The sequence below is a fragment of the Oncorhynchus mykiss genome, chromosome 8 (genome assembly GCF_057628025.1).
Source record: "Oncorhynchus mykiss isolate SJ-2025 chromosome 8, ASM5762802v1, whole genome shotgun sequence".
In the NCBI taxonomy this organism is placed as follows: Eukaryota; Metazoa; Chordata; class Actinopteri; order Salmoniformes; family Salmonidae; genus Oncorhynchus; species Oncorhynchus mykiss.
The window spans coordinates 49,988,534-50,055,762 of NC_143029.1; the positions used below are offsets into that span (position 1 = coordinate 49,988,534).

Below are 67,229 nucleotides of genomic sequence, written 5' to 3' on the forward strand. Positions count from 1 at the left end.
TCCTTGCAGACTGGCAGCTCCTTGCAGACTGGCAGCTCCTTGCAGACTGGCAGCTCTATGCAGACTGGCAGCTCCTTGCAGACTGGCAGCTCTATGCAGACTGGCAGTTCTGAACAGGCGGGAGACTCCGGCAGCGCTGGAGAGGAGGAAGGCTCTGGCAGCGCTGGACAGGCGAGGCGCACTGTAGGCCTGATGCGTGGTGCTGGCACTGGTGGTACTGGGCCGAGGACACGCACAGGAAGCCTGGTGCGGGGAGCTGCTACCGGAGGGCTGGGGTGTGGAGGTGGCACAGGATGGGTTAGACCGTGAAGGCGTACTGGAGATCTTGAGAGCGGTGCTGGCACAGGACGTGCAAGGCTAGGGAGGTGCACAGGAGGCCTGGTACGTGAGACTGGCACCATCTTCACCAGCCGACTAGCACGCACCTCAGGACGAGTATGGAGCGCTGACCCAGGTGCCATCAAATCCCCGACACGCTCCGTCGGGCGAATTCCATGTTTAAAACACCAACACAGCAACTCCCTCATTTCTCTCTCCTCCAATTTCCCCATTAACTCCTTCACAGTCTCTGTTTCGCTCACCTCCAACACCGGCTCTGGTTCTGGTCTCCTCCTTGGCTCCTCACGATAAACAGGGAGAGTTGGCTCAGGTCTGGCTCCTGACTCTGCCACACTCTCCCTGAGCCCCCCCCCAAGAAATTTTTGGGGCTGACTATGGGGCCTCCGTCCGCGCCGCCTTGCTTGCTTCGCAAACTCCATTCTCCTATATCCTTCCGCGCACTGCTCCATCGAATCCCAGGCGGGCTCCGGCACTCTCCCTGGGTCGACCGCCCACCTGTCTATCTCCTCCCAAGAAGTATAGTCCATACTGTACTCCACTTTGGGCTGTTCCTGCCTGTTGACACGCTGCTTGGTCCCTTTGTGGTGGGTGATTCTGTTACGGTTTTCTTGGTGAGAAGGAGAGTCGGACCAAAATGCAGCGTGTAGATTGCGATCCATGTTTTAATGAACTAACGTAAAACACGAATCAATGCAAACACTACAAAATAAAGAACGTGATGAACGTAACGAAAACCTAAAACAGCCTATCTGGTGAAAAACACATAGACAGGAACAATCACCCACAAACACACAGTGAAACCCAGGCTACCTAAATATGGTTCCCAATCAGAGACAATGACTAACACCTGCCTCTGATTGAGAACCATATCAGGCCAGACATAGAAATAGACAAACAAGACATCCAACATAGAATGCCCACCCAGTTCACGTCCTGACCAACACTAAAACAAGGAAAACACACACGAACGATGGTCAGAACGTGACAAATGATTTTTTCTTTAATTGATTTGGGGGAAAAAAACATACAACATGCACAATGCATTCCTAGAAAATAGCTCTTAAGAGTATTAAAACATCTGTTTTCATAGTGGTCCACAATGGAAGAATATTTTGTGACTTTTGAGGGACCCAGATAAGCGTGTTAAAATGGCCTTGCTTATTTGTTAGGAAGACTATATTCTTGGTTTGCTAAATGTGCCGTGATTAGAGTTGGCCATCGGCTGGCTATGGTGGATCATTTTATATTCCATACAGTTAGATGATTTTGGGCTGTAAATATTGTTGTGAAAAAATTACCACACTCCCATATATCACTCAAGTAAACACATGCTGTACAGTATGTCCAGATCTCTATGCTGTCAACATACCTGTAGATTGAAAATAATTTCTGAGATGTTGAAACATGCTATAAGCTATGAGGAAAGTCTGATTGTGAAACATATTTTTGAATGCCATGTGATCTTGATTGTTTTAACTAAATACAAAATCCAGATGTATTTTACTGTGCTGTGTGTTGCACATGCTATTAGTGTAGTGGTACTGGTAATATTTCTGAACAGTGTCACGCCCTGGCCATAGAGAGGCTTTTATTCTCTATTTTGGTTAGGCCAGGGTGTGACTAGGGTGGGCATTCTATGTTCAGTTTCTATGTTTTGTATTTCTTTGTTGTTTGGCCGGGTGTGGTTCTCAATCAGAGGCAGCTGTCTATCATTGTCTCTGATTGAGAACCACACTTAGGTAGCTTTTTCCCACATGGGTTTTGTGGGCAGTTGTTTTCTGTTTTGTGTGTCTACACCAGATAGAACTGTTCCGTTTGTGCCGCTTTGATAATTTTTGTTCTAGTGTTCGGTTATAATAAGAATCATGGACACGTACCACGCTGCACCTTGGTCCTCACATTCTTCCACCAACAGCCGTTACAAACAGCTGCAAGTGGTCACTGTTTACATGTCTTGATCCCTAGACTCTGAACCCGGTTCTCTCAATGTATTCTAGTGAGTCTGTTGACAAAATTCAATTTAAAGGTACACAGTATTTAAAGGGATGGCTTAAGATAAATGTACTGAAAACCCTATTGAATGAAAACTCCACAAGGAAATCTGTTGGTCAGCAAGTGGGAGGGTTTTCAGTGGTTGAATTAAATGTATTCAGCGCGTTCAAGAGAACCACCCCTGCAAAGCCTGGTAAATCTGAATACCAACTACTGAGAAGTACGTAGAAAAGGCATGCATAGGAAAGTCAGAATCGGCCCCCAAGTCAGTAGATCTTAAGACATTGAAAAGATCCAGCTGGTGGGGGAAAAAGATGTCAGTAATTTAAAGATCTGACTCAGCTGTTACTTTTCTTCAAAACCTTCATAGCTAATGTGGCAAATAATTTCTCTCGCCAACCCAGCCGCACAGGGGAGAGAAAGTAATGATTCTTAAATCCATGTTTGACGGTCAATATTCTGTTCATGAATGAACAAGTGTCGTGGGCCCAAGGCATGCAACTGTATTGCAACAACTTTCAAAATTTCACTTCCACTCTTTTTATTGCATGGCACAGGAAAAATGTAATTCCTGGAAAAACACACAACACCTAGAAAAGTTGAATTATTGGAAAACGAAATGCAGTGAAAAATGTATCTCTGTCACGCAAGTGCAGTGTGCATTGGCCTTAAATCAATGGAAGTCTTTTGCTTTAAGACACTTCCTAAATCCAATACTCAATTCAGGAACCTGTCTTTCACTCTGGGGTGGAAATAAGGGAAGCTACAAGTGTGTGCGTGTATGTGTGTGTGTGCATGTGCGCATATTTGTGCATGTGCTTGTGTGCGCATGCATGTGTGTGTACACGTGAATGTGTGTGAGAGGTTTCCAGGGAAATATTTCTCTCCTGCTGCTTTCTGTGGCGCTAAATCGAACAGTAAATGTCCAAACACCAGTGCCTCTCGCTCTGCTGCACCTGTCCATGGTGTGACCAAAGAACTGGGATTAAAGCCGGTAGAGGATGCAGCCTGCAAGGTGAAAAAAGAAAGAAAGAAAAGTGTCATTGATGAATTGCCTCAGGGAGTCGCATGTTTTCCTGTATCGAATGCTGGAAGACTCTGCCTTCAAGAGAAACGGTTTGAGCGATCTAAAGAAATCGTGTGTGCTTGTTCTTGTATCTTCTGAGGATGATGATGATTATGGTCAAGGTAGTGATGAGTATGTTATCGATGAGTACATTGATGATGACGATGAGGATGACATTGTTGTTACTGGTGATGAAGACGATATTTTCCACAATCCACATCTCTTCTTCCTGTTCCTCAGTCCTCACCTTTCATTTTAAGGGGTCCTTATTACGGTCTAATTAATTGTAATAATTCATAGTTACCCTGTACTAGTGGTAAGGACCCCTTACAACTAATACAGGGTAACTAGTGGTAATTGCAGTCTGCAATTACAGAGGTGTAACAATGTAACAATGAATGCTTGTTACCATGCCTGTTATAAATGTTCAAGTTTCCAAAAGCATTCGAACACACCATTTTTCAGTCTGCACAAACCATGTTATAAGTTTTAGCCAGTTCAAAACCAACCACCTAACGTCATTTACACAACTCTGCTATAATGGACTCTGGAGTCTAATGCCCAGGTCCAGTTTTCATTTTAAATGCATGGAAGCTTGAGCACTATGGCAAAAACAGGTTTACAAATTAAATTAAAACCTAGAATCGGCATCCTATTTTGCAACAAAGCCTCCTTCACTCATGCTGCCAAACATACCCTCGTAAACTGACTATCCTACCGATCCTTGACTCCAGCGATGTCATTTACAAAATAGCCTCCAACACTCTACTCAGCAAATTGGATGTAGTCTATCACAGTGCCATCCGTTTTGTCACCAAAGCCCCATATACTACCCACCACTGCGACCTGTATGCTCTCGTTGGCTGGCCCTTGCTTCATATCCGTCGCCAATCCCACTGGCTCCAGGTCATCTATGAGTCGTTGCTAGGTAAAGCCCCACCTTATCTCAGCTCACTGGTCACCATAGCAGCACCCACCCGCAGCACGCAGCACTCCAGCAGGTATATTTCACTGGTCACCCCCAAAGCCAATTCCTCCTTCGGCCGCCTTTCCTTCCAGTTCTCTGCTGCCAATGACTGGAACGAACTGTAAAAATGCTTTGCTTTATCTTGGCCAGGTCGCAATTGTAAATGAGAACTTGTTCTCAACTAGCCTACCTGGTTAAATAAAGGTGAAATAAATAGAAAATATTTAAAAAATAATAATAATAATTGAATGGTGCTTTTGACTTGGAAAGCAACAGTAGCTAAGGAGTGCTGGGGCTTGACAATGGGTAAATTACTTTATTAAACATCAATCAAACATTTTGAACACATTAATAAACAGTTAAGGCTAAAATTGTGAGAGAGTCATTCAGCGCTTGCCAAATTGCGAGCCTATTAAGCATGGTTGAAAAATGGTTTATAATGCACTTAAAATGGTCATAAGACAACCTCTTTTTTCATCATGATACCTTGCAGGGGGTTCACGGTTGAAGAACATTCTCACTTTTGGATGGGATGCATTGGTGCACTTACAGTATTTATTTATCCCAGGAATTAAGGCATAACATCAAGATCAAATCAAATGAAATGTATTTGTCACATACACATGGTTAGCAGATGTTAATGTGAGTGCAGCGAAATGCTTGTGCTTCTAGTTCCGACAATGCAGTAATAACCAACGAGTAATCTAACCTAACAATTCCAAAACTACTACCTTATACAAACAAGTGTAAAGGGATAAAGAATATGTACATAAAGATATATGAATGAGTGATGGTACAGAACTGCATAGGCAAGATGCAGTAGATGGTATTGAGTACAGTATATACGTATGAGATGAGTAATGTAGGGTATGTAAACAAAGTGGCGTAGTTTAAAGTGGCTAGTGATACATGTATTCCATAAAGATGCAGTAGATGATATAGAGTACAGTATATACATATACATATGAGATGAGTAATGTAGGGTAGGTAAACATTGTGTTAAGTAGCATTGTTTAAAGTGGCTAGTGATATATGTTTACATCAATTTCCATTATTAAAGTGGCTGGAGTTGAGTCAGTGTGTTGGCAGCAGCCACTCGATGTTAGTGGTGGCTGTTTAACAGCACCTGTACTGACCTCGCCTTCTGGATGTAACGGGGTGAACAGGCAGTGGCTCGGGTGGCTGTTGTCCTTGATGATCTTTTTGGCCTTCCTGTGACATCGGGTGGGATAGGTGTCCTGGAGGCCAGGTAGTTTGTCCCCGGTGATTCATTGTGCAGACCTCACTACCCTCTGGAGAGCCTTACAGTTGTGGGTGGAGCAGTTGCCGTACCAGGCGGTGATACAGCCCGACAGGATGCTCTTGATTGTGCATCTGTAGAAGTTTGTGAGTGCTTTTGGTGACAATTCAAATTTCTTCAGCCACTTGAGGTTGAAGAGGCGCTGCTGCGCCTTCTTCACGATGCTGTCTGTGTGGGTGGACCAATTCAGTTTGTCCGTGATGTGTACACCGAGGAACTTAAAACTTACTACCCTCTCCACTACTGTCCCATCGATGTGGATAGGGGGCTGCTCCCTCTGCTGTTTCCTGAAGTCCACAATCATTGAGTGTGAGGTTATTCTCCTGCCTGGTTTTCAGATTAGCCAGCTACAATATATGCAGCCTCAGGATATGTGGTTTCCAGTTTACATAGATTTCAATTAAGTTCTTTCAGGGCAGTCGATGTGTCTGCTTGGGGAGGGTATTCACGACTGTGATTGTAATCAAAGAGAATTCTCTTGGTAGAAAATGCGGTCGGCAATTGATTGTAAGGAATTGTAGATCTGGTGTACATAAGGACTTGAGTTCCTGTATGTTGTTATGATCACACCACGTCTCGTTAATCATAAGGCATACACCCTCGCCCTTCTTCTTCTTCTTCTAACCCAAACAGAGAGATGCTTGTTTCTGTCGGCAAGATGCGTGAAGAAACCAGGTGGCTGTACCGACTCTGATAACGTATCCCAAGTGAGCCATGTTTCCGTGAAACAAAGAACGTTACAATCGCTGATGTCTCTCTGGAAGGCAACCCTTGCTCGGATTTCGTCTACCTTGTACATTGGCGAATAGTATGCTCGGGAGCGTTTTTTAAAAAACAAAATACTGCATAGTTTCCTAGGAACGCGAAGCAAGGCTCTGTCGGCGCCAGAAATTAGGAAATTAATCCACAGATAAATGGGTAAACAGAGTTCATTTCTAGTAATCTCTCCTCCTTCAGGCTTCTTCTTTGGAATTTATATGGCAATTGACAACCAACTTTAAGGTGCATTACCACCACCAACTGGACTGGAGTGTGGACCTCAGTTCATCTTTCAATCACCCACGTGGGTATATGCTCCAAAATTATTATATATTTTTTTACCTTGCTGGCTCGGGTTTTCGAACCAGCAACCTATCAGTCCAATGCTCTTAACCACTAGGCTTAACTGCTAGGGGGGAGATTTTAAGGAATAGTTTCACCCACATTTCTAAATTAAATATTTTAATGGGTTGATTATCCAGGTCAAATGGTTGAACCGAGGCAAAGGAGTGAGGAAAGAGCTAAATGAATTGGGGCGGCAGAAGCTTCAAGGTTAGAAAGGCAGGCCAATATTTGAACCCCGATCTGCCTGCGGGGAGATCCGCAGGGAGGGATCCGTCAGCCTGAGGGTTAACAGATACAATATCTCTGTATACTACCTACTACTGTGGTACCCTTGAGCAAGGCACATTACCCCTAAGTGCCCATGAGCTGCCCCCAGACTGTGATGTGTGTCAAGTTAGTCACTGTGACAGAATACCTGTGCAAATGACCAATAAAGCAAGTATGGTCAAATGAAGGCCAGACTATCTATGGTAGCTGTGCATGTAATGTATTTAGTCCCAAAGTGGCTGAATGGTTCTAAGAGGCTCTGGTGAAGTTAAGTCTTTCAAGTTTCCATTAAGGTTGTACTATTGGTTATAGATGACAATATGGAAGACGTAGATGCTGTTTTGTACATGGTCAATGAAAATCTGTGTGTTTCCCCCCTCAAAGCTCTGTCCCCAATTTCAAAAATAACTTCTCAGTTTTACTTAACCTCGAACTTTGGAATCAAAGAGGCCAGGTTCCACTCAGTCAGCGTATCTTTACAAAACAGTGCAGAGGCCTTGACCTCTGCATTTAAGTACAGAAATAAAGAAATGTTAGAAACATAGCTAGCAAGTGAGCTAACTAGATAACCTAACTTGGCTGCATCAAATCACGTTAGCTAGCTAAAATAATTTGCATCCATCCTCCTCAACTTCACAAGTCTGACTAAAGCTGCCACTGTCAGAAACCATTGAAAACCAGTACAGCTAACTAACTCCATCAATCCCCATGCAAGCAAGAGATATCCAAACTATTTACCAGGCTTAAATTAAAGAAAAATCTAGCTATGTAAACACAGCTAGCCAGCTAACATAGCTAATGAGTAAAACAGTGTCCAAGACAGTCCAGAAGTGTCAGACTTAGCTAGCTATGGTAGCTAGCTAAAGTTAGCTAGCTACCGTTACGGACAATGACAGAGTTATAGCTAGCCGTCAAAAATAAAACACGTGCATTTAGTTATATTCTATGACACTAGCAGTAAGCTAGTGTCACAAGCATGGTCTAGACGGCTAACATTAGTTAGCTGTACTGGTTTTCAATGGTTTTTATGACAGTGGCTAGCTAAAGAGATATTAGCACAGTCAATAGCTAGCTAATGCTCAAGCTAATGGTAGCTAGCCACCTAATTATGATAGGACAAACCTATTTAACCTGAATGAACATCAAATTCATAATGTTTGTTACATACCATTTTCATGGTTTTTAGTCAATCAAAACACCCTTAGTCTGTCAAGATAACGTTACCCGTTTTCCAGTCACTCAGTCACACTAGAATGATAATACTTGCAAGTATGCTATTCATTGACTACAGCTCAGTGTTCAACACCATAGTTCCCTAAAAGCTCATCAATAAGCTAAGGACTCTGGGACTAAACAAAGGACCCTGGGACTAAACACCTCCCTCTGCAACTGGATCCTGGACTTCCTGACGGGCTGCCCCCAGGTGGTAAGGGTAGGTAACAACACATCCGCCACGCTGATCCTCAACACAGGGGCCCCTCAGGGGTGCGTGCTCAGCCTCCTCCTGTACTCCCTGTTCACTCATGGCTGCATGGCCAGGCACAACTCAAACACCATCATTAAATTTGCTAATGACACAATAGTGGTAGGCCTGATCACCGACAACAATGAGACGGCCTATAGGGAGGAGGTCAGAGACCTGGCTGTGTGGTGCCAGGACAACAACTTCTCCCTCAACATGATCAAGACAAAGGAGATGATTGTGTACTACAGGAAAAAGAGGACCGAGCACGACCCCATTCTCATCAACAGGGCTGCAGTGAAGCAGGTTGAGAGCTTCAAGTTCCTTGGTGTCCACATCAACAAACTAACATGATCCAAACACACCAAGACAGTCGTGAAGCGGGCACGACAAAACCTATTCCTCCTCAGGAGTGAAAAGATTTGGCATGGGTCCTCAGATCCTCAAAAGGTTCTACAGCTGCACCATCAAGAGCATCCTGACCGGTTGCATCACTGCCTGGTATGGCAACTGATCAGCCTCCGACCGCAAGGCACTAGAGGGCAGTGCGAACGGGCCAAGCCTCCTGACATCCAGGACCTCTATACCAGGCGGTGTCAGAGGAAGGCCCTAAAAATGTAAATGGCTACCCAAAATTCTAATGGCTGCCCAGTCAAATGGCTACCCAGACTATTTGTATTGCACCCCCCTAACTCTGTACATACTGTACATGTACATACTACCTCAACTAGCCGATGCCCCCGCACATCGACTCTGTACTGGCACCCCCCTGTATATATTGTTACTTTTTACTGCTGCTCTTTAATTATTTGTTACTTTTATCTCTTATTATTTTCTGTATTTTTTTGTATAAATTGCACTGTTGGTTAGAGGCTCATAAGTAAGCATTTCACTGTAAGATCTACACCTGTTGTATTCGGAGCATGTGACAAATACAATTTTATTTGATTTAGGTGGACTTCACGTGCTGGTGGCAGGAGAATTAACCCACTGGCTGGGGGAAATATCCATAGCCCAACCTTAATAACCCAGCACCAACAACCCAACCTCGCTGTATTTACAGAAAACAACCAGAAAACTACAACTATTGACCCAGTGCCTGCAACCCAGCAATTGGGTCATCCAAACAAACCCAAAATTATTTTGTGTGTAACTTGCATCTCAAAGCCATGCATAAAAGAAGCCTTGACCTGTCTGGTGCGCACATATTTCTCTGTCCTCAGTTTGATTGAAGGCCTCAATCTGTATTTTTTGCCTTGCAACTGATTGCTTCTAGAAAGAGAGAGGAACAACACATGCTCAAGATGAGCTAGCTACTAGTTTAAAGCAATGAAATATCTAATTGTTACAATTCATGTATGGGTTACATTTATGAAGACAATACACTCATTTATCACTCAAAAGTGTTATGAGTAAGTGCACCACAAACATATTTCCTGGGTGTTGATGCATCCTCTTCCCAATACATCCTCTTCCAACACCATGGGTAGGTGAAGGGTATCCATCTGCAAAGTGAAGTTTTGCTCTGATGTCAAATCAACTCATATTATTGCTAACAAGCTACTTTAGCTGTTGTGCTAGCTAACATGCTAATGAACCGTGACACTAGCATATTGACATGCATTTTCGTATTAAAAGACAGCAATGTATTCACCTAAAAATGTAAGTGTTTAGACAAATCATTAGTTAGCTAGCTAACTAGCACATGAATTGTGTAAACGTTAGCTTACTACAGCAAGCGCTAGCCAGTCAGTCGGTGGCGCTGACAGAATGAAACTGGTATCAACAAAATGTGTTTCACTCTATCCTATAAAACATGACATTGCTAACTAGGCGTCATTTAGCTAATAAAATGTTAAAGTTTATTAGGAAGTTTAACAAGTTAGACACTCACCGGACAACTTTGGTACAGTAGGTACTGTAAAAGAAATGCGTTCTCCCAAACCCAGATTAATCCGTCGGACTGACAGATGGTGAAGTGTGATTCATCACTCCAGAGATTGCATTTCCCACTTCTCCAGAGTCCAATGACGGTGAGCTTTACACCACTCCAGCCGAAGCTTGGCATTACACATTGTGATCTTAGGCATGTAGGCTGCTGCTCGGCCACGGAAACCCATTTCTTGAAGCTCCTGACTAACAGTTATTGTGCTGATGTTACTTCCAGAAGCAGTTTGGAATGTTTAGCAACAAAGTTTATGCAGTAACTTCATGGCCATATGGTGATGAATATGACACAGCATTTTTTAACTTAGAGAAATGAAAGCAAAATGGTACTTCATTTTATCTAACTAGACAAGTCAGTTAAGAACAAATTCTTATTTTCAATGATAGCCTAGGAGCAGTGGGTTAACTGCTAACAGATTTTTACCTTGTCAGCTCGGGGATTCGATCTTGCAACTTTATGGTTTCTAGTCCAACGCTCTAACCACTAGGCTACCTGCCGTATTGTATTGAGGTATGCAATTAAATCTACCCAAAAGTGTGAAGTCACTTTTTTTAAAGCACATTTCAAAGTGTCTCAACACAATTTATAGTGCACTTTATTAAAGGCAATAATCCAATTTGTACCCTAGCTTATCAGCACACTACTGTATTTGACCTCATCCTGGTACCAGCCAAGAACCAGAGTGGTCATACTCATGAGTACTTTTCCACGGGTACCCTGTGACATCATGATGAATGGCTTTGCATTAGGTTAGGGGTAGGAGGTGGCCTCCTCACCGCCCGAGAAAAACATGATGATCCCAGAGCAGGTCCTTATAATTAAACTCATCTTATGAGCAGTGGTAGGGGTGTTTTTTTCTTTCCACCGATGAAAAGAAATAACAGTGGGGACAAGGTTTCTGCCGTGCAAGGCACATTTTATGCAGCGCACTCAGTTAATGGAATGATTATAGAGGCAGGGTACACACCTCTGTGTACTGTGTTTGTATGCATGGTTATGTAAACAAGTGAACATAGGAGTCTGCTCTTCTTTTGTGTGTGTGCATGTGTAACTCTTTTATAGTTCTTCTCCAATAATAAAGGGATCTGCTATCTCTGACACAGTACTCAGACACATCAAGGCATTATAAAATATAGAAAACGTTTTTTTTTACCCCTTTTTCTCCCCAATTTCGTGGTATCCAATTGTTGTAGTAGCTACTATCTTGTCTCATTGCTACACCTCCCGCACGGGCTCGGGAGAGACGAAGGTTGAATGTCATGCGTCCCCCGATACACAACCCAGCCAGCCGCACCAATGTGTCAGAGGCTACACCGTGCACCTGGCAACCTTGGCTAGCACGCACTGCGCCCGGTCTGCCACAGGAGTCGCTGGTGCGCGATGAGACAAGGAGATCCCTACCGACCGAATGGGGGAACAGAGGTGTTCATGAAGCCTGTTTTAATCATTTTTTTTATGAATTAGCCACACTGTCCAACCTTTCCCCAAAACATGTTTAAGGAATGACGGAGCAGCAGACATGTTTGTATATTATGATAAGAACACACAATCCTGACTACCTTAAATTCCATACCAATACCCATGAGTTAACGTGATAGAGGCTACCAAACAGCTGCCCAACACAGATTCAGATTATACAAAGATTATAGCACTACATATCCTCTGTTCATAAGGGACAGCTATACATCTAAAGCAGTATCCCAATGTTTACGTGCCTTAGTGAGTTGATGCCTTGTGTCTTAATGTATGAACATCCTTGTCAATTATTACAGAGGCATAGGGAAGACACAACCTCCTTAGGGATGAGCCAACTAATTAAACAAGGTTTTGTATGGAAGTGGAAGCGAGTTGAACAGCATAGTTTTTACCCTGTGACAGATAGACACAGAGTCCCATGGTGGGCTTCTATAACAGTGTGGGTGATGCACTGATGCAAGGCGGCCAGATGTTTGTAGAAATTAAGGGTGGAGAAGCACAAAATGGGACAATGCCGTCTTGACGTTTATTGGGATGAGTCTTGTCCTGGAGGCAGAAGTGAGCAATTCCTGCTAGATCAGGTATATTCAATTCTTACCCTACGAGGTCTAGAGCCTGCTGATTTTCTGTTCTACCTGATAAGTAATTGCACACACCTGGTGTCCCATGTCTAAATCAGTCCCTGAATAGAGGGGAACAATGAAAAAATGGAGTGAAACTGGCATTGAGTTGAGTTTGAAGGTGCCAGCTGCAAAGTCAAAATTGTCTATATTGCTTTTTGGTCTTAATATGAGGGTAGGGTTCGGCATTAGGGTTAGCAGTGTGGTTAGGTTTAAAATCTGATTTTAAGATTTTGTGGCTGTGCTAGCTAGTGACCACTCTGTAGCGCTTCCTCCAGTACACGAGTCATCACAATAAATGCTAACCTGTGACTTAACCCCTCGTCGGCATTATTTATATATTGCCGTGTAATGTTTTTGTGGCTGATGTATATGTCATTTGTAAAGTGACAGTGATTAATGGGTTTCACCTTTGCATTTCATTCGTCTGGTTCGTAGTGACTTCAGAAAGTATTCACACCCTTTGACTTTTCCACATTTTGTTGCGTTACTGTCTGAATTTAAAAATGATTAAATTTTGAGTTTTTGTCACTGGCCTACACACAATACCCCGAGGCGGCAGGGTAGCCTAGTGATTAGAGCGTTGGGACTAGCAGCCAAAAGGTTGCAGGTTCAAATCCCTGAGCTGGCAAGGTACAAATTTGTCATTCTGCCCCTGAACTGGCAGTTAACCCACAGTTCCTAGTCTGTCATTGAAAAAAATAATTTGTTCTTAACATGACTTGCCTAGTTACCCTCAGGGTTTCCATTAGGAAAATATGACGCTGCACAACTTCACCGGTTGGGACTAGGCTACTACTGTAAGTGACTGCGAGTGAAGAGAAAAATAATCCTAACATCTCCACACCCTAATTGTAGGCCAACCAATACCCAAACGGAGATTCAGTGAAAATAAAAAATCTAATTGATTTATCAAGACTAGGCCCCATGTCTGTCTCAGAGCAGCACAAAACGGTGCTGAAATAGTTGACCACATGTGGGTAGGCTATTGCTTCAAATCCTATTATAACAATTGGATGACTGGGAGCTTCAGTAAGCAACAATTTGTTGCCTTCATTAGCCTACTTTATAAAAAAATGTATGTTATTCAGTGGTATTTATTCCCATAGTAATTTGTTCTGGATCCATCCCGATGTGGTTAGAAAACAGTGCATTTGGGGGGCGGAGCTAGCATGTTGGAGTGAACGGCTGTGCGTGAGAGGCTCCTGCAACTTTTTTGCAAAATAATCTAATTTAACCTACTTTATGGCACTTTTTACAACAAATGTTTCTTTCTAATACAAGATTGTAACTTTTTACATGAAAATGCAGAGTAATAAGTGACCAAAGGACAATAAATCCACAGCGGAGGCCTACTCCCCACTAAACAACGAGACAGACATGGCGGGAGGCACATGCAACAACGTGACACTTAAAGAACTTACCCAGGCTTTGGGGGAGCTACGTGTTGCTATAGCTGAGGCCACTATTGCTGAACTGGACACCAAAATCGAGAGCATCATTCGAACTGTCGCTTCGCATGGCCAGAGTATTTCGACCTTGAGAAAGCTTCTGAATTCAACGCTGGTAGGATCGACGAGTTAGAGAAGCTATGCACGTCATTGCAGGATAGCGTGCAGAGGCTTTCTGTGAAAGTGGAGGACCTGGAGGGCCGATCCAGACGTAATAACCTTTGCGTTGTTGGTCTGGCAGAGGGGGTAGAGGCGGGCTCTCGCCCCACCGACTTCTTCGCCAAGCTATTGAAGGATGCAATGGGATCGGATGTTTTGGCTTCGGATCCCCAGCTGGACCGTGCACATTGCCCCCTTGTCCCAGTGCCTGGACCGGGCCAACGTCCTCGCCAGTAATCATCTGTTGTCACAGTTTCAAGACCAAGGATCTTATCCTGCGTGAAGCTAGAATGAGGGGCAACCTGTCACATAAAGGGCACCCATTCCGTGTCTATGAGGATTGTGCGCCCGATGTGGCAAAGCATCGCGCCGACTACAGAGATGTCATGACCAAACTCTACAAACTCCATCTTCTCCCAGCCTTGCTCTTCCCTGCAAGACTAAGAATTACCCCGCCTTCCGGTGAGAAGATTTGGCTCTCCTCGGTTTTGGACGCAGAGAAGTTTATCCGGGGATATACACCAATCCCCCATACAGGTTAGAGTGCCTTGTCATTGTGTGTTAGGGTCTGCTCATGGACTCAAATTCATACTATACCATAATGGGTGAAACCGTATTAAATGGGCTCAACAAGCGCTACCGAACATGTAAGACGCTGAGCCGACCAATGGATGGCGGTCAGAGCTCTCATTTAACGTTAAATTCATCCCGTCTGTGCTCAGAGCGATGACACCTGGTTAGCAAGTTGATGTTTTGTGCCGTTCTGCCTTTGTCTAGCCGTGGGCCGCTCTCCCGACTAGATTCCCACCAGCCCTCTGTAGTGCTTGTGTCTGTGTAGGTGTGCGTACATATAATTACTATTTGTACTATTACTATTTTCTCTTAGCATTTTAGTATTATGTATGTGTATATTTTAAATCAGTGTAGATTGTTATTCTTGGGTATGAATGTTTGTATGTGTATATTTGTATACAGTGGGGCAAAAAAGTATTTAGTCAGCCACCAATTGTGCAAGTTCTCCCACTTAAAAAGATGAGAGAGGCCTGTAATTTTCATCATAGGTACCCTTCAACTATGACAGACAAAATGAGAAAAAATATCCAGAAAATCACATTGTAGGATTTTTAATGAATTTATTTGCAAATTAGATATTAGGCTAGTATCCCAGCTATTCTTGATGTGATCAATTTGTTTGGTACCTTCTCGGGATACAGAATAAATTGGAACAAGAGTGAATTAATGCCCATACAGTCGGAGAACACCTCCTGGCTAGAACATCTCCCATTTTAAGTTATCTTCAGAAAAATGTACCTACCTAGGTATTGTAGTTACCAAACAGTACTCCTTACTATTTAAAGAGAATTTCCCCTCTCTGATACAAAAACTCAAGGCAAACATACTATTTTGGAGAACTCTCCCAATTTCTCTGCTCAGAAGAATTAATGCCATTAAAATGGTCTTCCTCCCACAACTGCTCTACCTATATCAGAACATCCCAGTATTCATACCTAAATCCTTTCATAAACAACTGGACTCAATTATCAATCCTTTCATCTGGGATTATAAAACACACAGGATAGGTAAAAAACACCTCTGTAAATCCAAGATGGAAGGAGAATTGTCTCTCCCAAATTTGATATTTTATTACTGGGCTGCTAACCTCCGCATTGTTACGTCTCTGCTGGATGACGCACGTCCGTCATCCAGCTGGCTTAGTATGGAGCGTGATGAATGTGTCAACCCTTCTCTATTGGCGCTGTGATTTTGTCGCCTGTCAATCTGGAGATGTCACTTTATTGTAACAGTCCTATTATACATAGCACAGTCCGAATCTGGAAGCAAATTAAAGTCCACTTTGAGCTTAGACCAATGTCATTCATGCTCCCTGTCGCCAGGAATCCCTCCTTTGCCCCCTCTAACCTTGATAACACCTTTGAGCGATGGGGAGAGTTGGGGATAAGTAGCATAGGGGATTTATACATAGAAGGGACCTTTGCTTCCTTTGAGTTGCTGAAGGAAATTTATAATCTTCCCAGAAGTAATTTTTTCAGATACCTAACAAATTAGAGACTACGTTAGAAAACACCTCCCAACATTTGGGAATGCTAAACCTTCCATGTTTGACGGATGCATAAAAATATGCCCCACCTCAGATAAACTGATATCTTGTCTATATGGTGCTTTTCAATCTGTTAGCACACCTACAGATGCCATTAAGGCAAAATGGGAGGAAGAACTAGGGACTGACACCTCGGTGGCAGACTGGGAAGAGAGTATATCCACACATGCTCCATTAATTCCAGACATCGTCTCATACAATTCAAGGTATTACACAGATTACACTATTCCAAAACTAAACTGCATAGGATATTTCCTGATACATCCCCTACATGTGATAAATGTCAGGCTACACTACTCCACTGCTTTGCCCTATGCTCTAGCTTGCATGGTTATTGGTGTGACATTTTTGGGATCCTCTCTGAAGTTTTGGAGACTTCAATAGATCCAGACCCGCTTCTGATAATCCTGGGAGTATCTGAGTCCCTAAACGGATTAACCAACCCCCAAAAACAACTAATCTCTTACGGTCTCATTTCGTCAAAAAAAAAACTAATCTTGTTGTTTTGGAAAAGGAGGGAAGCGCCCTCTACCAAATTATGGCTCAGTGAATTGGCAAACACTGTAAGAATTAGATATATTCTGAACAATAAATTATCAACAGTTGATCAAATCTGGCAGCCTTTCCTCTCCTACGTGGACAAGTCGGCGCTGTGAATTTGTACTCATTAACGCACTCTCAATTGTAATATTTGAATCTGCCTTTGGGCAGCATGGGGGGGGGGGGGGGGGAATAAGTGGGGGGGGGGGGGGGGGGGGGGGGGATCTACCCTCTTTCTTTCTACATGTTCTTGTTTTGTATGTCGTGTTTTGTATTATTTGTTTTGCACCCAGAACTCTGGGTCTTGTTGTTCCTGTATGCTCTTTTATGTTTAGATAAGAATTGTATACCTGTCTTGTATACCTTTACACCATTCTTGTGTGTGTTTAATAAAACATATTTGAAACAAGAAAACATTTGGTGGACTTGGTAAGAGTCTATTGTCCTCCTGATAGCCCATCAAGTTTGGAAGGCTGATTTTGTAAAATACTGTTAGACCTGGGGATTATGGACATGGACAGTGCTATTCGCAAACACTATCATCAGATGCCTGTATTATGCCGAACGTCAAAGCCCAGGGAAATGATCAGGGACAGTAGGCTACAATACTGTACTGTAGGCCTAATAATGTACAAAATTATGCTTAAATAAATCTACTGCTGGTCTTTACTGTCTGCTGCACATTTTCACATTGTATTCTATTTCCAGCAAGACTATTCAAGAGATTGGCTCACTGATGGATGAAGATGACGAGCGATCGGCAAAGAGTCCCAAGTATTCCCAAGTATTCCCTCAAACTCTATGTGTCGGGGGCAATTTCTCACCAGGGATCAGGCCCACATTTGTTTTTGATGGTAAGTTGAGCTATTTACAAAGCAAAAGGTACATCAAATATTGTAGCCTACACCTCATGGACTGCTATGTGTTCCACAATAATTCACCACATCGATTCTTTCAAGGTAGGATTATAGCAGTATTTTGTTATGTTTAGGCCTATTTACATGTATATTTCTAGTGTTGTACCTTATGTTGGCGGTTAGGCTAAAGGTCTTTTTTTCTTCTCCAAATGCAGACATTGACCCAAAACACATCGCCACCTGGGTTTGCATTGCAAATGAGGGCATAAACTGGGTCAAGACGCCAGCAGAGTAAGTAGACCTTCTATGTAGTAAAATAAAGGTTGAATAAAAATACACTGCTCAAAAAAATAAAGGGAACACTAAAATAACACATCCTAGATCTGAATGAATGAAATATTTTTATTAAATACTTTTTTCTTTACATAGTTGAATGTGCTGACAACATAATCACACAAAAATGATCAATGGAAATCAAATTTATCAACCCATGGAGGTCTGGATTTGGAGTCACACTCAAAATTAAAGTGGAAAACCACACTACAGGCTTATCCAACTTTGACATAATGTCCTTAAAACAAGTCAAAATGAGGCTCAGTAGTGTGTGTGGCCTCCACGTGCCTGTATGACCTCCCTACAACGCCTTGGCATGCTCCTGATGAGGTGGCGGATGGTCTCCTGAGGGATCTCCTCCCAGACCTAAAGCATCTAAAGCATCCGCCAACTCCTGGACAGTCTGTGGTGCAACGTGGCGTTGGTGGATGGGAGCGAGACATGATGTCCCAGATGTGTTCAATTGGATTCAGGTCTGGGGAACGGGTGGGCCAGTCCATAGCATCAATGCCTTCCTCTTGCAGGAACTGCTGACACACTCCAGCCACATGAGGTCTAGCATTATCTTGCATTAGGAGGAACCCAGGGCCAACCGCACCAGCATTTGGTCTCACAAGCGGTCTGAGGATCTCATCTCGGTACCTAATGGCAGTCAGGCTACCTCTGGCGAGCACATGGCGGCCCCCCAAAGAAATGCCACCCCACACCATGACTGACCCACCGCCAAACCGGTCATGCTGGAGGATGTTGCAGGCAGCAGAACGTTCTCCACGGCGTCTCCAGACTGTCACGTCTGTCACATGTGCTCAGTGCGAACCTGATTTCATCTGTGAAGAGCACAGGGCGCCAGTGGCGAATTTGCCAATCTTGGTGTTTTCTGGCAAATGCCAAACGTCCTGCACGGTGTTGGGCTGTAAGCACAACCCCCACCTGTGGACGTCGGGCCCTCATACCACCCTCATGGAGTCTGTTTCTGACCGTTTGAGCAGACACATGCACATTTGTGGCCTGCTGGAGGTCATTTTGCAGGGCTCTGGCAGTGCTCCTCCTTGCACAAAGGCAGAGGTAGCGGTCCTGCTGCTGGGTTGTTGCCCTCCTACGGCCTCCTCCACGTCTCCTGATGTACTGGCCTGTCTCCTGGTAGCGCCTCCATGCTCTGGACACTACGCTGGCAGTCACAGCAAACCTTCTTGCCACAGCTCGCATTGATGTGCCATCCTGGATGAGCTGAACTACCTGAGCCACTTGTGTGGGTTGTAGACTCCGTCTCATGCTACCACTAGAGTGAAAGCACCACCAGCATGCAAAAGTGACCAAAACATCAGCCAGGAAGCATATGAACTGAGAAGTGGTCTGTAGTCACCACCTGCAGAACCACTCCTTTATTGGGGGTGTCTTGCTAATTGCCAATAATTTCCACCTGTTGTCTAGCATGTGAAATGTATTGTCAATCAGTGTTGCTTCCTAAGTGGACAGTTTGATTTCACAGAAGTGTGATTGACTTGGAGTTACATTGTGTTGTTTAAGTGTTCCCTTTATTTTTTTGAGCAGTGTAATTAAATAAAAGACCAACACTGCCCATTACTCAACACTAGTGAGACTCATGTCATCTATGGTAGGCTTACAGTATATGTAAAAATATATATGTTTTTTAACCCCTTTTTATCTTCAATTTCATGGTATCCAATTGGTAATAAGGGGCTTTAATTGTCTCAAAGCTGCAACTCCTGTATGGACTCTGGAGAGTCGAAGGTTGAGAATCCAACCAAGCCGCACTGCTTCTTGACACAATGCCCTCTTAACCCGGAAGCCAGCCGCACCAATGTGTCGGAGGAAACACCCAGCCTGCCACAGGAGTAGATAGTGCGCAATGGGACAAGGACATCCCTGCTGGCCAAACCCTCCCCTAACCCAGACAATTTTGCACCACCCGATGGGTCTCTCGGTCGTGGCCTGCTGTGACAGAGACTGGACTTGAACCCAGAATCTCTAGTGGCACAGCTAGCCTTAAACCACTGTGCCACTCGGGATGCCCTAAAAATAAATTTTTCTCTACATGTAGGTCTCTTGATTTAAACCCGATCGCACTTGTTTGGCATCAAATGAAAACATGAATCCGTAACTCTGCCAAGCCTACAAGCAAAGATGAACTGGTGAAGGCCATCAATTGACAATACAACAATGCAACACATACATTGATCATCTCAGCAAGGTTTTACCTGTGGTTGTGGAGCTGGGGGGAAGTGCAACTAAAAGGTAGTTGAAATAAACATCTGCATTTTGAAAGTCTTTTTTTCTTTAGACTACTTCACTTCTTATGGTATAGGGGACACTTGTGTCCCACTTGGCCAAAAGCCAGGGAAAATGCAGCTCGGCAAATTCAAGTAAATTGATATAAAAATCTAACTTTCATTTAATCACACATGTAAGATACTAAATTAAAGCTACACTCGTTGTGAATCCAGCCAACATGTCAGATTTTAAAAAGGCTTTTTGGCGAAAGCATAAGAAGCTATTATCTGATGATAGCACAACAGTAAACAAAGAGGGTAGCATATTTCAACCCTGCAAGCGCTACACAAAACGTAGAAATAAAATATAAAACATGCCTTAGCTTTGATGAGCTTCTTTTGTTGGCACTCCAATATGTCCCATAAACATCACAATTGGTCCTTTTGTTCGATTAATTCCGCCCATATTTATCCAAAATGTCCATTTATTTGGCGCGTTTGATCCGGAAAAAAACAGCTTCCAAATTGCGCAACGTCACTACAAAATATTTCAAAAGTTGTCTGTAAACGTTCCCAAAACATTTCAAACTACTTTTGTAATACAACTTTAGGTATTTTTAAACGTTAACCTGTCTAGGACACAGGTTCCGCCAAAAAAAAAAAAAAACATTCCGCTGAAATCCCAAAATATTTTTTAGAAATATTTATCTTTCACAGATTAACAAGTCCAATACAGCAAATGAAAGATAAACATCTTCATAATCTACTCTTTGTGTCCGATTTTTAAAATGTTTTACAGCGAAAACAAAACATGTATTTATGTTAGATCACCACCAAATCCAAAAAAACACAGCCATTTTTCCCAGCCAAAGATAGTCACAAAAGCAGAATTAGAGATAAAATGAATCACTAACCTTTGATAATCTTCATCAGATGACACTCATATGACATGATGTTACACAATACATTTATGTTTTGTTCAATAATATGCATATTTATATCCACAAATCTCGGTTTACATTGGTGCCATGTTCAGAAATGCCTCCAAAATGTCCGGAGTAATTACAAGAGCTACGTCAGATAACAGAAATACTCATCATAAACTTTGACGAAAGATACATGTTTTTCATATAATTAAAGATACACTGGTTCTTAATGCAACCGCTGTGTCAGATTTTTTTTAAACGTGGGAAAAAAGCATACCATGCAATAATCTGAGACGGCGCTCAGACGTAAATATATTTCTCCGCCATGTTGGAGTCAACAGAAATACGAAATTACATCATAAATATTCCCTTACCTTTGATGATCTTTCATCAGAATGCAGTGCAAGGAATCCTTCCGCAATAAATTGTTGTTTTGTTCGATAATGTCCATTACTAGTGTCCAATTAGCTACTTTTGCTTGCACGTTTAGCTCACATGTCCAAAAGCTGGCGCCGGTTGAGGTGAACTCGGAAGAAAACTTTAAAAAGTTATATTCCAGGTCAAATAAACTGGTCAAACTAAGTAGAGAATCAATCTTCAGGATGTTATTATCATATATATCCAATAACGTTCCAACCGGAGCATTCGTTATTGTCTACAGAGGAATGGAACGCAAGGCGATATAATAAGTACTGTGCGTAACCAGGAACTGGCATTCTGCCAGACCAGTGACTCAAATAGCTACAATCCGGTCCCACATCACACTAAAGGCTTCATTCCACGTTCTACTGACCGTTGACATCTAGTGGAAGGCGTACGAAGTGCGAACAGATCCATATCTTATTTGGATGTGTATAGGCGATGACTTGAAAATCAACCAGCCCCAGAATTTCCACTTCCTGTTTGGAAGTTTGCCTCAAAAACAAAATATCTGAATGGTTAGTCCTCGGGGTTTTGCCTGCTACATAAGTTCTGTTATACTCACAGACATGATTCAAACAGTTTAAGAAACTTCAGTGTTTTCTGTCCAAATCTACTAATAATATGCATGTCTTATATTCTTGGCATGAGTAGCAGGAAGTTGAAATTGGGCACGCTATTTATCCAAAAGTGAAAAGGCTGCCCCCTATACCTTAAGATGTTAAGCATGGAATACATTGTAAGTTGGGGGGATTTTCACACCTACAGTAGCCGGACTATGAAGAGTCTGTTGTCCTGCTAACAGCCCATCATGGAAACATTAATGGACAATTACTCTCCGACTCATGACCTCAAACTACAACATTTTGTTTCTCTCCGTCGCCCACAAGCACTTCAAACATTTGGATAATAAGGCATTTGAAGCATATTGAAGACAGAAGCCTGAGTTCCAAGAGCCAATCTGTTAGCGAACGATTATTTGTATTATTATTATTAACCATGCATTATAGTTCAATTAAAGCCCCTTAGATATTCTCACAGACCAGATTTGCCCTAACGAAAAATGCCCCTTAGATATTAATTTAGAATCACCCAATCCTGGAAACATTGTTTGCAGAATTCACAGCCTGCTACGCTTGTGAAAAACAAAATGCCCCAGCTGTCCATCACACCTGTAAATAAAAACACAGAATATCTAAGGGGCTTTTATATAATTATAAAGCAGGGTTAATAATACTACTAATAATAAAACGTTATAATCGTTGGAAAACAGATCGACTCTCAGAACTCACTTCTTGGTGACAGGGGGGCTGTATTGAGTAGCTTGGATGAATAAGGTGTCCAGAGTAAACTGCCTGATACTCTGTCCCAGATGCTAATATATGCACATTATTAGTAGTATTGGATAGGAAACACTCTGAAGTTTCTAATACTGTTTAAATGATGTCTGTGAGTATAACAGAACTCATATGGCAGGCGAAAACCTGAGACAAATCTAACCAGGAAGTGAGAAATCTGAGGTTTGTAGTTTCATTTAAGTGATTGCCTATCCAATATGCTGTGTATGTGGGGCCAGATTGCACATCCCAAGGCTTCCAGCAGATGTCAACAGTCTTTAGAAAGTTGTTTGAGGCTTCTATTGTGGAAGGTGTCGAATAAGAGCTGTTTCAACAAGTGGACTAGGCTGTTTCCAATCAGTTGTTTACTGTGCGGTCACGCGGGCACGCTTTTCCTTCTTTTTCCTCTGTAATGAATACGCTATTGTCCGGTTGGAATGTTATTGTAGATTTATTATAAAAAGACCCTAAGGATTGATTGTGAACATCGTTTGACATGTTTCTACAAATTGTAATGGAACTCTTTTGACTTTTAGTCTGGATTTTGCTCTCGCGCATTATGCCTTTGGAACAGGCACGCAAACAAAACGGAAGTATTTGGACATAAATATGGCTGTAATCGAACAAAACAAACATTTCTTGTGGAAGTGGGAGTCCTGGGAGTGCCTTCCAACGAAGATCAGCAAAGGTAAGTGAAGATTTATAATGCTATTTATGACTTTTGTTGACTCCACAATTTGACGGGTAACTGTATGGCTTGCTTTTGTGGCTGAACGCTGTTCTCAGATTATTGAATATTGTGCTTTTGCCGTAAAGCTTTTTTGAAATCTGACACAGTGGTTGCATTAAGAACAAGTTTATCTTTAATTCTATGTAAAACATGTATCTTTCATAAAAGTCTATGATGAGTATTTCTGTAATTTGATGTGGCTCTCTGCAATTTCTCCGGATGTTTTGGAGGCATTTCTGAACATGGTGCCAATGTAAACTGAGGTTTTTGGATATAAATATGAACTTGATCGAACAAAACATACATGTATTGTGTAACATTGAGTCCTGGGAGATCAATCCTTTTATGGGTGGACTTTCACTAATTAGCGGAGGAGTGGTGACCACCTCTGATAGCTTGCACATTATTAGAAAAATGTAGAGGAAAATGTTCCTATTTATTTTCAAAGTTTGGGTTTGGAATTCGTTGGAAGCTGCAAAGACATGTTTAATCTATTTATAGAAGTTTAATCTATTTATAGATGTACTGTACCAGTAATGTGGGAGTTGGATGTGAATGAATTTGCAAAAGCAAATTGAATTCATTAATCAATGATAATGATTAATCATACCTGGATAGGCTATCTGGGAATTAAACTTTAATTAACCTGAGAAGTTGGTTCATCCAGGTTAATATAGGAAGTTTAAAAATGTCTCATTTGATTGCAAGAACCTTAAGGTATGCTCAACAATTTAACTTAATAAATTGAATGAAACGATGATAATCCATACAATCTCCATTGATTGATTGGATATCATACGTGTAAACAATAGTTCATTTGTTAGGGTACATTCACCACTAGGTTCACTTCTCCCTAAGGCCGAAGCCACATGGGATTCCCGCTGGAGGTGGGACTTCAATCAGTACTGGGTTACTGAATGTGTTTTGCAAAAACAACATTTTACTGATTGATCAATTTTAATGATAAATCAAACCTGTATAGGCTGTTTGGGAATTAAACTGTAATTAACCTGAGAGGTTGCTTCGTCTAGGTTAATGTGGGAAAAAAACACTTGAGTGTCACCTGAATAATTATTCTTGAAGGAATGTACTGGCGATTTTTCAAAGGTCACTGATAGCACACGCTGAAATCAAACGGAAGTACAAAGGGCGGGACTTCCATTGCGCAAGGCGAAGGAATTTCAACTTGACACAGGAAAAAGTTTTCCCTTTGTTAGCTTAGCATCTAGTGCAAGCTAGTCCTACTTTGTACACTTTCAGGAATAGCATAGGCAAGGTAAGGTTTTAGTTATAACGTATTATGTTCAAACCATTTTCGGCGTTATTTTGACAATGTTTTAACCGGAATGCACGGCAAACAACGAAATGCACCATGGTCTACTCACGTGGAAACGCGAGGGAGAGACATAATTATTGCTGCTCAAGCTAATATCTACTCAATTTCAATCGGCTGGCTCTTTGTCCTCGCTCGAGAAATGAATAATGACCGAACCTACCCGGGTCTGAAACGCTGGAGGCACAAATAGCCCTGCGTTTGTCCAAACGATAATTAGCTTTATCAGCCCTAGTACTAGAATTGTGTAGCTGACGCTACCCACTAGCTATGTCAGAGAACAACACAGAGGCAGTCTTCAGAACACACACAAACCACCAATAATTACTATCTACAACTCCAATAATATGTATAATAAACTGGGTGTAGTATGTAATCTGATTTTAAATTTTCTATAGGCTGAATCAAAATGAAAGCGTCATCAAAATGTAGATTCCTCGCAGGGTGCGTCATTAATGTTGTGTCTTTGCTATGCCAGATGAAGTGATATGACATGCTATTTTATAAAATAATTTCTCTGTAATTAATATTACCTGATTAAACTAATCATGTAAATGTAATTACTTGAAAGTCGGGGCACCACGGAAGAATGTTTAAAGAGCTGTTGTCTTCCTAATAAACTCGTAAAGACCTGGTAATCTCGTATATCAGTAGCAGTCAATTATTAATCGTCACCTTACTCAGTCTCATCTGAACGTTGTGCAATTCTTGACAAACCCTGGCCAACAAGTTGAATCTGCAATAAAAATCATTTGGTTTGATGATTTATTTACTATAAATAACTAAATAAATCACACAAAATTACATATGCACAGGATGGCTCATACATTGATTACTAATTATGTCATAGAAAACAAAACACAAAGACGGGGTTGGGTTTGAATGAAAACGCGGGAAGAGTAAGGAACAAAAGGATTGGGTCTCTATCAGACCTCATGAAGCTATGCTATCGTAAATTCTGAATCTTATGCATTCTAAATAACCGCCCATTTGGAAGAGGAAAATGCAAGAAATATTTACTCTGAGCTGCGCTTCGATAGATTGGTCATAGATGGAAGGCTGGGTTGCCCAGCAAAAATATCCTTTGTCCTTTGAAAAATATGTCTTGTGGTACGACGGATACGTTGTTGTACTGTCTTTGTGCGATAGAACGTATACTTTGTAGTACCCTGTCTTTCTGAAGAGATTGTCCGTCCTCCTCGTTTACAGCTGCTGCTAACTCGACATCTAGGATGTATCACTTCTTGTCACGAGAATTTTCATCCCAATGGTTGAACTCAACTATCACTATAGCTACTTTGACCAATTCCCAGAAGTTTGTAAGACCCTGGGTAATGAAGAATTAGACAAAGCCCCCAGTCTGCAATAGGTTAGTTCTTTACTCAGAGAGCTCTGAAGTCAAAATACAAAACCAGTCATTTTATAACCCCCCCCCCCCCCCACACACACACACACACAGTTTTATCACTTTTCTACCAGCCTTCGCAGTTTCTCGCCATTCCTCTCCTCCCTAGATTAGAGGGGCCTTGGAAGGGCCCTCTTTCCTGTTGTTTTGTTTCAGAGTTATCACAAGTCGACAGTTCCGTTGGCCTTGAATGTCTCAACTCTACCCAGCTCATATTGCGAAATAGTAACATAATGGTCTAGTCACACACACTATTAAATTATGACTCTAACACATTTCATACAATTATATGATTTCAGGGTGGAATACTTTAATCATTACTTTACACATATACATTCCTTTATCAATTCTTCAGTGAATAAGAGTTCAAAGTTCATAACAAGTTGCCATACTGTAAGCTCATGCTATATTCTGGCTGGTATAGTCGAAAGTCATCCTTCCAGCATGTCGATCGTCACCTCCCCGTTGAAATTAGCCCTTCTAAACGTATGGACATCAGTCACAATGTTAATTTCGTTAGGTTGTAGTCGTTCAACCATTCACAACCAGAGCTCAAGCTGAGGTTGGCTTAGTTCTGTAGTTGATTTTAGCCGTATGGACAGCAGTCCTCACGTCATCGGGAACACAAACAAGGTTGACTTTCATCAATGGGCTTTTGTAGTGGTGGAGAGAAGGGCGTGTTTTATAGTTCACAACCAATGTCTGTTCACTTGGTGGGGCCACTGAGTGAGCATAGTTCACTTATGAAAACATTTCTCTCATTTATAAGCTAAAATTACATTTAATCTTTTCACAAATAGTTTCATATTTAAACATTTAAATTGCATGAAAATTTCATGTGAATCTGATAACTAGAATATTTAGACTTTCCAAGATACAGTTTATGTCATCCTATCATCAGTAATAACGTCTCAGACGAGAACTGATCTGACATCATATTCTTTAAGTACCAACAGATATTTTCAACTGGTTGGATTACCGAAATATGGTTCCGTTCCCAACCTGTTACCAGACTCTCTCTATGTTAACAAAGGGCTTTTCAAGAGTAAAATCTGTAGAGTAGAGAAAAAAAAGGGGGAAATATATGTATGGGAGTCATAAACTTCACCAACAGGGCAACGTCATGACACCATCAACAATTTGTCAATTCCTGATAGAACATGGTGTGTGGTAAAAAGCAAGACGGAATAATCAATTAAGGACTTACTATTTCTAGATTCAGTCCAATTGTAAAAGGTGATTCTGAGAATGAAAAACCTGTATCAATTGTTCATATACCAACTGATTATGTTGATTTCATCATGGTAAACACCCTGATCCTAAGTTGACCAGGACACTGTCTTGTGTGGCAGAGAACTCTTGCAGTTTGATAAAGGACAGGGACCAAATACCAAAAACACACAACAAAAACACTGTGTTAAATAGGAAACTGCAACCCTGGCACTCATTCAAGATGTCAGTTTGCCCAGGAAGTATGTCTCACCGGGAAGGTGGTGACTGTATGTTGTCATCACCCACTCCACAGAATATGTCACCCCTCCACAGAATGTCAGCCCTCTACAGAATGTCACCCCTCCACAGAATATGCCAACCTGAATTTAAGTGAGGAAGGTCACCTATTAATACTTCATCATCCTTTTACTCCCCACTCCCTATCCTATTCTATCTGTCAGGAGGATAATGATTGAAAGCTGGTATGGAATGGTGAGCATTCTGGCACAAAGTGCCTCAGGCCATCCTGCTTACGGAAAATGAACATTGCTTACTACTTTGTTGTAATATATTGCCGGAATCACCCCTTTTGGGCTTTTCATTGGAATTGCATACAAAACAGCACATTGGCTGGTAAAAAGCACAGTGGTAAAGCTTCCTAGCTAGATGTTCCCACTTCCCTCCCTTGTTTGGTTAACCTGTCTACGATACTGGTTCCCAATTGGGAATCAACCCTCCCACGTTCAGCTGAAACGGTGGCCCATGGAACGCAAAAATATTCTTAAAAATATTTAACCTAGTCCAATAGCTCAAATGAAAGATAAACACCTTGTTCATCTAGCCAGCAAGTCAGATTTCTAAAATGTTTTACGGCGAAAACATAGCACATATATATGTAAAACCACCACCAGACACAGCTCATTTCAATAGCCAAAACATGCAATCAACAAACGCAGGATTAAAAAATAAATCGCTCACTAACCTTTTGAAAATCTTCATCAGATGACAGTAATATGACATATTACACAGTACATATTTTTTTTTTTCAATAATATGCCATTTATATCCATAAATGTCCATTTACAGTGAGTTCAGCTTCAGAAATTACTCAAAAATGCCCGCAGGAAATCTATGTAGCGCGGCAAGATAACGTAAATAGACATCATAAACTTTGACTAAATATACATGTTCTACATATAGTTAGAAAGATACACTGCTTCTTTATGCAACCGCTGTGTTAGATTTATTTTTAACGTTACAGAAATCGCACACTATTCCATATGCTGAGACAGCGCTCAGTTCCAAGCTACATTTCCACGTAATGTTGGAGTCAACAGAAACACAGATTTAAGCATAAATATTCCCTTACCTTCGATGGTCTTCGTTCAGAATGTTCTGGAAGGCTTCATACTTACCCAATACATCGTTTGGTTTCAAGTCTTGCGTCTTTGTATTAGCTACTGCTAATAACATCAGCTGAAATGCACCCAAAACGTCCTCTGGTCCGGAAAAGTTGCGCATCAAAACTTCAAAATTACATATTATATGTCGACTAAACAGGTCAAACTAAGTGCAGAAGCAAGCTTTATGATGTTTTAGACACGCAAAACATCAATTCAATCGGCCATCGTCTGCTCTTCTCTTGAGTGCTGGAACAAAGGAATGGCTGGGACCAATTCGCGCCCATACGCACAGCCTATTCTCTCGTGGCACGCACTAATTTCACTCCCATAGGGTCAATTCTCGCGGGATTTGAACGATTCAAAATGAAAGAGGACATCTAGCGGAAGAGATAGAAAGTGTCCCCAGAATCATAACTGGTTGGGAAGGGTGGGGGCCATGACGTCAAAGTTGCTCCAACTTTCATGGCCACAAAAACTAGTTTGGAAGAATGCCTGCCCTGTGAGTTCTGCTATACTTACAGACATAATTCCAACGGTTTTAGAATCTTTAGAGTGTTTTCTATCCAATAATATTTTTTATTTGCATATATTAGCAATTTTTGACAGATTTTTTTTCCAGTTTACTAGGGGTACCCAATCTCTCCAAAGGGGGCGTATGTCTGCCATATCCTTAACAGGTTTTAACATTGAAAAGTTGTGCTGCTGATCATTTGCACAGACTTTAAACTTTCTCATCTCTGGTCGTAAAGTGTCAAATATCAATGTCAAATTGCTTCCTCAGTTTCTCCTTCAGTTTCCTCCTTCCATTAATAGTTGTAACCATCGTAGGAGCATTGTTAAATCTCAGAGCTGTTTTGCAAAACCAAAATTACTAAAGTTGCCTCGGGCCATTCATAAAATGTGCGTCGTTAGATGCTTTTTTCCCCTTCCCCACCACTTTCTTCACAGAATATCTCCGCTAAACTTACAATCAAGATGTTTATCTCTCTGACTGTGACCAAACAATAACTTCAGAAAAAAAGTCTTTGCAATTGTTACAAACAAGTAAAGGATTCAAATTCAATCTGAGATGACTGCATTAAGGTCAAATAGGCTAGATGTATGTACATTTATTTTATCATATTGAAATAAATATAATCAATCAATCAATTGAATTCTATTTTGCCAATAGGCTACTGTCTCTAAATTTTTGCCTCAATAAATGTAATAATGTTTAGTCACCATGTTTGGTAATCATGTTGTTAATCTGTGATTTAATGCATAATAAGCCGCCTCAATATTTGCAGTCACCGTTGGTAATATCGCTCTAGGAGCTGATTCGTCATGACTATTGTGGAGTGATTATAATGTTATGATAAGATTTGAATGGAGAGTGCTGATCCAAGGGCATCGCTGCTTTTCTTTTGATCCTATTGGTATCAACACATGGTCTAACGACATACTTAGCGAACGTTTTCTCTGTGTGGTATTTTGGGAAATCCACATTACTTCAGTCATTTTAGGAATGATGCATCGTTAAAACACTTGTGAGGCCCCGTTTACATCGTGATGCATTTCATTACGCCGTGGGTCATCTTCACTGAGTCTTGCCCTATTACTGAATGGATAAGTGTAGTATTTGTAATGCAAGATGGAGGACAGCCTGTCTCTCGTCAGAAAGCGCATTTTATTTGGGGAGATTTGAAATTTTTAATCAAGACAGAATAAATATATTGTTTCAGGTGATAATAAAACATGTTTTGTTTAGTTACGTTTTTATCAACTTGTTTTTCTAACTTTATAGCACATCAAGCTAGTTTGCACTGCAGAGTAACTCGCTAGCTAACTAAAAGCTGTGCAAGGTTGATGATACCATTGTAGCTAGCAACCTCCACCTAATAATTATCATCAAAAATAATCGTTATTACCATCACAATAAACTTAAATGGGAGGCAACAGTCATAAAATATAATTGGCTTAACAGCAATTGTGTATTATTTAACATTACTATTAAAATACTAATTGTTTACAAGTTGTTTGCTATCCCATAAAGGGATCATTGGAAACCAAATATTTTCATCTTCTTCTGTGCTTTGGTAACTTCCTGTTCTTCGACAGACTCTGGCTGGACTGAGACGACCTTCTGTCTCGCAATGGAGCCTTCAACTGCAAGGTGGTGTTGCGTTTCCCTTATGGACGTCCCCATTAAAATGCATGACATCCCGTACAACGTAACAGAGTGCTTTTGGGTAATGTGAATGAGCCTTAAGCCTAAATTCCATCGCTTTTGGGAAATGCAGGTGAACATAACTTAACTTAAAGCCCTTTTGCAACTGGTAACCATGGATTTTCAAGTAAGGCTAAAATATATTTGAACCACACAAGATGGCTTGTTTGAATATGTATCAAGTTGACTTTTGACTCTGCATACACTGTGCTATTGATTCAATGAATCCGAACTTGCATCACTACAGCTTAAGTAGTTGTTGTTTTCTCGTACTCCAAAAATAGCTGTTTATCAATTTTTAACAAATAATTCCAGGGTGGTACAGTTTGGTTGTAACTGTGATGCACACAAAATGTATGGTCACATTTGTGTTTATGTATTGTTCTTTGTATTGGGAAGAATGTTTTTACTGAAATGTCAGTACTACAAGGTTTCGCCAGCCTAGTGGGGCAGCAGGGTAGCCTAGTGGTTAGAGTGTTGGACTAGTAACCGGAAGGTTGCAAGTTCAAACCCCCAAGCTGACAAAGTACAAATCTGTCATTCTGCCCCTGAACAGGCAGTTAGCACTGTTCCTAGGCCGTCATTGAAAATAAGAATTTGGTCTTAATTAACTGACTTGCCTAGTTAATTAAATAAAGGTAAAAATAAAAAAAATGCTACTGTTGTTCAGTAGGGGGCAGTGGGACATGTTTGCTTTTCACTGAGACTATATGTTCTCATAATTGAGAGAACCTTTGACGTTCTCCTATTTCATAATTTATCCTGTGTCAGTAAAGTGCAAAAATACACTGAATACCACAACGTAGTAATTAACTTCGTACTAGACAGAAAACGCATGTCGAGTGTAAAATGATGACCAATGATGGTGGTGCATTCCTTTGATCTAGAAAAAAACGAATGGTTAACTCCTGAACATTTCTATTTTTGAAAATGACACTCCTGACAATAAGGGAAACCCCTAGGATTTTCAAGAATTTAATGTTGTAACTGATGTTTAAGAACTTTGTAATTGTTGTACTGAAAAAGAAAAGCGTTTAGCTTTTGGAAAGCTCCAGTTAGCTGTTTGCTAGCTCTGGTCAGTTGGTTGCTAGCCTCGGTTAGCGCTGTGCTAGTTTGTTCAGTCATTTTCCAATAATTAGCATTAATGCCAGTTGCAATAGTCTTTCTATTAGCCCTTCTTACACAGGGTCAATGTATTTTGAGCATGGGTATGAAGTAACTTCTAATGAGTTATACTAGTTTTAATAGGCTTTCTTGTTTTAGAGTTTCCTATTGGACTATAGTGGGCAACGGTCAACTACATAATTATAACCTAAACAGGTTAATTAAAGTTAAGAGTAAATGTGTTTCAGGTATAAATGTAAAGAATTTTAGGATGTGAATTGGAAAGATGTATATAATATAATAATATGTCAGGGATTTATGAGACAAATTATTACATACACTGAAATACAATGAAAAGACAGAAAATGACGATTTGCACTTGAGAGAATGTTGAATAATATAATTGAGAGAACCTTTGAAAGAGAAGCCACTTTATCCTATTTCATCATTTATTCTGTGTTACATGAACCTTTAGCTGCTGCACCAGTCCCAAAACTGGGATCTGTAACATAACCCATGTCTTTTTAGTGATTGAGTGATGTTCTCTTCCTTGCACACCCTGCCATTTCTATGCCTTATTTTGCCTTCCTGACAGATGCAACCAAAAACTTTTGTATAACTTTCTATGCTAGGATAGTTTCTGGCCGTCGGTGTTTGAACAATATAAATTAAGACCAAGAGTGTGCTATGTCAAATAACAAATGTTAGGTGCCTTACTTCTTCCTAAGAAACTCTATCTACACTTTTAATGTGGACTTTCATTTGGCTATGGGTGATGGTGAGGGAGGAAGGAGAAGAGCGGCTGAAGGGTGAGAAGGAGGGTGGGTTATGAACTAAGCTTGATGAAAAAGATTATTCCACATAATTTCCCACTCTTTGTCATTGGGGACATTGTCACAGTCAGTGAAGTTCTGTCTTGCAGTGGGCCTGGGCAAACATTGTAAAGCATGCCAATATTCTGCGGAGGGGGAATTAATTTATCCCAAAAGTACACACATCTCATCTCCTGTGGGTGGGGGCCTGTTCCATATGCATGGTGCAAGATGCCAAAGTTCTGCGGCATCTGTGGTGTTGTCAGCACCTTTCATTGTGCCCGTGTCCTTGCTAATACTGTAGCGCTAAATCATTCCCTGTTTAAATGACCCCCTTACTCCCAGACACACACCCCAGAGAGATGCATTAGTCTTGTTTGAGTCTGTCATTGTGGAGCGAGTGCATTAGTGGGAGACGTAATTACAGAATTTGATTGTGGGTCCACTCCTTTGCCACGTTGTGAAGGCGTGTCGAGATGGGGGCTGAGGTTATTAGCCCCCTTCGTTGCTGCGTTGGAGAATGGAGACGAGTGGAGGCTCAGTGTAGGCGGAGGGAAAACTAATGTGGGTGGTCTTGTTCGTAAGAAAACAGAGGTAATCCATGAAGGCTCTGTCAATTTTATTTTATTTTATTCTCTCTCCCCTTCTTTCTCTTTCCTATTTCTCCCTCTTGCCCTTTGCCCCAGTCCCTTGGTGAAAATAAATGGCCTTTGCTGCAGTCATATCAGACCTCACTTCATGGGCCAATGAACCATGCATTCCCTCCAGCATTCTGGCAAAAGCTAGTGTCAATGGACAATGTAGTATTCCCAGTTGCACTTTGGCTGGTGTTCATGCCAATGGACCATGCGCTCCCTCGCAGCGTTTGTGCTAAATCTGATGTCTAATCTCCTTTGGGAAGGCCTATAGATGCATACAAATGGCCTGTGAGTTATCTAGGCCGACAAAATATACAACAGCATATTCTCTAATAGCACATTTCCCAATGTCTGTATTGGGCTTGACTAATATTTCATAATCACAGATGTACTCAAACATCTTCCTGAGCAGATTGAACTCTGTTTCCGTCCAATATCAACAGATTTGATGGACCTTGACATAGACAATAGAAGGTTTTAGAACGCTACAGTTTCCTGGACATAGATTCAATCAATCAAACAGCAAGCAATGCAGATGTAGAAGCATGGTGGCTAAGTATTCGGCCCCCTTGAACTTTGCGACCTTTTGCCACATTTCAGGCTTCAAACATAAAGATATAAAACTGTATTTTTTGTGAAGAATCAACAACAAGTGGGACACAATCATGAAGTAGAACGACATTTATTGGATATTTCAAACTTTTTTAACAAATCAAAAACTGAAAAATTGGGCGTGCAAAATTATTCAGCCCCCTTAAGTTAATACTTTGTAGCGCCACATTTTGCTGCGATTACAGCTGTAAGTCCGTTGGGGTATGTCTCTATCAGTTTTGCACATCGAGAGACTGACATTTTTCCCCATTCCTCCTTGCAAAACAGCTCGAGCTCAGTGAGGTTGGATGGAGAGCATTTGTGAACAGCAGTTTTCAGGTCTTTCCACAGATTCTCGATTGGATTCAGGTCTGGACTTTGACTTGGCCATTCTAACACCTGGATATGTTTATTTTTTAACCATTCCATTGTAGATTTTGCTTTATGTTTTGGATCATTGTCTTGTTGGAAGACAAATCTCCGTCCCAGTCTCAGGTCTTTTGCAGACTCCATCAGGTTTTCTTCCAGAATGGTCCTGTATTTGGCTCCATCCATCTTCCCATCAATTTTAACCATCTTCCCTGTCCCTGCTGAAGAAAAGCAGGCCCAAACCATGATGCTGCCACCACCATGTTTGACAGTGGGGATGGTGTGTTCAGTGTGATGAGCTGTGTTACTTTTACGCCAAACATAACGTTTTGCATTGTTGCCAAAAAGTTCAATTTTCGTTTCATCTGACCAGAGCACCTTCTTCCACATGTTTGGTGTGTCTCCCAGGTGGCTTGTGGCAAACTTTAAACAACACTTTTTATGGATATCTTTAAGAAAAGGCTTTCTTCTTGCCACTCTTCCATAAAGGCCAGATTTGTGCAATATACGACTGATTGTTGTCCTATGGACAGAGTCTCCCACCTCAGCTGTAGATCTCTGCAGTTCATCCAGAGTGATCATGGGCCTCTTGGCTGCATCTCTGATCAGTCTTCTCCTTGTATGAGCTGAAAGTTTAGAGGGACGGCCAGGTCTTGGTAGATTTGCAGTGGTCTGATACTCCTTCCATTTCAATATTATCGCTTGCACAGTGCTCCTTGGGATGTTTAAAGCTTGGGAAATATTTTTGTATCCAAATCCGGCTTTTAACTTCTTCACAACAGTATCTCGGACCTGCCTGGTGTGTTCCTTGTTCTTCATGATGCTCTCTGCGCTTTTAACGGACCTCTGAGACTATCACAGTGCAGGTGCATTTATACGGAGACTTGATTACACACAGGTGGATGGTATTTATCATCATTAGTCATTTAGGTCAACATTGGATCATTCAGAGATCCTCACTGAACTTCTGGAGAGAGTTTGCTGCACTGAAAGTAAAGGGGCTGAATAATTTTGCACGCCCAATTTTTCAGTTTTTGATTTGTTAAAAAAGTTTGAAATATCCAATAAATGTCGTTCCACTTCATGATTGTGTCCCACTTGTTGTTGAGTCTTCACAAAAAAATACAGTTTTATATCTTTATGTTTGAAGCCTGAAATGTGGCAAAAGGTCGCAAAGTTCAAGGGGGGCGAATACTTTCGCAAGGCACTGTATGAAAAACTCCCTAGAAAGGCAGGAACCTAGGAAGAAACCTAGGCAGGATCTTCTGGCTGTGATGGGTGGAGATTATGAAAGTACATGGCCGTTAAGGCCAGATTGTTCTTCAAGCTTTTCAAACTTTCAGACATGACCTGCAGGGTCAAATAATTATCACAGTGGTTGTAGAGGATGCAACAGGTCAGTACCTCAGGAGTAAATGTCAGTTGGCTTTTCATATCAGAGCATTCAGACGTCGAGACAGCAGGTGCGGTAGAGAGAGAGTTGAAAACAGCAGGTCCGGGACAAGGTAGCCCGTCCGGTGAACAGGTCAGGGTTCCATAGCCACAGGCAGAACAGTTGAAACTGGAGCAGCAGCAAAACCATGTGGACAGGGGACAGCCAGGAGCCCTCAGGCCAGGTAGTCCTGAGGCATGGTCCGAGGGCTCAGGTCCTCCGGGAGGGGAAGGAGAGATAATTAAAGGGAGCATACTTAAATTCATACAGGACACCAGATAAGATAGAAGAATAACACCAGATATAACAGACTGACTCTATCCCCCCGGTACGTAAAACATTGCAGCATCGATAAAAGACAGTACTGTGCAGCCGTCCTCATCGACCTGGCCAAGGCTTTCGACTCTGTCAATCACCATATTCTTATCGGCAGACTCAGTAGCCTCGGTTTTTCTAATGACTGCCTTGCCTGGTTCACCAACTACTTTGCAGACAGAGTTCAGTGTGTCAAATTGGAGGGCATGTTGTCCGGTCCTCTGGCAGTCTCTATGGGGGTGCCACAGGGTTCAATACTCGGGCCGACTCTTTTCTCTGTATATATCAATGATGTTGCTCTTGCTGCGGGCGATTCCCTGATCCACCTCCACGCAGACGACACCATTCTGTATACTTCCGGCCCTTCCTTGGAATCTGTGCTATCTAACCTCCAAACGAGCTTCAACGCCATACAACACTCCTTCCGTGGCCTCCAACTGCTCTTAAACGCTAGTAAAACCAAATGCATGCTTTTCAACCGTTCGCTGCCTGCACCCGCACGCCCGACTAGCATCACCACCCTGGTTCCGACCTAGAATATGTGGACATCTATAAGTACCTAGGTGTCTGGCTAGACTGTAAACTCTCCACTCCAGACTCATATCAAACATATCCAATCTAAAATCAAATCTAGAGTCGGCTTTCTATTCCGCAACAAAGCCTCCTTCACTCACGCCGCCAAACTTACCCTAGTAAAACTGACTATCCTACCGATCCTCGACTTCGGCGATGTCATCTACAAAATAGCTTCCAATACTCCACTCAGCAAACTGGATGCAGTTTATCACAGTGCCATCCGTTTTGTTACTAAAGCACCTTATACCACCCACCACTGCGACCTGTATGATCTAGTCGGCTGGCCCTCGCTACATATTCGTCGCCAGACCCACTGGCTCCAGGTCATCTACAAGTCCATGCTAGGTCAAGCTCCGCCTTATCTCAGTTCACTGGTCACGATGGCAACACCCACCCGTAGCACGCGCTCCAGCAGGTGTATCTCACTGATCATCCCTAAAGCCAACACCTCATTTGGCCGCCTTTCGTTCCAGTTCTCTGCTGCCTGTGACTGGAACGGATTGCAAAAATCGCTGAAGTTGGAGACTTTTATCTCCCTCACCAACTTCAAACATCTGCTATCTGAGCAGCTAACCGATCGCTGCAGCTGTACATAGTCTATCGGTAAATAGCCCACCCAATTTACCTACCTCATCCCCATACTGTTTATATTTATTTACTTTTATGCTCTTTTGCACACCAGTATCTCTACCTGTACATGACCATCTGATCATTTATCACTCCAGTGTTAATCTGCAAAATTTTAATTATTCGCCTACCTCCTCATTCCTTTTGCACACAATGTATATGGACTCTCTTTTTTTCTACTGTGTTATTGACTTGTTAATTGTTTACTCCATGTGTAACTCTGTGTTGTCTGTTCACACTGCTATGCTTTATCTTGGCCAGGTCGCAGTTGTAAATGAGAACTTGTTCTCAACTAGCCTACCTGGTTAAATAAAGATGAAATAAAAAAAAATATTAAAAAAATAGATACCTGACAGCTGTGATTTTAGCATGTAAATCTTGGTGCTGCAAAAAATAATAATTGTGGGATGCATGCCAGCAAAGCCACTACACAACACTAAACAATACATTAATTGCACTATAATGGTGACAAACGGTACCCACAAAATGTTAGGGCCTACATAGGTCCCAACGGCAGTCCCAACTGTAACGTTCGTCGTAGGTGTAAGAAGAAGGGGACCAATGTGTAGCGTGGTAATAAAGTAATTGAACACTGAAACAAAAAAAACGACAAACACTGAAAAGAAAATAATCACCCACACCACACAGGTGTGAAAAGGCTACCTAAGTATGATTCTCAATCAGAGACAACTAACGACACCTGCCTCAGATTGAGAACCACACCAGGCCAAACACAAAAACACCACATAGAAAAAGGAACATAGACAACCCACCCAACTCACACCCTGAAAATACTAAAACAAAGACATAACAAAATAACTAAGGTCAGAACGTGACAGTAACTGGACAGGCGGGAGCACCTGTAGGGAGGAGGGGGCTGCGACCGGATAGACCGGACTGTGGAAGGTGGAATAGACCGCACTGGGCTGTGCTGGCGAACCGGGGACACCATGCGTAGGGCTGGTGCCATGTACCCCGGCCCGAGGAGACGCACTGGGGACCAGATGCGCTGAGCCGGATTCATGGCACCTGGCTTGATGCCCACTCTATCCCGGCTGATACGAGGCGCTGCGATATAATGCACCGCCCGCGCACCGGGGAGACCGTGCGCCTTAAGGCATAACACGGTGCCTGCCCGGTCCACCTCTCTCCACGGTAAGCACGGGGAGTTGTCTCAGGTCTCCTACCTGACTTAGCCACACTCCCCGTGTGCCCCTCCCAATACTTTTTGGGGGCTGCCTCTCGTCCCAGCCGCTACTGTGCTGCCCTCTCATACCACCGCCGCTCAGCTTTCGCTGCCTCCAGCTCTGCCTTGGGGCAGCGATATTCCCCAACCTGTGCCCAGGGGCCTTCTCCGTTCAAAATCTCCTCCCATGTCCAGGAGTCTTGAGATTTCTGCCGCTGCCCGTTACCACGCTGCTTGGTCCTTGGTTGGTGGGTGATTCTGTAACGTTAGTCGTAGGTGGAAGAAGAGGAAGAAGAGGGGGACCAATGCACAGCAAGGTAAGTGTCCACATTCTTTAATAAAGTAGTTGAACACTGAAACAAAACAATAAAACGACAAACGAACAGTCCTGTATGGTGCTGAAAAAACACTGAACAGAAAATAATCACCCACACCACACAGGTGGGAAAATGCTACTTAAGTATGATTCTCAATCAGAGACAACTAACGACACCTGCCTCTGATTGAGAACCATACCAGGCCAAACACGAAAACACCACATAGAAAAAGGAACATAGACAACCCACCCAACTCACACTCTGACCATACTAAAACAAAGACATAACTAAAGAACTAAGGTCAGAACGTGACACCAACACCTTAGCACTGCTACACCTGGCTATCAGCGGAGCCTTGTCTAGCAGCGAAACAGTTAATTCAGCTTAATTTACTGCCTTTTAAAAAGCATATCTGATATGGCTGACTTGCTTAAACAAATGTGGTTTCTTCTGACAATTGACAAGCGGATGAGAGACAATCCGTAATTTCGATTAAGACATTAAATAGCGAGCTAGGACGGATGTAGTCAATATAACTATTTGTTCAGCACTTTTGAAATTTTGATAGAATTCAGAACATGTCATTCTTACAGTGTTCTCCCTGTACACCAAGTCAGAACCGTAGGAAAAAATAAAGGGAGGCATATAAAGCAGAAAATTAAAGCTCTTACAATATTCGATGATTACATTTCTCAAAAACAGGTTAAAGGCTACATGTGCACACCACGTCAGAAAAGTTGGCGGAATTAATTAAAAGGTGAAAATAGACCAAATTGTTAAGGTGAGGGCTACTAACAGCTTACTACACAACATACACAACATACACTTCGTATTACTTTCTTATCTACAGTATACATATATCCTGGCATATTACATGTATTGCATGTATGCAGCAGCACACAATACCTTTTTGGACTCACCTTGTTGTGCTGTGCTCACTTGAACAGGAAGGTGGCGCGGCAGCCCTTCGTGGGCACATTTGGTCATCAAACAGTCATCAAAGTCTGTAATTCTATGGAGTTATGGTGCTTTCAAGACAACTGGGAACTCTGAGAAGAAGAAAAAAGTTTGAATCGTGATGACGTTAGTGATCATCAGGTCGTAGCTCTAGAAAGAGACCCGAGTTCTAAACCCACAATTCCAGGTTTTCCCAGTCATAGCACGTTTTTCCAGAGTTCCCAGTTGTCTTGAACTCACTAAAGTCAGATTTTGCAGTTCCGAGTTAACAGTTGTTTTGAGCGTGGCACAAATCATGCTTAATTGACAGCATGGCCAATGTTGAATGTTTATCATTTTAAACTAGGAAAAGAGACTCTTAATCTTAGTCTTGGCCATGACTAGACACAGCCACTCCACTGAATGATTGCTTTGCATTGCTTGCAGTTAGCCACTGATTCCTCCCAAACCACTCATTGTTGAATTTGCGATTTCCAACTTGTTGTGTAATGTTTATGTCCAATGGCAGATGAGCATCGATACGTTTTATCTATAATTTCTCTTCATTATTTATTTTCATATAACAAGGTTAAAAAAGGATTTGCCAGTAGATTGTCGACCTGATTCATGATGATGACTGCTAGCTAAGATTTTGAAAGTTCAGTATGATGTTGACATGATCAGTCCAATCAAAGCTACTGTAGATATAAAGTGATTGGACATTGTTTTATCTGTGGCCAATGACCTTGAGCCTTCTTGGATGGGCACTTCTAATGTAACTCTATGGCAGCACCCAAGGGGCTAGAATTTTCCACTGATAGTGGATGCTGATTACACCTAGTCCTGGACTAAAATTCCCAATTCAATTAATTTGTTATCTGGACTAGGGTTGTTACGGTGATCGTATTACCAACTCCCCGGCGGTCACGAGTCATGAAGACAGTCAAATTCCACGTGACCGTTAAGTCACTGTAATTAGGCTTTTCCATGCTGCTGATGGTCATTAGTAGCCTACCAAACTTGCTAACTGCCTGGTACTCAGCACTATTGTCCCTCTAATCACTCTGACATCAATGCAAATGTATTTGAAAATCGAATTAAACACTTCATGAGAGCCCATGAGCTCATGTTTGTGTAACATTTCTATAGGCTATTCAATTACGTGAGAAAACAGAGTGATGGCTTCTACTAAAAAGAGGAGGATCCCAACAGCTTTCTATAGACTAGGCCTCAATAGTTACAGCCTTTAGTTTTATCACTAAAATGTCTCCTAGGGAGGATGATGTGTTCGATGCCGAAATAACATAGGGACGAAATCGAGTGATTTGCTTCCCAAAAGTGGGCTTCAACTGGGTACGTCGAGTTACGGTGCTCCGAGATTCATACTTTTAATTTGCGCTTTGTTTTACCCACAATTTTTGCCATTAGGACAAGTTAGAAGAAATATAACTGGCTTAGTGGCGCACGTGATAACACCTTGATTAGGATCTGTTTCCCTGTTTGGCGGTGTTTGAAGGATCTACATTTGTATGTACCATTGCATTGAGCGCAGTCATTACACATGTAGTTTCCATCCGGGAGAGGCACAAATAGATGTTGTGTAGGTGTATTTTGTAGTGGTAAATCATAGAGACAGGTGGATGATAATGGTCCATTCTAAATCAAAACAAATTTCACACATATTGTATATTAGTAGTATATGTAAAGACAAGATTAAATCAAGAAAAAAAATATTAGCCTATCATTTGTGATTTATATATTATCACTTGTCAATGATGCCCAGCGTATGGCAAGAAACAATGCAGACCTTTTTTTGCGACTTTTTCAAATCATAGTCGCACACCTCATGTAGCCTAGTCCATAGGCCTATATGTTTGAGAGGTTAAGGTTTGTATCACAACTAAAGTTGCCAAATAACTTCTTAAAATTAAGCACATTAATCCGCTTTACAACGGGTGTAGAGCTTAACTGGCATACATACGCAGCGCGTGAGTTTGAAGTGTGGGGAAGATCATTTTCACCATAAAAATGCACCTTTAGAATAAAAGCATGACATGCATAATCACATTTGCGGTAAATTTTGATAATGTTTTTTTCCCGCTAATGGAACATTCACGCTTATAACCCATAATGTGAAGAAATAGCCTAATAGTTGATCAACATTTTAAACTAAACGTTCTGATCAGTTTTTTTTTATGCTAGTGATTGTATTCATTTGGGATCTATCGCATCCCACAACTGTCCCAGACTCTGTTTGGAATGTTTATTTATTGCACAGAATAGGTCAGCTTTTGTACTATGGGGAAACGTAAATTGACGTATGCTTTTGCTGTTCGTTAGGCCTACTCATCTTATTGGCCGATTAAAACGTGGATGTGGACAGTTCTTCCAATATCTTCAATATGCGCCTCGGAATTAGATAAGGATGTGCGCATTTGCGTCCCCGATGTGTCTGTTTAAACTTGTAACCTGTGAGAAATACCCTATCACATGAAGGAGATCCATGTGAGGGAGAGGTGCATCAGAGCAAGCAGCATGCAGGGGAGAAGGGAATTATAATTATTGTATTCAGCCCAAGGGCACAACAGCCACTGGCCGCAAAAGGCATGGAATTTTTAAGTGGCATTACGGCCACACAAAGGGGATGCTGCCGGGAAATTCAAGGCATTATCAAATGCTTGTCAAATTGAGAAATTGTGAATGAGAGACTGATGAAGTGTGTACAGCCTACACAAAAAAACTAAGCATAGCTCATGCCATTCATGCAACCTTTTCAAATCATCATTAGAGTCATGTCATACAGCCTTAGAATGTATTAAAAATCAAAACATATAGCCCGACGTTTGTATCACAACTAAAGTTATATACCTCTAAATTGAGCATATATGAGTACCTGTTTCTTTGTCAACCACTCAACACAGAATAGCCCCATGTGTGCAATTGCTCAAATGTTTGGAGAAAATATCCTTTCTATTTTTTCAATTGTATCCTTCCAACTATAAAATACTATAAAATAATGCCACAGAATTCTAAGCAAATCATGTCTGCTAAATGAACTAGTATAGCCCACAGCCATATGGCATAGCCAGATCAGTACCTAACATAAGGACAACTGACTATGCTATTCTGTTCTTCTGAAATAGACTACATTTTCTTCATATCATGTTTCTTTAGACCTGTCAAAAATAAATCATGAATTTATTGTGAAGGTGTACACCATGGATTTATTACACATTTTAAAATGTAGTTCTTCCAAAGGTCTGCATCAGTGGCTTGTAGGCTGTGTGTGGAGCCAGAAGATGCTATTGTAAATGTGTTTAAGTTCATTATCGGTCAATTACCATGAGACTGACAGTTGTCTGTCCGCCACAGACCTAATCTGGACCTATTACACCACAAGTAGTCTACAGAAGTATATTAGACATTTGTTTGGGGCTAAATTATGGGATATTTTACATCATCTGCCACAGGGCCTTAGGCAATTGCCTCGGTTGCCTGCCCTTAAACTGTTGACAGCCCCTCTCTGCACACTCAAGAAATATATGAAGGAGAGACAAGAGGACAAGATGGAAATGCACAGTGGTGAGATATCCTGTAGCTAAAGGTAATGTGTCAGCCTATTAACTATGAAAATATAAAAAAACACCCTATTACTATGCTATTCAAAATCAAATACAAATGTTCTATATTTGTAGGCTAACTGTAAGCCTCCCTGCACAATCAATGAACCAACAGCATCGCCTAGTTCAGTTTTTTTTTACATGCTTTTCTGCAGTGCATAATATGGGGTAGGCTATCTATTGTATAACACCACAATCAGTCGTTATTTTAATACAGGTATTTTTTCGGGCTTAGGCTCATATCAAGTGCATTTAGAAATGATTCAGACCCCTTGACTTTTTCTACATTTTGTTACGTTACAGCCTTATTCTAAAATTGATTAAATTGTTTTTTTTCCGCTCTTCAATCTGCACACAATACCCCATAATCCCAAAGCAAGGTTTTTAGAAATATCACATTTGCCTAAGTATTCAGACCCTTTACTCAGACCTTTGTTTAAGCACTTTTGGCAGTGATTACAGCCTTGAATCTTCTTGGGTATGACGCTACAAGCTTGGCACACCTGTATTTGGGGAGTTTCTCACATTCTTCTCTGCAGATCCTCTCAGGCTGTGTCAGGTCGGATGGGGAGCATTGCTGCACAGCTAATTTCAAATCTCTCCAGAGATTTTCGATCGGGTTCAAGTTCGGGCTCTGGCTGGGCCACTCAAGGACATTCAGAGACTTGTCCCGAAGCCACTTCTGCGTTGTCTTGGCTGTGTGCTTAGGGTCGTTGTCCTGTTGGAAGGTGAAGCTTCACCCCAGTCTAAGGTCCTGAGGTCTGCTTTGGAGCAGGTTTACATCAAGGATCTCTATACTCAGCTCCATTCATCTGTCCCTTGATCCTGACTAGTTTCCCAGTCCCTGCTGCTGAAAAACATCCCCACATCATGATGCTGCTACCACCATGCTTCACCGTAGCAATATTGCCAGGTTTCCCCCAGACGTGAGACTTGGCATTCAGGCCAAAGAGTTCAGTCTTGGTTTCATCAAATCAGATAATCTTGTATCTCATGGTCTGAGAGTCCTTTAGGTGCCTTTTGGCAAACTCCAAGCGGGCTGTCTTGTGCCTTTTTACTGATGAGTGGCTTCCGTATAGACACACTACCAAAAAAACCTGATTGGTGGTGCTGCAGAGATGGTTATCCTTGTGAAAGGTTTTCCCATCTGCACAGATGAACTCTGAAGCTTTGTCAGAGTGACCATCGGGTTCGTGCTCACCTCCCTGACCAAGGCTCTTCTCCCCCAATTGCTCAGTTTGGCTGGGCGGCCAGCTCTAGGAAGTCTTGGTGGTTCCTAACTTCTTCCGTTTAAGAATGATAGAAACCATTGTGTATTTGGGGACCTTAAATGCTACAGAAATGTTTTGGTACCCTTCCCCTGATCTGTGTCTCAATCCTGTCTCAGAGCTCTACGGACAATTTATTCAACCTCATGGCTTGGTTTATGCTCTGACATGCACTGTCAACTGTGGGACCTTAAATTGGCAGGTGTGTGCTTTCCTAATCATGTCCAATCAATTAAATTTACCACAGGTGGACTCCAATCAAGTTCTAGAAACATCTCAAGGATGATCAATGAAAAAAGGATGCACCTGAGCTCAATTTCGAGTATCACAGCAAAGAGTCTGAATACCTATGCAAATAAGGTATTTCTGCTTTTTATTTCTAATAAATTTGGAAAAATGTCTAAATACCTGTTTTTGCTTTGTCATTATGGGGTATTGTGCATAGATTGCTGAGGAAAATATTTATTTAATCAATTTTAGAATAAGGCTGGGGGTCTGAATACTTTCCGAATGCACTGTATAGGCCAATGCGTATGCATAAGCTCTATGTGTATTGGTGTTTTGAATTAATCGGCACTTTAGAAAGCGCTGTCCATTTCGTTGAGTTAGGCTTTAAAAACATCAACCATGTTTTGCACTCAGTTTCAACCTGTTGTTCAAATTCTTTGTTCACATTCATAAATCACAGTGAGGTGTGTTTTAAAAGCATGATACTGCTTTGATAAGTGTTTGATGTCATTTTCGATTGTATTTGCGTTGACGTCAGAGTGGTTAGAGGGACAATAGAGCCCTTAGTACCAGACCATTAGCGACCTGATGGTCATTATCTAATTGGGTACTACCAACGCATGTCCAGAGTGCATAAAAGGAGATTACTGTGATTCAACGGTCGCTTGGAATTAAACTGTGGTCATGACTTATGACTGCCGGTGTGGCTTTTATATGGTCACCACAACAGCCCTATGGCACGCGAATATAATGAACAAACCACTGTTCATGATTCCACTCATTCGAAAAGAGGAAGGCGCAATTAGAACCTCACTCAAATCAAGAATATAAGCGTGCTGTGCTTTGATCAACGCTGGGATAAATATTTACATGTTGAACCATAATTGATTTTATTAATTGTGTACAAAATATATATAAAAATCACATTAGAAAATTAGAAGTGTAGTTACGGCCCTTCCAGGGCAATTTGCTCCCAGGAGCTAGTGACGATGAATGAGTGAGTAAGAGTTTTTCAGCCCCCCCCTTGACAGTATTTTCCAAAAAACACAAAATGAATACAAATTAATTGTTTCAAAGCATAATCATTTTACATTTTTGTGTCTAATCTTCCCCTCGATTGTCTTTGATCTGTAGTCATGCTAAACCAATTGTGAGTCATCTCTGGTCTGAAAAAGATGGTCATGATTGCATTGCATTGCATTTAAACAGTGTCTGGCTGTTTTTGAAGCTCAGGATTTGTATTCAACGAATACTATTCACTATCGATTCATTGCCTTTTGTTTTCCCCTCAATCTAATTTCATCCTTTGGTTCATGTTTGTGAAGTTAGTCTTGATAGACATGACAAAGACGAGACATGGCTAATGTCTTCAAGCCCTAGGAATGATTTGCGGCAAACAATGTTGTATAAAAAACATCTCATCCTTATCGGAACTGAAACAATAATACTAACAGTTGACCCCCGAAAAATGATTGTCTCCGAAACATGACACGGCCATTATTGATCCTCAAAACAAAAATGCCCACTGGGTCCATTAGCATCGAAAGTGTCCAGGGGTCAATAGATTATGATTTATCCTTTTGCTCTTTGCTATATCCCATTTTGTGTTTCCTTGTGTTTTTCATTAGACGCAGTGATAGATTGCTGTGAACTGCTGATCCACTATCTGTACCTGGTCTTGCTGGGTGTCAGTCACCTTGTCTACCGATGGTCCATCCGGAGAGTCCAGAAGTCTATACACTTTCTATGGCCTGTGGTGAGTTTAGATATGGTAAGATTAATGTTTGATTAATGTCTGTGTGGTAGTCTGATGACCTAGGGAGATGTCTGCAACACCTGTTATGGCCCTATTATATTTAAAGCAGAGCAGAAGTATGCCTGGGGCTGGAGTCCCAAGAGATACAATGCGGGTACTCTCTCCAAGTTAGGGAAAGAAGGAATAAACGGGGATACATTTTTACATTGTTCATTCAGATAATGGACAGTTTTTTACTCTTAGAATGTGTGTCCACACACGTGTTATATATCATATTTGAATAAGATGTATTTTAATATTGTCACGTTCTTTCAAAATCGAACCCAGAAGCAGACCAGGACAAGGAGAGTAGGAAGAAGGTGAGTATTTATTTACAAGTGAATGGGTAGATATATCCAGGTGGCGTAGCGGGCAGCGGTGGTGAGTTGATGGGAGTAAATAGGTAGATCCAATGGGGTAGCGGAATCCTCCGACGACCAGGCGGGAATGGGGTAAATGATCCGGGTGAGTAACTGAAGACAGAACAAACGGCGGTAAGTTTAAGGCAAGCAATACGTAAAAAACAACAAAACAAATTCTATCCAACTTGAGGCTGATACTATGGCACAACATACTGTTCATGGCTAACGATCCGGCAGGGAATGGATGTCAGGTCCGGGCTTATGAAGAGGAGAGATGATGATCAGGACCAGGTGTGCAGATAGCTGATGGGATACAGGTGCGGGTAATCAGAAACCCCAACTGGCTACATTGCCCGGCAACCAGACAGGGTGCGTTCCAGGACGCCGGAAAAAACACTCCAGGACAGAACATAGGCAAAAAACAGACTCAGGAAACGGGATTCGTGACAAATATGTCTCTTGATTTAACATGTATGATGAATTAAGCTAGGGGTCTGTAATTCCAGTTATCCATGGCTTCAGTTTCTGTTGGTTTTCCCTTCTCCTTGCTACGTAATTGATCATTTTATTTCACTGATTGGACAGAAAATCTACTCATTAAATTTCCCACATTATATCAGTCATTCTCTAAAGGAAACTACAGAATGATACATTGCTGTTCACTGAGAGTGGATTTCTGTGCCCCTGTATTAGACAATAGCAGAAAGTAAGCATTAACTAACTTATGGTAAAAAATGATCAAATGGGACAGAGGAACCCAATGATAAGTGATAACACGTGACGTATCCAACTCTCCAGATAACAGCAGCCATTATATACACTACCGTTCAAAAGTTTGTGGTCACTTAGAAATGTCCTTGTTTTTGAAAGAAAATCACATTTTTTGTCCATTAAAATAACATAAAATTCATCAGAAATACATTGTAGACATCGTTAATGGTGTAAATGACTATTGTAGCTGGAAACGGCTTATTTTTTTGTGTGGAATATCTACATAGGCGTACAGAGGTCCATTATCAGCAACCATCATTCCTGTGTTCAAATGGCACGTTGTGTTAGCTAACCCAAGTTTATAATTTTAAAGGCTAATTAATCATTAGAAACCCCTTTTGCAATTATGTTAGCACAGCTGAAAACTGTTGTTCTGATTAAAGAAGCAATACAACTGGCCTTCTTTAGACTATTTGCGTATCTGGAGCATCAGCATTTGTGGGTTCGATTACAGGCTCAAAATGGCCAGAAACAAAGAACTTTGTTCTGAAACTCCTCAGTCTATTCTTGTTCTGAGAAATGAAGGCTATTCATTGCAAGAAAATGCCAAGAAACTGAAGATCTCGTACAACGATGTGTACTACCGGCTTTAACCAGAGTAGAAAATGGGAGGCCCAACTCAGCAAGAGGACAAGCACATGAGTGTTATTTCAGTTTTTATTTTTAAAACACTTGAAAACATTTTTTAAACCTGTTTTCTCTTCGTCATTATGGGGTATTGTGTGTAGATTGATGAGGAATTTTTTTTATTTAATCAGTTTTAGAATAAGGTTGTAACGTAACAAAATGTGGAAAAAGTCAAGGGGTCTGAATACTTTCCGAATGCACTGTATTACGTGGTTATAAGAGCAATGAAATTAATGGTGACCATGAAGGTACCTCTAATGAATACAAGTTGGGAAAAGAAGGAATAAACGGGGATAAATGTTCACGTTGTTCTTTCAGATAATGGACAGTTTTTTACTTGTCCACACACGTGTTATGTATCTTATTTGAATAAGATGTAATTTAATATGTCTCTTGATAGGGTTCTCCTATCTTGGAATAAATCAAATTTGACGTCATTGTATGTGGAATTGGCAATAGTAATAGTCTTTGAAAACAATAAATCATGTAACTTCAGAAAGTGCTAATATGATCACAGTGAATAAAATACTTTCAGCAGTTTCAATGTCATTCCCACAAAATGTACAGTCAATGGAAGGATCAATATAATTTAGAGTTTTAAGAAGTTTCTATTTGGCCTTGGATTGTGTCATGACGTGGCCCTTTCTGGGTATAGATTGTGGCTCCCCCCTCTCTCAATCTCTCCTACACCCAGGTTCTGTTATCTCAGGTTGTAAATTCCTGGCGGAGACTCTCTCTCCCTTTTCACGCAGAGAGACCACAGACTGAACAAAGGATTTCACGTGGCCGAACTCCTAAATCCCCAAAATGAGAAAATAAAACAATATGTCCACTTGTGGGAATGGTCCGTGGACACTTATGACGAGTGCGTTTCATTTGGTGACCTAGCAAAGTACAGGAAACACACATAACTATATCTTTGAATGTGTACATTTCTCAATTATGGTGTTTGCATTTAATTATTGTATCAAATGAATTAGTAAAGATGAATCTATTTGGGAAATTATGTAATGTGATGTTAAACCTTTAATGTGAGAGAATTGTATTCCCTTTAAAGTTTAACTATGTCGTTGGCCTGCTCCCGTGAGCACAGACATCATCAGGCGTCATAGAAACACCTTTTCTACTGTTACGAATAAAAGCCCCTAAAAAGAAAATCCTATTCATACTGAGCAAACCCACAAAGTGAGCTGTGATTGTGAATAGTATAGACCACAAATACCTCAGTGTAAGCTGGGGTGGCACAGGTTTGAGTACCAAGACTAAGCAAATCTACATAGTGAGCTGTGATTGCGAATAGTTATTGAATTCCTAACCATACCACGTGGAGCATTTGCTACACGGCTGGAAGTGGTTCAACTCTGAGACTATCAATCCCTACAGAATAAGAGCAAATCTTAGATACTAATTACTAGTCTGCAGCTAGAAATTATGTAAACCTGGGACGAGAATACAGACAACAGCCGAAACATCTATTCTATGAGAACATTTCTGATTGGTTCTCTGAAGTAACCATTCTAATCATTAAAGACTTTGATCTTCAGGGAAACAGGAAGAGAGAGAGACTCGGATGAACTCTCGAGCAGACGGACCGGATTCCAACAGAGAAGATCACAACGACACATGGGCATAAGTATATATTGATTGCATTTATTCCCGAATGAGTGAGCGTTCATGTGCAAAGGATTAGCATTTGAATTAATACAATTATCAACTGTGTGTAGTGATCCCTTTTGTCTTTCCCCCTTCTTTCTCAGTCCACACCTACTTCCCTTTGTCCACCAAGCCATCATATCAGCTTAGCCCACTAGGGAATCTTCCCTATCCTTGTTAGTAACCAATATCTACTGTTTATTTGTTTATGCATTTCTGTGATTATTTAGTTGGTTAGTAAATAAATGATTAAGATAATTGGCAATTGGATGATTTGTAGTAAAGGCTGGGTTCGTGCAGATAACCAACAATTTACGACGTTTGGAAGGAGACTGTCGTGAGGTAAAGAATAATTAATTAATAGAAACTAATTGATCAGATATTAAAATAGCTGAAGAGTTATATTCTGAAAAGTATAACTTTGTAATCTGAAGATTTCCCGTGGTGCCTCAACTTCCTAGTTGATAAAATTTACATGGTTAGTTTAATCACGCAATAATAATTACAGAGATTTGATAAAATAACAGTCTTCACCTTTGATGATGCCAAAGACGCAACAATTGTATAGGGAAAGAAACCTATTCTGTTCTTATTTTCTTGGTTATAGATACATAAAACATGTGATGGATATACACTAATTCCTTTTTAACTGTTCTGGGAAAACATTTTTGGAACTAAGTTTTCTGACATGTATATTGTTACACTTCTTATCCTGTAAATAACAACCATCTACAGTATGTATGAAAATGGTTCTACCTGGAACCAAAAAGTGGTCTTCAAAGGGTTCTCCTATGGGGACAGCTGAAGAACCCTTTAAGGTTCTACATAGCACTTTGTTGTCTGTAGACAAACTTTCCATTTTTGTCAGTACAATTCTTCTAAATATCAAATAAAATGTTATTGGTCACATGCGCAACAGGTGTAGACTTTATTGCCCACATGAAGCCATACACACTGTCTGCCATCTGCCCGGTACAGTTGAAACCGGGATTCACCCGTGAAGCGCACACTTCTCCAGCGTGCCAGTGACCATCGAAGGTGAGTATTTGCCCACTCAAGTCGTTTACGACGCCGAAATGCAGACAGGTCAACATCCTGGTGAGGATAACAAGCACACAGATGGGCTTCCCTGAGACAATTCCTGACAGTTTATGCAGAAATTATTTGGTTGTGCAATCCCACAGTTTCATCAGCTGTCCGGGTGGCTGGTCTCAGACAATCCCGCAGGTAAAGAAGCCGAATTTGGAGGTCCTGGGCTGGCGTGGTTACACGTGGTCTGCGTTTGTGAGGCCGGTTGGACATACTGCCAAATTCTCTAAACATTCAATTATGGTACAGAAATTAACATTCAATTATCTGGCAACAGCTCTGATGGACATTCCTGCAGTCAGCATGCCAATTGCACACTCAGTTAAAACTTGAGACAATCTGTGGCATTGTGTTGTGTGACAAAACTGAACATTTTAGAGTGGCCTTTTATTGTCCCTAGCACAAGGTGCACCTGTGTAATGATCATAATGTAATAATCAGATTCTTGATATGCCACACTTGTCAGGTGGATGAATTATCTTGGTAAAGGAGAAATGCTCACTAATAGGGTTGTAAACAAATTGTGCAAAAAATCTGAGAGAAAAAAGTTTTTTGTGCATATGGAACATTTCTGGGATCTTTTATTTCAGATCATGAAACATGAGACTTTGTTTATATTTTTGTTCAGTGTAGTTAATGATAGAAGTTATAGGACTACTGCGGCATTTCTCTGAGTTCCATGTGCTAATTTCTTTAGCTGCCAATGGAACACAGTGTAGGCTATCAATGTGTCCATATGGCAAAGGCTGGTGCTCTTGCATTAGATGAATTTTAACTTTGAGATTTTTACCATTTAATTCTTATATGTATGATTAACCATGTGACAATAATTTTGAGAAACAAATACCAAATATTATTTCTGAATATCAGGAAGGCCCAGGCCACTTCTATTTCTATCCATTGATCATTTTGACCGGCTTACTCAGAGGTTTCTCCCTCAAGGAACTTCCTGAACAAATGATTTAACTTCTTGAATCAGTCTCCCGAAAGGAGTAGATAGATTGCACTTTATGTTATACATTTTATTGCGTCTATTTTACCCCAACGTAAGAGAGGGAGGTCTTTCCATCTTTCGATGTGATCAGATATATTTTTAATTAGAATGTTAAAGGGAGGGAATTTCATGTATTTTGGGTTTTAGTGTTACTCCAAGGTATTTAACTCCTTCTGGAGACCATTTGAATGGAAGGGAGGCAATACTGTCTTTGTGACAGTGTATTTTTAAAGGTATTGCCTCCGATTTGCCCCAATTGATCTTATAGCTGGATAGCTTGCTGGGCATTAAGTACTGTTAGCAGTATGTCATCTTCTCAGAGGCTTGGTTCGACGGTCTCTTTACCTTTATTAATTCCTTGTATCCTTTTATCATCTCTCAGTAAGCAGGCTAGCAAAGGTGAGAGAACGCACCCTTAGTGTGTTCCTCTGTGGAGGGTGAAGGCATCTGATATCAGACTATTAGAGCAGATTTGGGCTGTTGGTTACTTGTATAAAAGTGATATATTCTTAATAATGTTTGGCCATAAACCAAACTCTGATTGTGTTCTAAACAAGTATGACCATTCTATGTGTTCCAATGCCTTCTCCGTGTCCAAGGAAACAGCCATTGTTGGGAAATAGGACTCTGGTGTTTGGGACTCTCTTGCATAAAAAAAGACATGCGTTTTGCATGAGTTTTGCATGTTGCCTGCTTTTTGTCTATTTTTTACAAAGTCAATTTGGTCTTTGTGTATTTGTTTGTGTAACTTATCTAAGCTAATATCTTACCAAATATTTTATTATCCACGTTAAGTTGAATTGGTCTGTAATTGCTGTAATCTACCGAGTCTTTATTTTGTTTGGGCAATAGGGTTATTATCAAGTTCAATGGTTTTGGAAAGGTGCTTTTAGAATTGTTTTTAAAACATTTTAACAATTTCGATGACCGTTGCTGATCAAACACTGCAATTTGTGAAAATCACATTCTAAAGATTACAACAGCTGTGATGCAGTACGTCCTGTTACCCTGACTAACCAAATTAATGCCCCAGTTCTATTGCTATTCAGGCTTTGCACTGACTGTTCATCTAATGAGATGTTTCCCTCTCTCTGTTTCACTATCTGTCTGTTATTCCATTTCTCTTTGTCTCCTTCGTTCCCTCCCTCTGTCCCTGAGGATATGATTAAAAGTGTAGGCCGTCCCAGTGGGAAATCGGTCATGTCACTGCATGGTGTGTCCATGGTGGACTGTTTTTCCTGCTTACCACATGCTAAATTACTGTGCAGACTGGGGTGGAGGAGGAGGACATATGCTATTTTAAAGAGACTAGAGAACTGCACTAAACCCTTAACACCACTCTGTTCCATATCTCCACCATGTCCCCTCCAAGTTGCTTTTATGGAACACTTTTAACAGTGCTTCTAAACTTGAATTCCTGGAGGTCTTTGTGTGCATGTCTGTGACCGCTGTAGTACATTACTAAGGCAAATCTTCACTCAAAGGGAAATTGGGCAGATTTATTTAGACCAATTAAAATGTTGCTCTTATTGCCAAACACCTATGAAACAGAATAGACTTAGGCCGGGATTCAATCCGAACTGTGTTATAACTTGCTTGAAATTTATAGGTAAATTCCAATTAAACCATCAACTTGCTCTGTTAATGAAAGAACATTACCTGAAAGAACATGCCCAATGCAGCCGTTTTTACTATCAGTATCAAACCATTTCTGGGTAACAATTAAGTACCTTACTGTAATAGATCTCTGATAAAATTGGCAAAAATGGCTTATAAGCAAAAAACTTTTTCTCAAACAAGAATTTTGCAGGGACTGTCTAGAGTGGTCTGAGCAGAGAGGAGGAAACTGAAAACCAGCTGTTATTGACAGAGTGGTTTGGAACTCCTTTTGTTATTGTTCTATTAACCAATTTATCGCATGGTGATGTCACCATGGAAATCTGAATCTCACGCCTATGCAAACCTTCTGATTAGAAGTTCCTGTGTAAATTGTATTTTCAACCAGCAACTATTAGGAAATAACACTGATCCATTGGGAAAAACATAATAGTTGGACTATTGGTCTGCCCTTACAAAAATACATTTGTTGCGGCAAACTTCCGGCAAGTTTGTGACAAATTTGCTACAAACTAAATAGTGTGGTGAATCTGCAGCAAACCTTTGGCAACAAAGCATTTATTGACACAGGCAAACAATTCTCTCAATAGTATGTTTGAATATGTGGCAAACCTACAATACATCCCAAGAAGGTATGTGGACACCTGCTCGTTGAACATCTCATTTCAAAATCATAGGCATTAATATGGAGTTGGTCCCCCCTTTGCTGCTATAACAGCCTCCACTCATCTGGGAAGGCTTTCCACTAGATGTTGGAACATTGCTGCGGGGACTTGCTTCCATTCAGCCACAAGCATTAGTGAGGTTGGGCACTGATGTTGGGCATTTAGGCATAGCTCGCAGTCGATGTTCCAATTAATCCCAAAGGTGTTCGATGGGGTTGAGGTCAGGGTTCTGTGCAGGCCAGTCGAGTTCTTCCACATTCGACCTCAACAAACCATTGCGGTATGGACCTTGCTTTGCGCACGGGGGCATTGTCATGCTGAACAGACTTCCCCAAACTGTTGCCACAAAGTTGGAAGCACAGAATCATCTAGAATGCCATTGTATGCTGTAGAGTTAATATTTCCCGTCATTGGAACTAAGGCGGCTAGCCCGAACAATGAAAAATAGCCCCAGACCATTATTCCTCCTCCACCAAACTTTACAGTTGGCACTATGCATTGGGGCAGGGTTAATCTGGGTTAATCTGCCAGATAGTGAAGTGTGATTCATCATTCCAGAGAATGCATTTCCACTGCTCCAGATCCAATAGTGGCGAGCTTTACACCACTCCAGTCAACGCTTGGCATTGACATGGCTGCTCGGCCATGGAACCCAATGTCATGAAGCTCCTGATGAACAGTTATTGTGCTGCCATTGCTTCCAGAGTCAGTTTGGAACTCGGTAGTAAGTGTTGCAACCGAGGACAGCACTCGGTGGTCCCATTCTGTGAGCTTTTGTGGCCTATCACTTTGAGGCGCAGCCGTTGTTGCTTCTAGATGTTTCCACTTCACAATAACAGAACTTAGAGTTGGGGCAGCTCTAGCAGGGCAGAACTGGGGCAGCTCTAGCAGGGCAGAAATTTGATGAAATTACTTGTTGGAAAGGTGGAATTCTATGAAAAAAAAAATATCACAATGCCCCAGGGCAGTGATTGGGGACACTGCCCTGTGTAGGGTGCCGTTTTTCGGATGGGATGTTAAACGGGTGTCCTGACTCTCTGTGGTCACTAAAGATCCCATGGCCCTTATCGTAACAGTAGGGGTGTTAACCCCGGTGTCCTGGCTAAATTCCCAAGCTGTCCCTCATACTATCACGGTCACCTAATCATCCCCAGCTTACAATTTGCTCATTCATCCCCCTCCTCTCCCCTGTAACTATTCCCCAGGTTGTTGCTGTCAATGAGAATGTGATCTCAGTCAACTTAGCTGGTAAAATAAAAATAAAAATGAATGACGGTGCAACGTTGAAAGTCACTGAGCTCTTCAGTGAGGCCATTCTACTGCCAATGTTTGCCTATTGAGATTTTATGTGCTTGATATTATACACCTGTCAGCAACGGATGTGGCTGGAATGCCCAAATCGACAAATTTGAAGTGGTGTCCACATACTTTTGTATTCAGTATACAATATAGTGTACAGTGCATTCGGAAGGTATTCAGACCCCTTGACTTTTCCACATTTTGTTACGTTACAGACTTATTCAAAAATGTAATAAACAGTTTTTTCCCCTCATAAATCTATACAGAATACTCCATAATGACAAAGCAAAAACTGTTTAAAAAATGTTTGCAAGTTTATATAAAAAAAGCTCATATCACATTTACATTTAGTATTCAGACCCTTTATTGAGTACTTTGTTGAAGCACGTTTGGAAGCGATTACAGCCTCAAGTCTTCTTGGGTATGACGTTCTTTTCCAGGCACAACTATTTTCAGGTCTTTGCTGAGATGTTCGATCGGGTTCAAATCCGGGCTCTGTCAGGGCCACTCAAGGACTTTCGGGACTTTCAGAGACCCGAAGCCACTCCAGCATTGTCTTGGCTGTGTGCTTAGAGTCGTTGTCCTGTTGGAAGATGAACCTTTGCCCCAGTCTGAGTTTGAGTGCTCTGGAGCAGGTATTCATCAAGGATCTCTCTGTACTTTGCTCCTTTCATCTTGCCCTCGATCATGCCTAGCCTCCCAATCCCTGTCGCTGAAAAACATCCACACAGCATGATGCTGCCACCACCGTGCTTCACCGTAGGGATGATGCCATATTTCCTCCTGATGTGACGCTTGGCATTCAGATAAAAGAGTTCAATCTTGGTTTCTACAGACCAGAGAATCTTGTTTCTCATGGTCTGAGAGTCTTTAGGTGCCTTTTGGCAAACTCCAAGCGGGCTGTCATGTGCCTTTTACTGAGGAGTGGTTTCCGTCTGGCCACTCTACCATAAAGAGTGCTGCAGAAATGGTTTTCCTTATGGAAGGGTCTCCCATCTCCACAGAATAACTCTGGAGCTTTGACAGAGTGACCATCGGGTTCTTGGTAACCTCCCTGACCAAGGCTCTTCTCACCCGATTGCTCAGTTTGGCCGGGCGGCCAGCTCTAGGGAGAATGATGGCATGATGGAGGCCACTGTGTTCTTGGGAACCTTCAATACTGCAGACATTTTTTGGTACCTTTCCCCAGATCTGTGCCTCGACACAATCCTGTCTTGGAGCTCTATGGACAATTCCTTCAACCTCATGGCTTGGTTTTTGCTCTGACATGCACTGTTAACTGTGGGACCTTGTATAAACAAGTTTGTGCCTTTCCAAATCATGTACAATCAATGTAATTTAATACAGGTGGACTCCAATCAAGTTGTAGAAACATCTCAAGGATGATCAATGGAAACAGGATGCACCTGAGCTCAATTTCGCGTCTCATAGCAAATGGTTTGAATACTTATGTAAATAAGGTATTTCTAAAAACCTGTTTTTGCAATGTCATAATGGGGTGTTGTCGGTAGATTGATGAGGAAAATGTCTTATTTCCTCCATTTTAGAAAATGGCTGTAATGTAACAAAATGTGAAATAAGTCAAGGGGTCTGAATGCATGGCTTTGAGATTTAAGTTATCAATCAATTATTTTCGTATAAATAATATGAATTGCCATATTAGGCATTCTATTTTATGCTTTTCTTTCACTCAAGCCTCATACAATTCGTCTGGAAGAAGAGACAACTAGAAGACAACTGATTCTTAATGATGTCTAGATTAAATATTATAATTAGTTGATTACTTTTAATCAATTGTGTTGAGGCTTGGATGGAGAAAAATGTTGCATTATGTGGTTCTTTAGGAAGAGTTGGCCACACATTAAACGTTGATTTAGTGGGTCTAGGTCTTTTATGACTTCCGGCGCCGACAGAGATGGCCGCCTTGCTTCGCATTCCTAGGAAACTATGCAGTATTTTGTTTTTGTATGTGTTATTATGTGTTATTTCTTACATTGTTACCCCAGGAAATCTTAGGTTTTATTACATACAGTCGGGAGGAACTATTGGATATAAGAGCAACATCAACTCACCAACATTACGACCAGGAATACGACTTTCCCAAAGCAGATCCTCTGATTGGCCCACCACCCAGGACAATGGATCGGATCCCAGTCGGCGGCCCAAAACAACGGGGCCGCAGAAGGGGCAGAAAAAAGCATCTCTCTCTGGTAAGAAGAAGTGCGGGGGTGTATGCCTTATGATTAACGAGACGTGGTGTGATCATAACAACATACAGGAACTCAAGTCCTTTTGTTCACCTGACTTAGAATTCCTCACAATCAAATGCCGACCACATTATCTACCAAGAGAATTCTCTTTGATCATAATCACAGTCGTGTATATTCCCTCCCAAGCAGACACATTGATGGCCTTGAAATAATTTAATTCGACTATGTAAACTGGAAACCACATATCCTGAGGCTGCATTTATTGTAGCTGGGGATTTTAACAAGCCTAATCTGAAAACAAGGCCCCCTAAATTCTATCAACATATCGATTGCGCGACCTGGGCTGGCAAAACGCTAGATCATTGTTATTCTAACTTCCGTGATTCATATACGGCTCTCCCCCTCCCTCCTTTCAGAATAGCTGACCGAGATTCCATTTTGTTGCTCCCAGCCTATAGCCAAAAACTAAAACAGGAAGCACCACGCTCAGGTTTGTTCAACGCTGGTCAGACCAATCAGATTACACTCTTCAAGGTTGCTTTGATCACGTGGACTCGGATATGTTCCGCATAGCTTCGAACAACAACATTGATGAATACGCTGATTCGCTGAGTGAGTTTATTAGCAAGTGCATCGGTGATGTTGTACCCACAGCGTCTATTAAAACATTCCCCAACCAGAAACCATGGATTGATGGCAGAATTCGCGCAAAACTGAAAGCATGAACCACTGCTTTTAATCAGGGCAAAGTGACCGGAAACAAGACCGAATACAAACAGTGTAGCTATTCTCTCCGAAAAGCAATCAAACAAGCTAAGCATCAGTATAGAGACAAAGTAGAGTCGCAATTCAACGGCTCAGACACGAGAGATCTGAGCAGGGAATACAGTCAATCAGGGAATACAAAAGAAAAGCCAGCCCCGTCGCAGACCAAGATGTCTTGCTCCCAGACAGACTAAACAACTTCTTTGTTCGCTTTGAGGACAACACAGTGCCACTGACATGGCCCGCTACCAAAACCTGCGGGATCTCCTTCATTGCAGCCAATGTGAGTAAAACATTTAAACGTGTTAACCCTCGCAAGGCTGCAGGCCCAGCCTCGTCCTCAGAGCATGCGCAGATCAGCTGGCCGGTGTGTTTACGGACATATTCAATCAATCCTTATACCAGTCTGCTGTTCCCACATGCTTCAAGAGGGCCACCATTGTTCCTGTTCCCAAGAAAGCTAAGGTAACCGAGCTAAATGGCTACCACCCCGTAGCACTCACTTCCGTCATCATGGAGTACTTTGAGAGACTAGTCAAGGACCATATCACCTCCACCCTACCTGAAACCCTATACCCACTCCAATTTGCTTACTACCCCAAAAGGTCCACAGACGACGCAATCGCAATCACACTGCACACTGCCCTAACCCATCTGGACAAGAGGAATACCTATAAGAATAAGAATAAGAATGCTTTTAATCGATTACAGCTCAGCATTTAACACCAAAGTACCCTCCAAGCTCGGCATTAAACTCGAGTCCCTGTGTCTCGACCCCGCCCTGTGCAACATGGTCCTGGACTTCCTGAGACGGGCCACCCCAGGTGGTGAGGGTAGGTAACAATATTTCCACCCCGCTGATTCTCAACACTGGGGCCTCCACAAGGGTGCGTTCTCAGCCCTCTCCTGTACTCCCTGTTCACCCAGGACTGCGTGGCCATGCACGCCTCCAACTCAATCACCAAGTTTGCAGACAACACTACAGTGGTCGGCTTGATTACCAATAACGACGAGACGGCCTACAGGGAGGAGGTGAGGGTTCTCGGAGTGTGGTGTCAGGAAAACAACCTCACACTTAATGTCGGCAAAACAAAGGAGATGATCGTGGACTTCAGGAAACAGCAGAGGGAGCAGCCCCCTATCCACATCGAAGGGACAGTAGTGGAGAGGGTGGAAAGTTAACTTCCTCAGTGTACACATCACAGACAAACTGAAATGGTCTACCCACACAGACAGCTTGGTGAAGAAGGTGCAGCAGCGCCTCTTCAACCTCAGGAGGCTGATGAAATTCGGCTTGTCACCAAAAACACTCTTACAATCGAGAGCATCCTGTCGGGCTGTATCACCGCCTGGTACGGCAACTACTCCGCCCATAACCGTAAGGCTCTCCAGAGGGGTGTGAGGTCTTCACAACGCATCACCGGGGGGATAAACTACCTGCCCTCCAGGACACCTACACCACCCGATGTCACAGGAAGGCCAAAAAGATCATCAAGGACAGCAACCACCCGAGCCACTGCTTGTTATCCCCGCTATCATCCAGAAGGCGAGGTCAGTACAGGTGCATCAAAGCGGGGACCGAGAGACTGAAAAACAGCTTCTATCTCAAGGCCACCAGTGGCGGCTGCCAACATACTGACTCAACTCTATCCACTTTAATAATGGAAAAATGTATGTAATAAATGCCACTTTATATAATGTTTACATTACTCATCTCATATGTACATTACTGTACTCTATACCATCTACGATGCCATTCAGCCATCACTCATTCATATTATTTTCTTTTTTTTAATACATTTTTTTACCCCCTTTCATAGTATCCAATTGTACAGGCTCGGGAGAGACGAAGGTCCTCCGAAACACAACCCAATCAAGCCTCACTGCTTCTTAACACAGAGCATCTCCAACCCGGAAGCCAGCCACACCAATGTGTCAGAGGAAACACTGTGCACCTGGCTACCGTGGCTAGCGCGCACTGCGCCCGGCCTGCCACAGGAGTCGCTGGTGCGTGATGTGACAAGGATATCCCTACCGGCCAAACCCTCCCTAACCCGGACGACGCTAGGCCAATTGTGCGTCGCCCCACGGCCGGCTGCGACAGAGCCTGGGTGCGAACCCAGAGTCTCTGGTGGCACAGCTAGCGCTGCTATGCAGTGCCCTAGCCCACTGCGCCACCCGGAAGGCCTCATTCATATTATTTTATGTACGTATTCTTATTCATTCCTTTACACTTGTGTGTATAAGGTAGTTGTTGGTAGTCATTGTTAGGTTAGATAATTTTTTTGATATTACTGCATGGTCGGAACTAGAAGCACAAGCATTTCGCTACACTTGCATTAACATCTGCTAACCATGTGTATGTGACAAATAAAATTAGATTTTATTTGATTCTAAGTCCCAGTTTATGCTACAGTAGCTAAATTGATTGTTTATATAGCATTTATACAAATCAGAAACATTTAGAATGCTGGTGTCAGTGAGAAGCATATTAATTTCAAGACAACTTTGTAACAGCTGATGTTGTTTTCCCAAAACCTTACCTGCAACCAATTGATTCCAACATTACCCCAAAATTAGAGGAGGCAGGTGGCAGCAGGAGGATGTAGGGAACTGGTCTGTCTGCCCAATATAAAGGATCAAAACTGGCAGAAGAATAAAATTAGCATAAATAGGAAAGCATACCAGTTTTGTTTGAGGACCAGTATGTTGACAACTGTGCCATACAGATTGCAAAATAGTTGGGATGAGATTTTTGTACCGATTCCACTGTACAGGGTGTAAGGGTTGATATATAAAACAACCCCAGATTCAAGACTTTGTGCTTTTCAGTGAATATTATTATATAGAATTCTTTCCATCAACAAAATATTGAATATTTGGTGCATAAAATGATCGAAGCTCTGCAGATTTTGTTGTGAGGATACAGAATCAATAGACCAATTATTTTGATACCCTCCGGTAGCCTGTTTCTGGTGTCAGGTTCAGGAATGGCTGAAAATGCTTAAAATGTATTTCAAATTGACCCTATATATAGTACTGTTAGGAGATCTGGAGAGACCGGGTCAGTCAATTACTAATATACTAATACTCTTAGTAAAAGTATTTCTCTTCAACTCGCAATCTGTGGATTCTATTAGATTAGATACAATTTCAATCTATGTTAAACATCACAGCATAGTTAAAATATATATTTTGCGTAGAAATCCAAAGAGGGTGGCCAGCAGAGATAGGTGGGATGGGCTGAGGGAAGCTCAGGGTTGGGATGTGGAATTGGAGACAAGTGGGAGTGGAGTTGCTGCACGGGAGATAGAATGATAGTCAAAATAAAACATAATAAAAAGTATGTTTGAAGGACACTGAGGGGCAGTGTTTTTACAGCTAATGTCAGTTTGCCTGTGGCTGATACAGTGCAGGTGTTTGTACACATGCATATACACACACTTTCATTCAAATACACACATACACGGACACACACATATGTAAATAGTGCCAGACATGCACTCAAACATGTACAGTTGGCCTTGCTGTTATGATTTTAGTTGTCCTTGATCTCCTTTGTTTTTTTGCATTGTTGTTATCTGTTTTCTTTTGTCTTCTTCTTTTTTCTAATGAGTTGCAAGATATTGCTCAGTCATCACTTGGCTCATGTAAATTCTGTAGCTGCCCCTTTAAACATCCTAAGGGCAACTTCCCTTTAGAGTTCACATTTCTCTCATGTAAATGTTGCAGCTACATACAAATATTACAGAAATAATGTATTTGGGAAATACAGTCTTTGCTCTTTTCTTCATTAGCACACTAATGATTTCAAGTTATATTGGATTTATTTTAGTCTGTTTAGAATATTTAGTACATTTAGTATGTTTAGTTTTCTTTGTGAGACGCAAGTTCGTTTAAAGTTAGATGTTTTATTTATGTAGATAAAACATTTCAATGTTGTTAATACAAAAAGTAACCAAAAATCGGGTCTAATTTGCATATTCATAATGAGTTTACAGCAAACAGTAGAATGTTCGTCACAAGTTTCCCAGAATTGTTGGCCAGAAGTTCACAAGTCGCTGCAAATTTGCCACAACAGTTTGCCAAAAAAACTAATTTGCGGCGACTTGGGAACTCCTGGTCAAAGATTTGCCACAACTGTTTGCCAGAAGCCTGTTGTTTCAGTAAGAGTGAGCTGGGTCTACATGATTATACTGGGAATGGTCACAATGTTCTGTTATTTGGTCTTTTATTGGACTCACATACATAATTAATGGAACCATCCAACATCCAGTTGGGAATGTCCTGGATAGAAGTTAAAGGTTAAGTCTTATGACCTTGTGACCCTAGTAGCGCCCTTGTAAAAGGAGAGCTCTCTGAAGTCAATCTACGGTATAAACCTAAAAAACTTTTACGAAATACCATGGAAGTCCCACTGAGCTTATTAAATGGAACAGATATTCAGCAGAATACCTAAAATGTCTTAATCCAACCCAATTAGGGCTGCATGTCTGGAAGACCTTTTTCATATTAAATGTCGCAATGCTGTTTTTAAATTGGTAATTAAGCTTGAAAAAAGAGTTTGTGTTGGAAGTACTTTCCATCCGTCTCCTATAGTGCAAGAGCAAGCATTTATGGCCATGCATGTGAATAGAGTAGTCTTACAATACAGCAATGAGTTTATAACTACCAAACCAAATGCGGCCTTCTTCCTCATAAAGGTTAAGGTAAAGGAGTTAATGCGTGGGTTACAATTACCTACACTGACAAATAAAAAAAAATTGGACTGGAATGGTCTGGCTGCCATCAATTTGTCTCACGCAGGTAACAGCGAAGATATCTGGAAAACGACCATGGCATGTGATTCGGAGTACATCAAATCAAATGTTATTGGTCACATGAACCGAATACAACTGGTGTAGACATTACAATGAAATGCTTACTTACGAGCCCATTACCAATAAAGCAGAGTTAAAAACAAGTGTTTGCTAAATAAAAAACGGAAATAGTAACACAATAAAAACAATAACGAAGCTACAGTGTGTATACAGTACCAGTCAAAAATTTGGACACGCCTACTCATTCAAGGGTTTTTCATTATTTTTATTATTTACACATTTTTACATATACACATATGAAAGTGTAGCAACAAAGATTTTTTTGAACAAATCAAAATATATTTTAGATTCTTCAAAGTAGACACCCTTTGTCTTGATGACAGCTTTGCACACTCTTGGCATTCTCTCAACCAGCTTCATGAGAAATGCTTTTTAAAACAGTCTTGAAGGAGTTCCCACATATGCTGAGCACTTGTTGGCTGATTTTCCTTCACTCTGTGGTCCAACTCATCCCAAACCATCTCCATTGGGTTGAGATCGTGTGAATGTGGAGGCCAGGTAAACTAATGCAGCACTCCATCCCTCTCCTTCGTCAAATAGCCCTTACACAGCCTGGAGGTGTGATAGTCCCACTAAACCCAAACCAGATGGGATGGCGTATCGCTGCAGAATGCTGTAGTAGCCATGCTGGTTAAGTGTGACTTGAAATAAATCACAGACAGTGTCACCAGCAAAGCACCCCTAAACCATAACACTTCCTCCTCCGTGCTTCACTGTGGGAACCACACATGCAGAGATCATCCGTTCACCTACTCTGCGTCTCACAAAGACACGGCGGTTGGAACCAAAAATCTCAAATTTGGACTCATCAGACCAAAGGACAGATATCCACTGGTCTCATTTCCATTGCTCGTGTTTCTTGGCCCAAGCAAGTCTCTTCTTATTGGTGTCCTTTAGTAGTGGTTTGTTTGCAGGAATTCGACCATGAAGGCCTGATTCACGCAGTTTCCGCTGAACATGTGATGTTGACATGTGTCTGTTACTTGAACTCTGTGAAGCATTTATTTGGGCTGCAATCTGAAGTGCAATTAACTATAATGAACTTATCCCCTGCAGCCGAGGTAACTCTGGGTCATCCTTTCCTGTGGTGGTCCTCATCAGAGCCAGTTACATCATAGCGCTTGATGGTTTTTGCGACTGCACTTGAAGAAACTTTCAAAGTTCTTGAAATTTTCCGGATTGATTGACCTTCATGTCTTAAAGTAATGATGGACTGTTGTTACTATTTGCTTATTTGAGCTGTTCTTGGCATAATACGGACTTGGTCTTTTACCAAATAGGGCTATCTTCTGTATACCACCCTTACCTTGTCACAACACAACTGATTAGCTCAAACGCATCAAGAAGGAAAGAAATTCCACAAATTAACTTTTAACAAGGCACATTTGTTTTTCAACAGGACAATGATCCAACACACCTCCAGGCTGCGCAAGGGCTATTTGACCAAGGAGAGTGATGGAGTCCTGAATCAGATGCCCTGCCTCCACAATCACCCGACCTCAACCCAATTGAAATGGTTTGGGATGAGTTGGACCGCAGAGTGAAATAAAAGCAGCCAACAAGTGCTCAGCATATGTGGGAATTCCTTCAAGACTGTTGGAAGGCCTTCCTCATGAAGCTGGTTGAAAGAATGCCAAGAGTGTGCAAATATGTCATCAAGGCAAAGGGTGGCTACTTTGAAGAATCTGAATTTTAAACACACTTGTTTGGTTACTAAATGATTTCATAAGTGTAATTTCATAGTTTGATGTCTTCACTATTACTCTCCAATGTAGAAAACATACTTTAAAAAATACCTTGAATGAGTAGGTGTGTCCAAACTTTTGACTAGTACTGTATGTAAAGGAGATTTCTGTATTTAATTTTCAAAGAATTTGCACATTTTCTAAAAACATGCTTTCACTTTGTCATTATGGGGTATTGTGTGTAGATCGGTAAGAAAACTAATCTATTTATCCATTTTGCATTCAGTCAACACAACAAAACTTGGAATAAGTCAAGGGGTATGAATACTTTCTGAAGGCACTGTAAAATTAGATATGTTGTAATGTCTAAATCAAAGACAGGAAGTTGCATGTATAAGAATCAAATCAAATAACTCAAGTGAGTATGTTTTTTGTACTGTACTGCTGGTCATACTGCAAATTAACTTGCAGCCTTGAGTCACTCTCGTATGTGGTGGTGAATAAAACCGACATTAATATAGAATTGTTGTTTCCGATCAACGAAAATGTTGTAATTAATGTTGTTGTATGGTACTGGAAAAAATGACGACAAACAATAATTCAATGGGTTGATTAAGAAAAACGTTCTAAAACAATTTTGATTGGGGTGACAATATCCTACAAGAATGATCAAAAACCTATGGAATCCAATATGATATCTTTTGATTTCCAATAGGAAAAAAGTAGTCCAATAGGATTCCAATAGGATTCTGATAGAGGTGACACAAAATCCTATAGGGTTGCAAGAATCGTATAGGATCCAATTGAATTACTTTTGATTTCCAATAGGAAAACATTGTCCAATAGGATTCCGATAGGATTGTGAGAAACCAATAGGATTCTTTTAGAACAATCACAAATTATACAGGAATATATATATATATATATTTTAAAGATCAGAGCTTTAAAATCAGAGCTCTGTACAGCAGCTAATCTTAACCAAAATTGTATGAAATGTCATATCTTCTCGGTCTGAAATCATCCACGACAACAATACACAGCTTGAAAATGAATTGGCTTTATTGGATTTGCAACTTCACCTATGTTTAGACAGAAATGATAAATTACCTTAACAACGAAGAAGGATCGATAGCAAGCACAAAACATGCACACACTGTCATGTGTAGCCTATAACCGATTTACATGTGTTCTTGTCTTTTAAGGAGTGATTAAATGCTAGGAATGAAAAGGCGAGTAAAACAAAAGGAACAAAAGTATTGCTCTGAAACAGAAGAGTAGCTCCTCTCTCATGGGATGCTGACATTCATAAAATGAACTATTTTGTACGAAACTTTTCGCACCGTTGATTGGTGGATATATTTGATGTAGTGATGTAATTCAATTGGCAAAGATTTCAGGACCATGGACCGCGCCTGCACGTGGTGGTTACTAAGGTACAGAATAACAGTTTCAGTGATAGGCTACTATCACAGCACTTAGCCTAAATTTGGTTAGATTTTGGTAAAAAGAAGTTGAGAGTCGGCTGCATATGGGTGGTGTAGCCAACTGTACCCTACTTTTTCTGTAGTGGAAGTGGCAGCAAAATAAAAGGTGGA

The 67,229-nt window shown here is 41.3% G+C and overlaps 1 long non-coding RNA gene across 1 annotated transcript; it reads left to right on the forward strand.

Annotated features, from left to right (window-relative positions):
- The first annotated feature begins 17,518 nt into the window (after positions 1-17,518).
- LOC149981677 (uncharacterized) lies at positions 17,519-49,324 on the forward strand. The gene is made up of 3 exons (XR_016482412.1): positions 17,519-17,664; positions 17,883-17,958; positions 46,851-49,324. It is a non-coding gene; the product is annotated as an uncharacterized LOC149981677 (long non-coding RNA).
- The last annotated feature ends 17,905 nt before the right edge of the window (positions 49,325-67,229 follow it).